The 72,089-nt window shown below is 35.3% G+C and overlaps 1 protein-coding gene across 1 annotated transcript; it reads right to left on the bottom strand.

The window, feature by feature from the left end:
* Positions 1–29,842: 29,842 nt before the first annotated feature.
* Positions 29,843–59,503, bottom strand: LOC131065189 (cysteine-rich receptor-like protein kinase 2). Its single transcript, XM_057999645.2, has 8 exons — positions 58,717–59,503; positions 58,415–58,537; positions 58,176–58,303; positions 57,824–58,037; positions 57,498–57,729; positions 57,258–57,408; positions 56,863–57,163; positions 29,843–30,063 (listed from the first exon to the last, which is right to left on the bottom strand). Exons 1-8 carry the CDS (start codon positions 59,501–59,503, stop codon positions 29,843–29,845), a joined length of 2,157 nt encoding a protein of 718 aa, XP_057855628.2.
* Positions 59,504–72,089: the final 12,586 nt, after the last annotated feature.

The following is a 72,089-nucleotide window of genomic DNA, read 5'->3' as shown; positions in this document are numbered from 1 at the left end:
TGTTTTACCTCTTCTTCAACCATAGCTGGGTCCTTATGGGGTTGCTCGCTTTTCCCTTTTTCACACCTTGCATTAAATTTATCAATATTTTGCTTCCATACAAATTGCATGAAAACTTCTAATGTGACAAAATTATTATCAGCCAAGAAATCCTCAATGGCTTTCTTTATCTCAGGATCCCACTCCTGGCCTTTGAACTCATTAGTAGTAATATTCATGTCAGCTGTAAGGGGCTCTTTTGGCATTCCCTCTTCTACCTCATCATATGTGTAGACTATCTCTCCAAGACTACCTAACTCCATCAGTTGTTCAGCTGCTACCTATTCATCTCTTATATGAATACGGGATTGAGATGGGGAATACAAGGGCTCATCAGATTGTATTTCCTTTCCCATTCTTTGTTTCTTTGGGCAGTCCTGGATGTCAATGACATCTTGTACCTACCTCTTTCCTTTTGACGTAGAAGGCTCCCTTGTTGTTCGCATCAACACAATGTATTTGGACTTCTTGTGTAACATGTAATCACTAGGAAGAATTGCTCTGGTAGATGCAGACCTATTAAGAACTAGTCTTACTTTCTTAGGGTTGTTCTTAATTATAACCTCCCTCTTTTCTTTCAGTGTCTCAATCACATCTTCAAAACAAAGAATTAAAAAATTTAGCTTTTCTTCGAAGGGGTGGAAGCTAGACAATGGGTCATAGCTAGTGTCAAATTGGTGTACAAAGTCTGAGGCCTTTTTGTAAGCCACCCACTTTTCCTTCCTCAGCTCTTGCTCATCTAAATCAAATTCATTCCTAATGAGGTCTTCAGGAAACTAGAATTGATGGGGTCTACCTCTGCATATTGCCCTCTTTCTGAACATGTCGTTGAAGAAATCTTCAGGGTCAGCACACCTGGATACTACAGTTGATAAATGATAAGGTCTAAGAAAATATTCAAAGCATTTCCAACCTCCTTTAGTTATTACAAATTGGTGGGCTATAGTAACTATAGGGAAAATGGTCCCTTTACCTCTACCTGTCATCTCTGCCTCTTGCAAACTACCCATCTTTCTAAGGACTTCTGTAATTCCCACTTTGAGAGGGACTTGATAGGGCAACGAAAATGGAGTACCTCTGAAACCATACACTCTGAAAACTATAGAGACAAGGTATAAGTACATATCACCCCAATTGTGGGCAATTTTGATGTCTTTAGCAAACTCCTTTGGCCTAATGAATTCCAAAAGTACCTTAGGGACTCTTGGATTCTCTGAACATAAAAGACTCCTAATTTTGGATGCAAAGCACTTATAAAATCTCAAGTAGCTAGCATCTTCTCTGTCCCATGACATCACTGTACTCCATAACTGAATTGGCATCTTTTCTCCATCCTTTTCTTTCACAAGATCCACTCCATCTGCAAAATAATCACCACCCTTGAATAGGAATAGGTGCATGAGGAGGGAGTACCATCCAAAGGGTCTATCCACTTTTCCATTCTTTATACCATCAAGTCCTCATGGATAGCATCAATAATATAAGGGGCATAATCAAAGGTCACTACTAGAGATGGATTCAAAATTTGAGCAATCATTAACATGTAATGAGTTGGCATACTTGCTTCAGCATCCTCTCCAAAAATTTGGCAGAGTGACCAGTATAATCCCTTGGCACTAAGGGTAGATAGATTCAAGCAGAAAGGCTCCATAGTATTGGGTTCTACAATAGTTAATCCACCTATCTTAACAAAATATTCTTTAAGAGGCCCATTCCTAAGGTGACTCCTCTGTGTGTTGTAAATCTGAGCCAGTGATTGGAAGTTGATAGGCTCCAACAAATTTTGAAACCTCACTGAGTTCAAAAGCCTTTCTAAACTCATCATCATATATCTCAATGAGGGATTTTCCATTTACATCCCTGATACTCCTAGTAACAGGGTCATAAATGTGTGCAATTTGAGTTAGGAGATCCACATCCATGAAGACTCGAGGGACCACCAATTTACCTACATCCAACTCCCAAATACTGTTCATTAGGGCTGGGGAATGTCTCATGCCAAATCCAACTTTGAACAAACCCAAACTAGATAACCCTATATGTGGGTCTCTGAGCCAATTGCCCTTAGCATACAATCCCTCTCCTAATCTTAAATGAGGAGCTTTTGGCACTAGGTCTTTTGCCTTAGTTGCTACGTTAGTAGACATAGACCCTCTCATGGTAATTAACCTTTCCTGAGAATTCTCTTTTAAGTACCATAATAGAAATACTATGCAAACAACTAAATTACTAACCACAGCAGTTCTATAACAAATAAAAAAACCCCAATTTAAGCAAACTATCAAGTAATTGCTAAGAAAGAGTACAAGAGAACCTATTTTTTGCTTGAAGAAATCCACTCTACAACTCAAGAAATTTTCTCTGTTTTTGCTTCTCTGCAACAACTCTTCAAAATGATGCCTTCATTAAATTGATAAGAGACCATATATGGTAGTCAGGCTCTTAACTGCGACATTGATACCGCATGCTTTGGTTGTCCCTTTAGAATTGAATTCATAAAAGAATTCAAAAATTTCGCTCCAATGGGTCATAACACACTTGTGTATTTTCCTTTTCGTTCTTTTGCCATTTCGTAGAGCATAACATCCTTGCAATTTTGCCTAATGAAATCATGCTAGTCATCCGATCAGATCAAACTCGCACGGCCTTTACTACCTTTCCTCATCCGGTAATGGGCTAGAAATCATTTCGCCATTTCGCAGACAATAACTAACATGCACTTTAACCTAACGAAATTGTGCTAGCCATCCGATTGGATGAGACTTGATTGGTCTTTACATCATCTTAACGCCTTCGCCTTTGCATCGGGCCCTACCTCCTTTTTGCCATTTCGCAAGTGTTAACTCCCAAGCACTTTTCTTTCATGAAGCTACACCAAGCATTAGATGGGACTCTGACTACCTAGCCTTTAACTCCAACTGGGACCGTCAACCCTTTTACTAACCGTGCCTCATTTTGACGGCTAATGATTTTTCGCTATTTCGCAAGCTTTAACCCACTTCCAATTTCGGGCCACGAAACAACGACAAGTGTTGGATCAATCTTGAGATGAACAACCTTTATCTAAGACCTTTATGCTTACATTGCTTACCCCACTCATTCACTGGTTAACAAATGCCACATGGCATTCGGCCATTAGCCCTGGAACACTCTTCAGGTTTAGTTCAGAGTTAGCCACATGTCTTATTTCCTATATAACCATTGGTTACACCTTGGCGGGCCCTTAATCACCTTTTGAAACTACGTGTCGATCGACACATCACCATCGAGCTTTACAAGAAGTAACAACTGTCATTCCACATCATGCTAGACAGAGCCTCTCTTTCTCTTTCGCCATTTCACAGGCCTTAAATCCTTAGCTAATTCGCAACCACAAAACAATGAGAACCCTTGTATCAAATCAAAGTTGATCACCTTTTAACTTTATGCCTTATCTATTTCTTTGGGCCCACTAGGTCTTTTGCCATTTCGTAGACCTTAAAACACTAGCATCTTACCTTCACAAACACATGCGGACCATTAGATTATATCAGACTTGCTCGATCCTTAACAACCCACTTGAATCTGACACACGTGGGTCTTTTGACTCAACTTTCTCTACTTGGTGTTTGGTCATTCCTAAAATGACGTGTCGACCTTTTAGTCGTTGAGAGAAAACATCGGGATCCACCTCATCCTTGCCACCTGTATCTTACAAGTCACTTCTTATTCCGTAGCATGACTCATCATCTTGGACCCACCTTTTAGTCCTTAGATCCGATTCGCTGACCACTTTGATGTTTAGCCATGTGTCATTATCTTACTTGCCATCTCAACCAGTTGGACAACTTGCTTGGAATGCCATGTCATTTCACTGTTTCGCGAAGTGTAACATGTGAGCATCTATCAGCAGTGAAACAACGCAAGCCGTCGATTCATTTTGAACTTGATCGCCTTTTAGCTGTGGGAAAGTTTTCACCGCTGGGTCCTACCAAACCTTTTCGCCATTTCGTGAAAGGTAATTTACTCACTTGTTTTGGCTGTGAATCAACGCCAGCCGTTAGATCTAAAGTGAGATGGAGTCTCGTTAAACTAGATCCAATGCACATAGTTGAACATGCCTTTTCCTTTCGCTATTTTGCATAGCTTAATACACCCGCAACTTCGCCTAACCAAATAACGAAAGTTGTAGATCCATCTGGGAGTTGCATGACACTTACTGGGCGCGACAACATTAGAAGGAAAAAGACATAAGGCATAGGTTTTTTTTTATAATTATTTAATGACCGCTTAGGTAAATAACAAGGGGGAAACTTCACACGACCCCAAGACCCATCACTTAAGTGAATAAAGTAACACAAGAATAGAAACTAGAGGGTTTTAATCAGATAATTGAATGATTAAAACTAAAAACCCTTAACCCTTGAAGACCTAATACAAACTTGGAGTGATTAATAGCATACCTGACCCAAAATTTTAAAAATCTAGCCAGTCATGGGAAAAGAAAACCCATTTCTTAAATAGTATAACAAAAGCTCTGACTGGGGATGGTTGATCGTAAGATCAACACAAGAAACTCAGGAAACTCTGGAGAAGCAGACCAAAACACAGACCCAAACAAAAACAACAGGAAGGAAACAAAAAAACAAAATATACACAAACAAAGGACCTACTGTGCATGGGCTTCAAGAGAAATAATGTTTCAAGAATTGTCCATGCACTGGAAATTCCTATACTTCATCATTCAGATTTTTCACAAAATAAGAATCTTTCCCATTTAGATCACAGACCATAAGAGGGCCAATCCATAATGATTCAAAGTTTTTATGTTTTCTTTTGTCCTGTCCTCTTGCATTCCACTGAAGAACAACATAACCAATTTGGAACTTCCTTAATAATGTCCTTTTATCAAAAAGGTACTTGGACTGCAATTGGATCTTCAGATTCCTCTTATGGGCTAATGACCTAATTTCTTCTATTTCGACCATCTAGATGATTCGGTCCTCCATAAGTTCTGATTTTTCCATGTCTTCAGCTTGCAAGAACCTATATACTGGTAGCAGATTGTTTACAAGCACTCTGGCCTGTGTACCATAAACTAGTTCAAAAGGTGACATTCCAATGGCCTTCTTGACTGCTATCCTGTCAGCCCACAAGGCTAATATCAACTTTTGATCCCAAGACCTTTTGTTCTCTTTCAGGATTTTCTTGATGATGTTGAAAAGGCTTTTATTACTAGATTCAGCTTGTCCATTTCCCTGAGGGTGATAGGGTGAAGAATAAGACATGATTATTCCATGACTGGTACAAAATCCAACAAACTCTTCTGACCTAAAACTCATAGCATTATCCATTACTAATTTTGCAAGTATTCCAAATCTAGTTATAACATTATCCATGAGGAAGTCAATGACAACCTTACTCGTAGTTCTTCTTGTGGGAATAGCTTCGATCCATTTAGTAAAATAATCAGTGGCTACTATGATCCATCTATGACCTCTTCCTAATTTTTCCACAATTTCTCCTGTAAAATCTATCCCTCATTGGACAAAAGGTGCTTCAACTATATCTAGATTCAAGGGCAGAGCTCCTTCATAGTTTAACTTGGATGAAAACCTTTGGCATGGGTCACATCTCCTGACATATTCATGAGTATCTTTGAATAGAGTGGGCCAATAATACCCACCCTGGACTATTTTTCTAGAAGTTGTCTTAGCAGAATAATGCCCTCCACATATTCCATCATGCATTTCAATCAACATTTTCTTTGCCTGGAATTCATCTAAACACATCGGCAACCTTCCATCTTTATTTCTACAGAACAAGTCACCTTGAATGAGAACATACTTCCGAGACTTCAATTTTAGGGTTCTTCTTTGATTGTGTGTCATACCTTCTACAAACGTTGCATCTCTTAAGAAATGCACTATCTCTGAGTACCAAGGTTGCTTTTCAATACTAGTGACTGACATACTTTTGATTTCAACATTATTTATCTCAACATTCAGGAGATTGGATTCATTCATGAGCTTGGCCAAACCTAAGCCTCTCACTAATTTGGTGATCTTTATTTCCAAGTCAAATTCTTGGATTCTATTGATCCATCTACACCTTTTTCCTGTAACCTCAGATTGGAATAAAATATCCTTGACTACAGCATGTGGGACATAAGTAGCAATTTTTGCATTCACAAGGTAGGGCCTGAAAGCCTTGACAGCTTTAACTAAAGCATAAGCCTATTTTTCCATGGTTTCATACTTCAATTTTGCTGCTTGCAAAGACTTACTATAGAAAGCTATGGGATGTTCATATCCCTCATTATCCTTTTGTAACAAAACTGCAGCGACTGTATGATATGAAGCAAAAGAGAAAAGAGAAAAGGGCTTATTGTAATCAGGAGATTTCAACACTGGTGCTTCCTGAATAGCTTTTTTAATCTCATCAAATGCCCTTGATGCTTCTTTATCCCAACAAAATTTTGTATCCTTCTTGACCAACTTGACAATGGGCTTAACTATCTCTGCAAAGTTTGCAATGAATCTTCTAACAAAATTAACCTTGCCTAAAAAAGACTGAATACCTTTAACACTTTTTAGTTCAGGCACATTGTTTATTGCTTCAATTCTTTCAGGGTCTATCCTCACCCCTTCCTTGGTGACAATATGTCCCAATAATTTTCCTTCAGTGACCCCAAAATGACACTTCTTGGGATTTAATGACACACCAAATTCCAATGCCTTATTGAATACCTTTTCCAAATGTCCACAATGATCATCGACCCTTTTAGAGAAGCAAGTTAAATCATCTTGATAAACCACCATGATGATATTGATGAATTCTTTGAAGGCTACATCCATAGCTCTCTGAAATGTAGCTCTAACATTTTTTAATCCAAATGGCATCCTTACATAGACATATGTTCCCCATGGAGTAGTGAAAGTAGTCTTGAACTATTTAGATTCCCTCACTAACACTTGATTGTATCCTAAAAAACCATCCATCATGGACAAAAGATCACAACCCGTTACTCTTTGCAGCATGGCTTCCATATTGGGGGAAGAATAGTTGTCTTTTAAAGAGGCAACATTCAAATTTCTAAAATCCACACACAATCTAATGTCCCCATTTTTCTTTCTTACTAGGACCAAATTGGAGACCCATGAAGAATGTCTTATAGGTTTGATAATCCCCCCTTCTCTCAACTTAGTCAATTCTTGTTGCATCTTAGTTTCTAATAGGGGATTAATAAGTCTCTGCTTCTGTCTAAAAGGCTTAGCATCTAGAAGTAAAGGTACTTCATGCTGAAACAAGTCTTGTCTATATGCCTTTAGGTCTTCATAAGACCAAGCAAAAACATGTTTATATCTCTTTAATAAATTGATAAGATTACTTCTGACATGAGGAGGTAATGTCTTCCCAATGTATACTAACTTGGGGGATGATTTAGTCCCCAGGTTTACCTCCTCCAATTCTTCTAACTTGGTGGTAGACTGCTGATGTAGGTGACTATCATTGTAGCTGAACATACTTTCTACCTCTACTAACCCTTTAGGTATCCGGTTTGTTTCCAACTGAACCAAGTCATTTCTAAATATTGTTTCCTTGTTGTTAACCACTTCCACCAATGCATTGCAATCAATCTTCTGTCCATCATAATCATCAATGCATTGTATGAACCTAAGGATATCTTCATCATCAGCAAACACTTGCCAACTATACACATTATCAGGGATGGTAGGCCTGGCTTTTATCTCAATTGTGGATACACCAGTCAGAGTCGCATCATCATTTTTTAATGCAACATTAGCTAAGAAGTCTATCATGATGTTCTTAGATCTTTCTATCCAATTTATAGAGAATGCATTAAAATACTCAATGACATCCCATACTGCATGCTTGTATCTTTTCAATCTATCATTCTTGGATGCATATTTAGCTCTAACTTGAGAAACTTAAGAGCCCCAATAATAGAGCTTCATATTCTACAGTATTATTTGTGCACTGAAAGGCTAATAAAAAGGAATATTTAAAAGTTATACCTGATGGAGATACAAAAATGACTCCTGCTCCTAATCCTTCTTTAGAGCAAGCTCCATCAAAATACATCTGCCATAAACCATGCTGTTGTGATTCTCATTCAGTCACAATGGAGTCAGTATTCTTCAACTGGGGTAAAATTGGTTGCACTCTAAAATTATCAAGATCAACATCTATCATACAATTAAGCATGTCAGGATCCACCTTTTCAATTACTCTAGGATCACGTGGTTCTTTGTACAACTTGACCTGATTCCCATTGATTAGGATAGTGGTATAGGATAAATCTAATTGGACATTTCCTCCTACTGATGCTACCCATTGCCTTGATAACAACATGCCATAATGGGGCTTAGTATCAGTAACAATAACATCCATTTTATAAGTTGCCTTAGGAAATGCTGCTATGTTTACTTCAACATCTTTCATTGTACCTATCATAGGCACTTCTCTGTTATCCATGGAATAACATTTCCCATATAATTTAGTTACTGAAAGTCCTAGTTCTTTCATAACACCATAAGGCATTACATTAGCCGCTGCTCTTGAGTCTATCATATAGTTTTTCATCAGCCGGTTATTTACTAACAAAGTAACATAAAAAGGATCTGCCCGTGAAGGCTCTTAAGTAATAGTGGTTCCAACATAAACCTCTAGGGTTTGGAACTCCTGATCCTTTCCATTTTTAATTGAACTGGTGGGTAGGACTATGTCACTGTCAGATATATTAGTAAACAAAGACAAAGATGCATTCCTATGTTCTCTTATTTTCAGTAATTCTATTAATGGGACAATAACTTTCATTTGTGTAAGAGCTCGAGCCATGTCAAATGTGGAACTACTGCTTAATTCAGTATTAACTCTAATTCTTTCTATCTTAAGCTGACTTGCCCTTTTTGTTGTGGCATCTCCTTGTATATCATTAGTACTTTTATCATCTGTACACTTGGGTACATCCTTAATCTATTCCTTCTTTTCTTGACCAATTTTAGGGAAAGTAGTAGCACTACTTGTTGCCTCTTTTTTAGTAACCTCTTTTATGAACATGGAACCAGCTTCACACTGATCAGTGTCCTTCTTGGTTCTCCTTAAGTCGTAATTGTGTTTTGCTTTAGCAATAGCATCTTTAGTGAGATTTTTTACTTCTTCCTCACTAGGCCTTCTGAGATGAACTTCTTGATCTTCAATTGTTACCACATTCAAGGTAGGATGCCAGTCCAGTGTTAGTTGTCCTTGAACAAACTTTTCATTATCCAACACATCCCTATATTCACTTTGTACAGATTCTTCATCACTCTCTATAATAGTCTCAAACATGTTATATCAGGCTCAGCTTCTTGTCTCATGGACTCTTCAAGAGCTTGAGCTACTGCACATTGATGAGGAGAATGTGGCCCATCACAAGAAATACACCAAGGAGTATTTTCTACATTATGGACATTCTTCCCTTTCAAGGGGTCTAGAGTATCTTGATTCTGAGCAATTTTAGGCTTCTCATTTTGGGGTTTTCCATCTTTCTAGTTGGTATTATAAGGCATGTCATGTATTCTAGGGGGTCTATCTTGCCAGTTATAATGAGGCTTATCATTTCTGTTTACCTTAGCAGTCAAATCTTTCATTGCAATGACCAAATTTTCTATCTTGTCGTCCTCCTTAGCAACTTTGTTAGGTTGTTGTTTTGTCTCTTGCCATAACCTACCATCTGTTCTCCTTCCCAACTTCCCAAATGGTTTTCTATTGCTTTCCACATTAATGGCAATTTTAAATGCATCCCTCAGGTTTGGTGGATTTTTATCCCTTAAGATATAGGCCATTTTAGAATCAAATGCATTATAATAGGTATTGAGACACTTGTTATCATCTAACCTCATCACCTGATACAATCTATGCATGTCCTTTTGAAATCTAGCATTAAAATCGGTGATCATTTCATTATCAGACTTTCTAATGTTATTAAATTCATTGAGCATGAAGCTCACATTTGTTTTGTCACCATATTGTTCTTGAAAACAATTCTTAAAGTCCTCCCATGACCCAATGCTATTAACTGGAAGACCTCTGTACCAATCTCTTGCATCATCTACCAAGGATTGAACAAATAATTTCATTATAACATCTTCATCCACTATCTCATAATCATTTATTAAGTCACCAAAAGATTTTAAATGTTCCTCAGCACTAATTGCATTATTTCCAGCAAACTAATGGAGTTTGTCCCTTAACTCAGTAGGAACATGGTTGGGATATCCTGGAATCCCATCAAAGAACAATTGTCTATACTACTCCAAATTGATAGGTCTCCTTTGAAAAGGGTTAGCAACATTATTGTTTCCCATGTTTATTCTGACTTTTGGAATTGGGGATTGAGATATTTGGTTGTGCTGATTGTTTACAAGGGTTTGACTAATTGTTGTTGTATTAGCAGGCACAGTAGGCTGAATTTTAACCAAAGGGAGGGAAGTTTGCTAAGGATTAGGCTTACTAAGATCCTCTGGTGGAAAAATGATAGGGGGAGCTTTTAGATATTTAATTTTCCTTTTAACATCCTGATTAGCTACTTCCAACTCAACCTTCTCTAATTCCATTTGTAGATTCTCCTTTTCCTTTCTCATTCTTTCCATCTCTCTCTCATGTGCCGGTAATCTATGAGAGATTTCCTCTGCATTTCTAGATCCATTTCCATCATCCACCCACACTTTCTTTCCTTTATCAACATTATTCTTAGGAGGCTATGAATCACCAAGCACTTCCCTGTTTGGTTGGATTATGGACTTATATGTTGGCTTGGCCTTAGGGATTAGAATTTCTCTAATCGTAGGACCTTCCCCGTCACTCTTTTTCTTTTCCTTAGCTAACACTTCAAGGTCAGCTATCTGTCTAAGAAGCCTATCTCTCTCCATTAGTTTTGCTTTGACTTCTTTTTCCCTATTTGTTTCCTTTTGGGCTCTTAAGGACATTAAGTGATGAACCCTTCTATTTAAATCTTCTATCTCTTGTGTAGCATCGTAAAATTGTGACACTTGCAATTTCAACTGCATTTGGGTCTTCACGATGGCGGCGCAATGTTGAACCCAAATGGAGACCCTGAAACCTATTTGCGACATCAAAAACTGCACCTTGGCTTGATCCTCCTTGCACCCCGTTGTCCCGGGAGGTGGGACCATGGCGCCCAGCACCCTAGTCCTTCAAGACCATGGCGCCTAGTGCCCTGGTCCCTCAGGACCATGGCGCCTAGCGTCCTGGTCCCTCAGGACCATGGCGCCTAGCGCCCTGGTCCCTGGCCCTATTTTGGGCCTGATCTCTTGCTGGGCATCGAGTCTTCAAGTTTGCAATTTGGAAAATAATGCTTCTAGGTCGGCCTAAGGTCGGAAAAATTAGTCTCCTAACCCTAATTGACAAGTATATAAACTACATTTCCCCTCACGAAAAAAGGAGGAAAAACATATGTGTGCAAGAGGCGGAAGTGATAGGCAAACATTCAAACATTCAAACATTCAAACATTCAAGCATTCCTTCAAGCAATTGAGCATTCTAAGTCTCCATTCAAGGCTAGGTGTTGCATTCAAGACAAGGATTCAACCATTGAAGAGGAGATCACCTACAACACACAACATACAACATACAACATCATTGCACCTTCGCATGTAAGAATACAAACATTCTTACAACAAGGTATCAGTACTTGATTACATTACAAACATTTACATTTACAGCATTCTCATTTCTTGGTTAATTCCAAAACTGGGGTTTGACCTGAAGGCAAACCTGTAGTCCCTAACCCCCCAATCGTCCTCTCTTTTCTGTGTGTAGGTTACAGGTACGCGACTGTAATTGAAGATCTGGAATCCTTGTGCAGAGACAAACAGATCCCCCTTCGTTTCGCAAATTTTTCGGAGGACCGTGTGCACGCCGGGCACCATCATCCCATCAACTTTCACTCAAAATTGCAAGACAGCATCATCTCGACATTTTATTGCTAATTTCAGGTCCGTAGCTTCATCCTGTGTCTCTATCTCCATCTACAAGTGAATCTTTCTTACTTTCACATACACTCCTAGTTCAATTCTTCTATCTACATTCTTTACAAAAGAGGGTATCCTTGCTATCTCAACCCTTGAAACTCATTTAGAATTCAATCTTGCATTGTGTGGGATTGGATCTTGTGAGTTTCAACCCCTCTTTTGAATGTAAAGTCTCTCCTAAGTGAGAACCATCAATCCTAGTGACCTCCTTTCTCTCTCCTTGGAGTGGGGGGAACACCTAGGGTTCGATTTTCCACTCTACATTTTGGTGAACCCGACATGAACATCCTAATTCTGATTATTCATGGTTAGATCTGAAAAAAACTTGCTTCCTTAATTACATTTCCATGTTTGATCTTTTGCAAATTTTAGAGGTTAATTGCATAAAAACCCTAAATTTTCTTTTTAGTAATTGAGCTTGTGAAATGTTTAATTGTTAATGCTTGTTTCAGATCTACCCTTCTATTGCAAATTGTCAGTTCATATTTGTGCTTTAATTCTGAAAATTAAGTGGTTAAGTGTCAAAACCCTAATTTTTAAAACCCTCTTGATTCAACCTTTGACCGATGATTTCACTGACCAGAATACCTCCAAATCAGCTGTAACTTTGGATTCCGTAACAAAATCATAATATCTTTCATCTCTGAAAGTTTTGAAAAAAGTTGTGAGGACCGTGTGCACCCCGAGCACCATTGTCCCTGACATTTTTTCTGAAATTTCGGGAGCTAGATCTTATTGTATTTTTCTGCTAGAATCCAGAATCTTGGCTGATTTCATCAATTCTAACACTTTCAAAATTAAAGTCAAAGTTGGTCTAATGATTGCTTGGATTAAGGCTTCTAATCATTCAAAAATTGTTGAAATTGAAATTTTGTGTTAAAATTGTGTTTCTTACTATCCTAAATCTGAAAAGTGTGTTGGCATTCTTTCAATGTTTCAGTGCTTTATTCAAATTTTTGCAATTTGTGACTTTTGAAATTAAATGTTTAATTGCAACAACTTTGATTTCCGCTTTCAAAATTGAATTTTGCATGAAATTGAGTCAACTTTTAAATTTCAAAGCTTGCATTGCTTTTAGTATTCCCTCTAAAATCATAAAATTCAAAATTTCAGTTTCCCTCTCTTTTTCAAAATTCAAATTTTGCATTTTTCAACAATCTTGGTAGGATTCAATTTTGAGATTGCAACTCTAATTTGGCCTATCTACAGATCATAAAATCACTCAATTTTTTCAGATTAGCTTTAAAATCATCATAACTTTCATCCCTGAAAATTTCAAAAAAAGTTGCGAGGACTATGTGCACTCTGTTCGCCATGGTCCCTGACATTTTTTCCGAAATTTCGAGAAATTATCATGATTGCATTTAACAGCTTGAATCTAGGAGATTGGCTAATTTTATTGAAATTTGTTACCTCTAAATTTGAAAATAAATTCAAAATTCAAGATTTCAATTTTCAAGATAACAATTAAAATTAAGTGCTACCCCCTTGGCCCTAATTTTTCAATTGTGCCTACCTTTCTTGGAAGTTGTGTTTCCCTCTTCTTTCACAAAGTTCAAACTCGATAATCATCATCTCATTGTTCAATTTTGCCAACTTTATTTTCAAAATTCAAAATCTTCTCTCTCTCTAGTGCATGAGTTTTACAACAAAAAGCCCTACTTACACTATTCCCATTAGACAAAGCCTTAGAATTAAGTCTTTCCAAGGTTTAATTACCGACGAGATGGAACCTAATTTGAATGGCCTTTTTAACGAGGACATGGGTAATTCCTCTGATCCTCTTAATGATGAAGAAGCTCTCCATGAGGTTTCTGTAGAACAACTTTCAAAATTGGATAACCAATTTGATGATTTTCAGCAATGGATGTCTCAAGAATACCCTGATAGTCAAGCTATTTCATTAATTGAGGGTCTAAAATGTATGGTTCAAAGTGATAGGAATGGAATTGATATTTTGCGTAGTATTGCACACATCGTAGATTCGAATGTGATGCCTATGAAGAGTTGTGCCGAAACTTTAGGTTATACACAACCTCCTACTCAAGTCAATCATTCTATCCCTTTGACAACTTCTATTGCTAGTATACCTACTTTTACATCAAACATAATGACTACTTCAATACAAAACATTCCACCTATGATCACCAGTCATGGGGGCAATCCTTCCTCTTCAATCAACCCTCTTCCTTCATTCAATCTGACTTCTTCATTCATTCCTTCAATGAGTGTCCCTATTACATCTCCACAAATGAACATGACACAAGGGGGAAATTCATTCAACCATTCCATTCCTCCTTGTACTGTTCCTTCTTTCCAATCATCTCCTATGACTAACTATCATAGTGTCCCACCACCTTACTCTCAATCAATACCTTCTTTCAATAACATAATACCTCCATCACAATCTAACAAGTCTAATATGAACTCTTCGACTGAAGCGACCATTAACAATCTTGCACAAACTGTCTCTTCTTTATAGCAGCAAATTGCCTTTATGAATCAGTCTAAGTTTAGTGTGCCCACATTTGATGTTGCGAGCCCACTTTCTCTTGACATTGTTCGAGCTATCCCCCCTAGGCATGTTGAAATCCCACAGTTGGAGCTTTATAATGGTAAAGATGATCCTCTAACACATGTTAAGACCTTTCAAACAATATGTACCGATTTTGCTCATGACCAAAGGTTGCTTGTAAAACTGTTTACTAGAACATTAAGAGATAAGGCTCTACAATGGTATTGCTCGTTGCCTTCCTATTCTATTAGTTCTTTTCAACAACTTGCAAATGCTTTTATTCAACAATTTCAAAACAATATAAGTCCTAAAGTTACTTTGATTGATTTAATGCATTGTAAACAAAGTGTTAAAGAAAAAGTGACTGATTTCATTGGTAGATATAAGCATTTGTGTGCTCAAATTTCTTTTCTAGTACCTGACAATGATATTCAAAGAATCTTTATTTCTAGTTTACAAAAGGATATTAGAGAAAAACTTTTGTTTTCTGAGTTTACTTCTTTCCAACAGTTGTGTACAACTCTTCACAATTATCAACTAACTGTGAGTCAAATGGAACAAGAAAATCCTATGGCTCCAAGTGATAAGGGTGATAGTAGTCAACAACCATTTGGGAAGTTTAAACCGAATAGAGGGTTCGTTAAGTTCAATGAAAACATCACCAACAACAATGTGAATGCAGCATCAGGTGTGAATGATAAAGGCAACACATCTGTAGCTCTTCCTAACCAAAATCTTAAGATTTTTACTGATCCATTACCTTCTCATACCTCTAATGTGATTGAGACTAATGATTCCTCTTTCTCACCTAATGGTCTTGTGTCTATGACTCCAAATGTGATTAACTTTGTAGAGCAGCAGAAAATCCCTAAAGAACCTTCCATCACATTTGATTCCAGTGAAACTATCAGGGCACCTGATGGTTTTTTATATATAGTTGCAAAAGTCAAGAATACACCTTGCCGTGGAGTGCTTATTGATCCTTCTTGCATGGTTAATGTCATTACTGAAGAATTTCTTTTTACTTTGCAATTGAATCAAGTGATCTATGAAAAAAAAAATGTGGTTGTGAAATTATTTGATGCATTTTCTTCTCCAGCAATTGGTTCTATTACATTACCTATTGAGGTCCATAACAAATCCCTTGATGTGAGCTTTGCTATTATTCCATCATCTGAACAATTTCATGTGAAGCTAGGCTATCCTTGGCTATCTTCCATGAAAGCTATTGCTTCTCCTATTCACAAGTGTTTGAAATTTCCCCAGAATGGTGAAGTTGTTACTGTCAATCATAGTCTCTTTAAACCAGCTGAAAGAACTTCTAGCGTTCCTATTGATTATTTTTGGCCTAAACAATTCCAATCTCTTCCACCGCGAAGTGATCATCTTTTCAAATCTTATCAAAAGTGGAAAAAAGATATGATCCTCTCTCTAAGTGAACCTCAAACACCCAAACTTGATATTCCTATCATTCTTGAGAAGGGAGTTCTTCCTTTGAAAGATAAAACTAATGTCTTTCCTCAAGAAGATTCCCAACCCATTCCTATGGATGTGACTATGTCTATGTCTAATAAACTTTCTAAAAGTAGACCTATACCTCCTCGTCATGATGGACTTGGTCTCCTTCCTAAACCAAATATTCCTCCTTTATATGGAGCAGTTCCTCCTCCTTCCTCTTATAAAGAGAAGAGACCTTCCTCTTCTCCTATTATCCAACCTACCAAACCACAACCTAAACACCCAAGTGATAAGGATGAGAACATTCCTCCTCCTCAATATTCTCCACTTCCTACTAAGACTAGATGAAATCATTCTGTGCATGAGCACCGACGAAAGCGTCATCTTAGAGCTCGTGCAGCTGCTTCTCAAACTTTGCAATCCCCAAAAACACCTTCAGCTAGTATTATTCCATTTTCTCCTCAGCCGAAAATTGAGCCAAAATCTAATAAGCATAAGATGCATGATGGTTTTGATCCTGTACGAGTTAAAGATCCTATTTTTATAAATCTTGATGATGATATAGATGAAAATGTTATTCATGATGAAAATGTTACTTCTCTTGCTTCTAATAGTGAATATGAATATGTTGATATTGATAACCATTTATCTAACGAATTTTCTAAAGCACTTATCCTAGCTCCTAGACAAGAACAACGTGGCTTGGAACATGAACATAGCCCTTGTTTGGATCTTGCAGTAGCTCCATTTGCTGTGTTGGATGTTCCTCCTCTAGCATGTTTCCTGACTTCCCAAAATATTGATCAGCAAGATCGGGGGGTGGATGATGTGCTAGACTAGTTCATTAGCATAGCAGACTCTCTCCTACTCTCTTGATCTCCTTTGTTACTTCTTCTATGTGTTATTCTCATTCTTCTATTTGTTGTCCTTAGCGTTGTCTACTTGAGGATGATGCAAAGCCTTGAGATCTCTTTTGGTCTCTCTCATGTTGACTCAAAAGACACATGTGTTCCCTTCTTCTAGGTGACCTTCCTTGATTGGGGAATGAAGAACAATTATGCATACATACATATGATATACATGAATTATCATACAGCATACTGACCCGAAGGAAAGCGAAGTCACCTTGTGATTTGTGTTTTGTGTCTATTATCCTTGGGTTTATCTCACACTTGGGGGCTAAATCTTTTTGATAACATGATCCTTTCCCTTCTCATTTCTTATGTGTATCACTACCTTAAAGAAATCACCACCGATGAGGTGTGTGCGATCACTTTAACATAGGGGGCATACACTCCATCCATATCTCTTCAAGATTCTTAAAAATTTCTTGGCAAACTTAGCTTTTCCTTGAAAATTTTTTGGTATTTTTCTTGCATGACTCATAGTGAGGGAACTGTACTACTATCAGTCATGGTTCTCCCTCGTGATCTTCCCTTTTACTTTGTCAATAGAAGTCGTAAGATCCTTAGTCCACTGGGGGCTTGGTGTATCTTGCCTCCTTGACATGGTGAAAGTCTTTCAATGTTGTTTCCTTGTACTTTACCGGAAGTATGGGCATACACTTATACTCCCGCTAAAGTAGGGGCTAAATGTAGCGTCGTAAAATTGTGACACTTGCAATTTCGACTGCATTTGGGTCTTCACGATGGTGGTGCAACATTGAACCTGAATGGAGACCCCGAAACCTGTTTGCGACATCCAAAACTGCATCTTTTTGCACCTTGGCCTAATCCTCCTTGCACCTTATTGTCCCGAGAGGTGGGACCATGGCACCCAGCGCCCTAGTCCTTCAGGACCATGGCACCTAGTGCCCTGGTCCCTCAGGACCATGGCGCCTAGTGTCTTGGTCCCTCAGGACCATGGCGCCCAGTGCCCTGGTCCCTAGCCCTATTTTGGGCCCGGTCTCTTGTTGGGCATCGGGTCTTCAAGTTTGCAATTTGGAAAATAATGCTTCTAGGTTGGCCTAAGGTCAGAAAAATTAGTCTCCTAACCCTAATTGACAAGTATATAAACTACATTTCCCCTCATGAAAAAGGAGGAAAAACATATGTTTGCAAGAGGCGGAAGCGATAGGCAAACATTCAAACATTCAAACATTCAAGCATTCCTTCAAGCAATTGAGCATTCTAGGTCTCCATTCAAGGCTAGGTGTTGCATTCAAGACAAGGATTCAACCATTGAAGAGGAGATCACCTACAACACACAACATACAACATACAACATCATTACACCTTCGCATGTAAGAATACAAACATTCTTACAACAAGGTATCAGTACTTGATTACATTACAAACATTTACATTTACAGCATTCTCATTTCTTAGTTAATTCCAAAACCAGGGTTTGACCTGAAGGCAAACCCCTAATCCCTAACCCCCCAATTGTCCTCTCTTTCCTATGTGTAGGTTACAGGTACGTGGCTATAATTGAAGATCTGGAATCCTTGTGCAGAGACGAACAGATCCCCCTTCGTTTCGCGGATTTTTCGGAGGACCATGTGCACTCCGGGCGCCATTGTCCCATCAACTTTCACTCAAACTTGCAGGACAACATCATCTCGACATTTTACTACTAATTTCAGGTCCGTAGCTTCATCCCGTGTCTCTATCTCTATCTACAAGTGAATCTTTCTTACTTTCACATACACTCCTAGTTCAATCCTTCTATCTACATTCTTTACAAAAGAGGGTATCCTTGCTTTCTCAACCCTTGAAACTCATTTAGAATTCAATCTTGCATTGTGTGGGATTGGATCTTGTGAGTTTCAACCCCTCTTTTGAATGTAAAGTCTCTCCTAAGTGAGAACCATCAATCCTAGTGACCTCCTTTCTCTCTCCTTGGAGTGGGGGGAACACCTAGGGTTCGATTTTCCACTTTACATCTTGTGATACCTTTTCTTCATTAGGGAAATTCTCCTCAGAGTCAAATACATTAACTTGATCTATATCAATCAAGCTGATGTTTCCATCAATTGTTCTAGGCACAGAATGTCTGACTGCATTTGAACTAGTCCTATCTCTTGTAGAAATGCTAACATGAGATATATCTTGATTTAAATCATGAACATTATCTATATCTCCAAATAATCCAAAATGGAAACCTAATATATCATGTTCAAATTCTCTAGAAGAAGAATTAGATTTTGCATAAACAAGTCAATTTCAAGTATCTTACCGGTACTATTATTCTATTGCACCCAAGCAGCATTTGATGGTTCATGAAGCACTTATCTCTTCTGACCTCTTCGTGACGGTTCAGGCAAACCTTCTTGCAAGGTTTCACAAGGATTCTTTTTCATGAATGATTTGGTGTTTTTTCTCCTTGCATTGTGCTTGTCTTCCCTTTAGAATTATATGTATTTCACAAGGATTGGTTACAAGATAACAGAGTCACCACCCACAAGACTATGGGAAAGAATGGAAAACAAGCTTGCAGCACCAATCTATTCCACAAACACACAATGATTTTGCTTATAAATTTAAACCACAAATCTGCGTCTGGATTTTCGTTGTGACTCTCCCCAGCAGAGTCGCCACTTTTGTTGTTCTCAAAACCTGATTCCCTTCAAGATCCTCATGGTTATGTGATTAACTCTGTATGGAGAAGATAGATCAAATAGAAAGAGACTTTCAGGACAACATATGACAATGTTTTATTAACCTTCTACACTTCGAACTTGTCCAAAGTTCAGGTGGGTATACCATTGTGAACTAAATTCACACTTTTAAAAGACAAATCCACAACAAACCATTCCGAAAACTAGTGTATTTTATCACTTTAAAACCAATTGAAACAAAGAAATAAAACTTGTACTCATGTTTAGTATTGACCTACAAGATATGTAATGAAGACAACCTTAATAGATACCAGTGCCCAATCCAAGGCCACAGAGTCATCTAAGTTCAAGCAATACTTCCAAAATTATAATACCTCCATACATTCTATTAGTTTGGCTTCTGTAAATCCCTATACATGCCTAACATACATAAGAATTTAGTCATATCAAACTAAAATGTGTTCATCAAAATTCAAAATACCCCAGAAAGAATTTACTGGTAGAAATGATTCGAATGTATTTAATTCCCCTCTTGAAGAGAAAAGCTAAGAAAGACATCTACCTAAAATTACCTTGCAACCCATATTCCAAAGGAGTAACCCTAGACTACCTCATAATGAAACAGTAAACATTTGCAAACATACTTGAAGACAACACAAAGTTTGAACTCAAAACTAATGGTTTGTATATTGATATTTCTTCTGAAAGTATTACAAAAAAACATTTGAATGTTCTCCATTAACACTTAGAAAAAGCTCAGATAAATTTCTGTAGCCTTTTCTTACAATTTCTTGTGATCCCCTTTTACATTGGTCCTGGTATCCATTTATAATAACATGGATGCATACAAGCTTCAGACCTTCCAACAGTAAATTCTTACAAAAAGTCTTTTCAAAAAGCGGTTATAAGTCCTTTTCAACATCTGTGGCCTCCTCTGCTTGTGGTTCTATTGCAACCTCTTCTAATTGCTCTACATCAAGTATTGAATATTTTCTTGTCCACTCATTGTATACATCATTAGTCAGCCACGCGAAGTTAATCACTTTTGCTTTTGTCTTGGCTACCCTTTTCCAACAATTCCTCATTTTATTCATGTCTGAATTTAGAAAAACATAATGAGATTTGATTTTCTCTATCTCCTCAATTGCTTTGACAAATAAGGAAGCATCCTCTAAGTTAATAATTCCTTTTATTCTTAATGACAATTTGGCTTCTAATTCCTTAAGCCATACTTGTTTGTCCTTTAATTGAATTGGGCTAGCAAAACCCCCTAGGAGTAATTCAAATACTTGATAAGTGTACTCTTTTTTGTACAAATTGATCTTCCTATTTGCATTATCTACTATTGCTAATTTTACTAGGTCCTTTGTTGTGTCACAAGTGGATTTGATAATGGGATCAACCCCTGCTTCATCATAGGATACACAAATAAGCTCCAAATCCTACTCTCTTGGCTTCCATTTGTGAAAAATAAGCATTAAGACAGCCTTATCTTCATTAAGCTCATTCCACATATCTAGAATCTTTCTCATGTTGTTGTACAGTAAAAAGGACCCGATAGTGTCAGCAAAACTCAAGATTGTAGCCCTTACTCTTTCCTCATATTTCTTTGCATACAAGGCCTTAGCCTGCTTTAGATTCTCCAATTCATGGGAAATGATTTCAATCAACTAAGAACTAGAAGGTGCTAGAAATGGTGGGAATTCAATAATGGGGGTGGTTGGTGAAGGCCTTGTAGGAGAAGAGGAGATCATTAATGTTGAGGACTCACCTTGATGGTATTGTCTTGCCAATTGGCTTTGTAACTTGGCAATTATGTTGTCTTTACCCATCACCTCCTCCATGGCACTGTTATAAGCTTTTAAAACTATCTCCAACTTAGCTTGGAGATCTGCCTTTCTTTTGCCTCTGTTTCTGTTACTGCAACATTAAACTTCACAATCTCTAACATAGTGCTAGCAGCTTCGACTACCCCAGTGTTCTGCACTATTTTCACTATCATTCCTCCAAGGTAACTTGACCCTGAGGTGTCCTTATTCCTTCTATTCTCATCTCTTTTTAGAGACCATAGGACCAGTGCAACATTATCCTTGCTGAAAGTGACTCCCTCCATAGGTTTGGTTTCCTTTCTCGCTGCCTCTAAAATCAAGGCATCTGCTATGTCCCATTCAGGGAGGATGAGTACCCCAGCCTGTGCTACCATATCTCTTTCTTTCTCGGGAGTGATGGTTTTAAACTCATCAACCATTTCTTGTTTTACCTCTTCTTCAAGAACAGCTAGGTCCTTGTGGGATTGCTCACTTTTCCCTTTTTCACACCTTGCATTAAATTTATCAATATTTTGCTTCCATACAAATTGCATGAAAGCTTCTGATGTGACAATATTATTATCAACCAAGAAATCCTCATTGGCTTGTTTGATCTCGGGATCCCACTCCTAGCCTTTGAACTCATTAGTAGTAATATTCATCTTAGCTGTAAGGGACTCTTTTGGCATTCCCTCTTCTACCTTATCATATGTGTAGGCTATCTCTCCAAGACTACCTAACTACATCAATTGTTCAGCGGCTTCGTATTCATCTCCTATATGAATAGGGGATTGAGATGGGAAATACAAGGGTTCATTAAATTGTATTTCCTTTCCCATTATTTGTTTCTTTGGGCTGTCATGTATGTGAATGACATCTTGTACCTTCTTCTTTCCTTTTGAGGTAAAAGGCTCCCCTGTTGTTGGCATCAACACACTGTAGTTGGACTTCTTGTGTAACATGTAATCACCAAGAGGAATTGCTTTGGTAGATGCAGACCTATTTAGGACCAGTCTTGCTTTCTCAGGGTTGTTCTTAATTACAACCTCCCACTTTTCTTTCAGTGTCTGCATCACATCTTCAAAACAAAGAATTAAAAATTTTACCTTTTCTTCAAAGGGGTGGAAGCTAGACAATGGGTCATAGCTAGTGTCAAATTTGTGTACAAAGTCTAAGGCCTTTTTGTAAGCCACCCACTTTTCTTTCCTCGGCTCTTGCTCATCTAAATCAAATTCATTCCTAATGAGGTCTTCAGGAAACTGGAATTGGTGGGGTCTACCTCTGCATATTGTCGTCTTTCTGAACATGTCATTGAATAAATCTTCAGGGTCAGCACACTTGGATACTGTAGTTGATAAATGATAAGGTCTAAGAAAATCTTCAAAGCATTTCCAACCTCCTTTAGTTATTACAAATTGGTGGGCTATGGTAACTGTAGGGAAAAGGGTCCCTTTACCTCTACCTGTCAGCTCTGCCTCTTGCACACTACCAATCCGTCTGAGGACTTCTATAATTCCCACTTTGAGAGGGACCTGATAGGGAAATGAAAATGAAGTACCTTTGGAACAATACACTTTGAAAACTGTAGAGACAGGGTATAAGTACATATCACCCCAATTATGGGCAATTTTGATGTCTTCAGTAAACTCCTTTGGCCTAATGAATTCCAAAAGTACCTTAGGGAGTCTTGGATTCTCTGAACATAAAAGAGTTTTGATTTTGGTTGCAAAGCACTTATCAAATCTCAAGTAGCTAGCATCTTCTCTATCCCATGATAGCATTATACTCGATAACTGAATTGGCATCTTCTCTCCATCCTTTTCTTTCTAAAGATCGATTCCATCTACAAAATAATCACCACCCTTGAAAAGGAATAGGTGCATGAGGAGGGAGTACCATCCAAAGGGTCTATCCACTTTTCCATTCTTTATAGTTATCAAGCCCTCATTGATAACATCAGTATATAAGGGGCATAATCAAAGGTCACTGCTAGAGATGGATTCAAAATTTGAGCAATCATTAACATATAATGAGCTGGTATACTTGCTTTAGCATCCTCTCCAAAAATTTGGCAGAGTGACCAGTATAATCCCTTGGCTCTAATGGTAAACAGATCCAAGGAGAAAGGCTCCATAGTATTGGGTCCTACAACAGTTAATCCACCTATCTTAACAAAAAATTCTTTAAGAGGCCCATTCCTAAGGTGACTCCTCTGTGTGTTGTAAATCTGAGCCAATGATTGGAAGTTGATAGGGTCCAATAAATTTGAAACCTCACCAAGTTCAAAAGCCTTTCTGAACTCATCATCATATATCTCAATGAGTGTTTTTCCATTTACATCCCTGATACTCCTAGTAATAGGGTCATAATTGCGTGCAATTTGAGTCAGGAGATCCACATCCATGAAGACCCCAGGGACCACCAGTTTACCTACATCCAACTCCCAAATACTGTTCATTGGGCCTGGGGAATGTCTCATGCCAAATCCAACTTTGAACAAACCCAAACTAGATAACCCTATCTGTGGGTCTCTGAGCCAATTGCCGTTATCATACAATCCCTCTCCTAATCTTAAATGAGTAGCTTTTGGCACTAGCTCTTTTGCCTTACCTGCTACGTTAGTAGAAATTGACAATTGTTCTAGGAAATCATCACAAATGGCCCTCTCATGGTAATTAAAATTCCTGAGAATTCTCTTTTAGGTGCCATCATAGAATTACTATGCAAACAACTAAATTACTAACCACAGTGGTTCTGTAACAAATCAAAAAACCCCAATTTAAACAAACTATCAAGTAATTGCTAAGAAAGAGTACAAGAGAACCTATATTTTGCTTGAAGAAATCCGCTCTACAACTCAAGAAATTTGCTCTGTTTTTGCTTCTCTGCGACAACTCTTCAAAATGATTCCTTCATTCAATTGATGCAAGACCATATATGATAGTCAGGCTCTTAATTGCGACATTGATACCGCATGCTTCGGCTGTCCCTTCAGAATTAAATTCATAAAAGAATTCAAAAATTTTGCTCCAACGGTTCATAACACACTTATGTATTTTCTTTTTTGCTCTTTCGCCATTTCATAGACAATAACTAACATGCACTTTAACCTAACAAAATTGTGCCAACCGTCCGATTGGATGAGACTTGATCAGTCTTTACATCGTCTTAACGCCTTCGCGTTTGCATCAAGCCCTACCTCCTTTTCCCCATTTCGCAAGTGTTAACCCCCGAGCACTTTCCTTTCATGAAGCTACGCCAGGCGTTAGATGGGACTTTGACTACTCGGCCTTTAACTCCAACTCGGACCATCAACCCTTTTACTAACCATGCCTCTTTTTGATAGCTAACGGTTTTGCGCTATTTTGCAAGCTTTAATCCACTTCCAATTTCAGGCCACGAAACAATGAGAAGCGTTGGATAAATTTTGAGATGAACAACCTTTAAGTGAGACCTTTATGCTTACATTGCTTACCCCACTCATTCACCAGTTAACAAATGCCATGTGGCATTTGGCCGTTAGCCCTGGAACACTCTTCGGGTTTAGTTCAGAGTTGGCCACATGTCTTATTTCCTATATAACTGCCAGTTACACCTTGGCGGGCCCTTAATCACCTTTTGAAACTATGTGTCGATTGACACATCACCATCAAGCTTTACAAGAAGCAACAACTGTCATTCCATGTCATGATGGACAGAGCCTGTCTTTCTCTTTCGCCATTTTGCAAGCCTTAAATCCTTGGGTAATTCATAGCCATGAAACAACGAGAACCATTGGATCAAATTAGAGTTGATCACCCTTTACCTTTATGCCTTATTTGTGTTGGCATTTTTTATGTTTATGTTGTGATTGTCATTGATGGACACACACTTGTATTGAGATCCCCTTTATATGTATGAGCTCATGCTCAACCGGTATTTGTTGCAACCGGTATGTTGTATTCTAGTCTTTAGACTAGTAGTGATTTTGCAGAATGTGTTTCCCGGTCTAAAGCAGCATATCGACCCCAAGCAGTTCACAGATCACAAGCGGTACGAGGAAGCAAAGCGGCACAACACATTCTTACCAGTCTTTATTTTTGTCAAACCGACAACCGACATTTTGTATGAATCGGCAACACTCTATGATGAGTTACCAACCGACATTTTGTGATGAGTTACCAATCCACCGATTGTTTGATGGTGCTGACACATTCACGGTGATTCTTGTGTCGTGTTACTGAGTATGTCTAGATTCACTGAACCTAGAAAATTGTAATGTAATCCTATTGGACCAACATGAAATCAGATTCCTTTAAAAGGACATCATGTCTAGGGTTTTTGTGTTGTTGAAGAAGTTGTGAATAGGGTTTATGTTGAGCTAGGGTTTAAGTGGAAGTGAAGAGCAATCTTATCTAAGAAGATCGAGTTGTAACTAAGAGAGATAGAGAAGACTAAAGTAATGCTAGAATGGATTAGCTGTGAGCAATACTGGATCTAACCAAGCAATTTGTGCTAGTAGATAGATCAAACACTTGTTGATTACTCGCATCTTTGACAAGTCTGTAGCCCTTAACCAAGTAGGCCTCAAAGCCTTTGTAAAATCCTCTAACAATGAATCTAAAATCCTCTAACAAGGTAGTCTTTAATCAGACTTATCTCCTAATAGAGATTGAGATTCCTAACAGGATTTGTTCTGGTGAAGAACATTGTAAGACCTTAACCAGTCTGACCTTAACCGGTCTGGTTTCTATTCCGTAGATAGTGACTTGTGAGTTCCATCTCACTATGGTTTTTCCCAGTTGGGTTTCTATGTCAAATATCTTGTGTTATGGTTGTATTGCTTTTGTGGGTGAATGCTTTATTTGCATTTTAGTTTGTATGTGTGATAACCAGTTTGATTGTCAGATTGCTTTACCGGTTTATCTTTAGATTGTGTAAGTGTTTTAGTGCAAATATTTTTGGCATACTAATTCACCCCCCCTCTTAGTATTCATCAATTTGTTTCTTCGGGCCCACTAGGTCTTTCACCATTTCACAGACTTTAAAACACTAGCATCTTACCTTTGTGAACACACGTGGACCGTTAGATTATATCAGACTTGCTCGATGCTTAACAACCCACTTGAATCCAGTAGACGTGGGTCTTCTGACTCAGCATTCTCTACCTGGTGTTTGGTCATTCCTGAAATGATGTGTCGACCTTTTAGTCGCTGAGAGAAAACATCGGGATCCACGTCATCCTTGTCACCTGTATCTGCCAAGTCACTTCTTATTCCGCAACATGACTCATCATCTTGGACCCACCTTTTAGTCCTTAGATCTAATTCATTGACCACTTTGATGTTCAGCCACATGTCATTATCTTACTTGCCATCTCAACTAGTCGGATAGCTTGCTTGGAACGCCATGTCATTTTGCTGTTTCATGAAGTGTAACATGTGAGCATCTATCAGCAGCGAAACAACGCGAGCCATCAATTCCTTTTGAACTTGATCGCCTTTTAGCTATGGGAAAGTCTTCACCACTGGGTCCTGCCAAACCTTTTCACCATTTCGCGAAAGGTAATTTACTTGCTCATTTCGGCTGCAAATCAATGCCAACCGTTAGATCTAAAGTGAGATGGAGTCTCGTTAAACTAGATCCAATGCACATAGTCAAACATGCCTTTTCCTTTCGCTATTTCGCATAGCTTAATACACCTGTAGCTTCGCCTATCAAAATAGCGAAAGTCGTAGATCCATCTGGGAGTTGCACGACATTTACTAGGCCCGACAACATTAGAAGGAAAAAGACATAAGGCATAGGTTTTTTCTTATAATTATTTAACGATCGCTTAGGTAAATAACAAGGGGGACACTTCACACGACCCCAAGACCCATCACTTAAGTAAATAAAGTAACACAAGAATAGAAACCAGAGGGTTTTAATCAGATAATTGAACGATTAAAACTAAAAACCCTTAACCCTTAAAGACCTAATACACAACTGAAGCGACTAATAGCATACTTGACTCAAAATTTCAAAAACCTAGCCAATCATGGGAAAAGAAAACCCATTTCTTAAATAGTGATAACACAACCCACCTCAACCACTAAACATGCACTTGATTTTATAGAATTAAACTAACATAAATACAATAAAGTGGTAAGGTCAAACCATGATATACTTCACAAACATACCCTTTAGAAGAAGAATCAATACAATTACAACCAGGCTCAATACCACCACCAACCAACCTTAATCACTAAACATGTGCTTGATTTTATTAAATCAAACCAAAATAAATAGACCCAAGTAGTAAGGTCAAACCATGTGCATCAAAGCCATGTGAACACAAAACTGTTGATGTCACATTTAATTTTTAGTACTAACTTTTTCAATTGTTACATATTGTTTTGCATGTGCAATCAACACTAAGTATTCAATTGATCAATATTACATACAACTCTACAGGTGGTCCCAAATAAATATTTAATGTGGCTACAAACATTTCCTAATGATGTACTACAAATAATTTTTTATTTTATATTAATTAAAATATTCATGTTAAACAAGTTGTACAAACCCTATTTATAAGAAAAAGTGACATAATTTCTTTATCTCTCATATGTAAACCAAACAATAAGATTCTAGTAGAACAATTGTATAAGTACTTATATATAAATAATAGAGACATCGAATATTTGATCTATCATGTAGGTAAAGACCTTTTTATAGTCATTTTTCATTCCCTACAACTTGATTCTTTTTAGGAGTTGAGATAACTAATATTTTATTTGAGTCATGATTGTGTTAAAGCTGCTAACAACACACTTGAAGGAATGTGGATTAGGATGAATTTTTGTCTCAAACAAAATTGAGAACTTAAATTTTATTGAAATTGGATTATTGATAAACACATCAAATAAAGAATGCACTTTTTTTTTCATCCAAAAGAAATTGAATAACTCACCTTCATCTTGAGATCCATTTTTTCAGCAAAATGCACCTTTCCTCATAGTGGCACGTGACAATTGATTATTTTTTTTGAATCTTCAATTGATCTACTTTCCCTTGCTCATATACCAGCATTCTTATTCTTCCTTTCCATGTTCTATTAAGTATTAAACTTCAAAAATGTTTATTCCATATGCTTACCCCATGTGCATAGTTATGATTATCCTTACTTTCCTCTTACACTTCACTTGCCTTTTCTTTTGTCATTTTCACTAGCTTTTTATTTCATACCCTGGTATTTACATTAGATAAAGAAATACTCCTTTTCTTTTCTAACTTTAAATAATGCACTTAGGGTTATCCCTCATTTATATTCTAGGGTTTGGCATCTAAATAGCCTACCATTGATGTGTACAAATTTATTCTATGAAACAAATTACATCAAAGTTGTCGAAAAGTCTTGTGTTAGACCATAATATTGATGTCCATGAAAGCATGGTTAGTGGGAGATTTAATTTCGAAATTTGATGTGGATGTAGACAGGTATGGATGAATTTAGTAACTAGTCAACAAGGGAGGCAAATTCACGAATCATGATCAGTATGAGGTCAAGCTTTTCTCTTTACCTCACAATGGTCAAACAGAGGGCTCCATTACCTCACATATTTCCATGTTTGAAGTATTAAGTTAAGCCGGCCGTGTAGGAATGAACAAAGTTACTCAAAAACGAAAGCACACGCCATTTTGACGACTTATAAAATTCGACACATCATTTGTCTTCATTCACATATGGTCGTAAGTCGTGAGTCGTCGTGGGGCTCTTCATATTTTAACTTCTACTTTGAACACGTAAAACACACGCCAATTATTTTGATAATACTCCATTAGCTCTTTGACATCTAATTTCCAAATAAACTTGCCAATCCCACTGAAACTGGCCGTGAGAATAACGAAGACGTAAAGTTGTTTCGAATAAGTCTTTTAGCAAATTGCGTGAAAGTCGCTCAAGAGTTTTATATTAGACCATAATATTCATGTTCATGAAATTTGATGTGGATGTATGATCTGAATTATTTTGTCAATTCAGAGGACAATATCTAAAGTAGAATTTGTGGTATTGTAAACATATAACAAATCATATAAAATTTTATTTCATTGAAAATTTGTAAGAACCATACAATTTTTGGCAAACTTTGTGAAAGAGAGTTGTGTGCCATTGAATTTATCCCATTTGGGCAAACTCTGTAAAAGGAAGTTGTATGTCTAAGCCTATACAATTTAGGCAATCTTGTGAAGGAGCGTATGCCTATGACTCTGCAACTCCATAACTCTCCAACTCCTTGCAATTGGATTCGAATTGGGCTTATTTATAAGCTTTCAAAGAAGTTGAACATCCACCACATTTGTGTACTCATCGGAAGTTGAAAAGACAATCCAGTATTGAAAGGTTATTACATTTATACGAGGACAAAAATTAAGTAAAGATTAAAATATTTAATACTCTCACTTATTTCTGATCATTACTCCCGTCTTGAAAAGCAATGGACCCCATTGCTCGATCATCTTCCAAATAAAATTCTGCCATGTAACTTGAAAGTGCTAGTGAGACTCTCGAGAGAATAATTGCTTCTTCCTGATCTACTGTAGCAGCAGGAGCTTGGTCAACTTGAGGCATAGCAGCTATTAGTTCCTTGGTAGATGCTGCAGTAGCTTCCTTGTTTCCTTCTGCTGAAGACGAAGACAAGGAAGAGTTTGGCGTAGTATGGGCAGTGGCTCATTGGTTGTAGATGCACTTGCAACGATCGAAAATGGCTCTAATACTACTGATTTGAATTATTTTGTCAATTCAAAGGACAATACCCAAAGCAGAATTTGTGGTATTGTAAACACAACAAATCATATAAAATTTCATTTCATTGAAAATTTGTAAGAACCATACAGTTTTTGGCAAATTCTGTGAAAGAGAGTTGTGTGCCCTTGAATTTATACCATTTGGGAAAACTCTGTAAAAGAGAGTTGTATGCCTGAGCCTATACAATTTAGGCAATCTTGTGAAGGAGCGTATGCCTATAACTCTGTAACTCCATAACTCTTCAACTCCTTGCAATTAGATTTGAATTGGGCTTATTTATAAGCTTTCAAAGAAGCTGAACAACCACCACATTTATGTCCTCATCAGAAGTCGAAAAGACAATACAGCATTGAAAGGTTATTACATTTATATAAGGACAAAAATTAATTAAAGATTAAAATATTTAATGCTCTCACTTATTTCTGATCAATGTACACAATACAGATGAATTTAGTAATCAACAAGGGAGGTAAATTCATCACTGATGGTCGGTATAGGAAAGAAAAGGAAAAGTTATTTTATAGTTGTCGATAATTTCTAAGATGGTCCTATATTTTGATTTCATGTGATAATTAATCTATTTTTCTTTGTATTTTTTTTTATATATTATTTTATTTCAAGATAATAATTTTTATCTAAGTTTAATTTCATGTTCTAATTAATAAAAAGTGGATAGGATTGTACCATTACAAAGTTTTACATAACCACATAGAAGTGTCACCTAGGGCACATGAGAGGGACACACCTAGCAAAATATAGACCCAAGAAACCAAGACCAACAAAAAACTACTAACTAACTAAACTAGAGATAGAGCTAGTAACACAGACCATAACTAAACCAAAAAAAAGCAACCAACTACCAAAGGTAGAAAGAGATGGCCTACTGAGTAGAGGCATTGCCTTCCTGACAATCCTTACAAAAAGTAAATACTTTGTTAGAGAAGCAAATTTTCTTCTTTGCATCTTTAACAGAGCTAGGGGTACTAGAATTGAGGGTGTCCTTGATTATGGAAGTAGGGGGCTCCACCTATGCAAAAGGAGACAACATGTGTTGCTCGTGTTTGGCTCTCCTTTGATTTATCTCATCCTATATGGCTTTGAGGAAGGCAACATTTTTTGCCACCATTTCCTGATTCTGTTTGTCCATTTCATTGACCTTGCCCAATAGGAGCTCCTATTTCTCTTTCAACTCTTGAACTATCTTGTTCTCTTTTTCTTGTGTCACCTTTTCAGATAGCTCATTCAATCTCCCTTCCATTTTCTCCCAAATCTCTAGCTTCCTGACCATATCACTTGTCACTTCCCAGATTTGTTCATCTTTGAAGTCCATGACCCACTTATCCACCATCACCCCCACCTCAGCTAGTGCTTCCAATCTATTTATTTTCCTAATTGCCACATCAAACTAAGAGATGATCCATCTAATAACCATTTTTTGTCTCTCCACATTCCCCTCCAGTTTAATAATTGCATCCTCAACCTCAATTGGAGGCTTCTTAGGGTCAAAAGTCTCTTGATTTTGGGGAATTGGGGCCACTTCCTCAGAAGTGGTGGGAGACCACTCAGATTCAAAATAAGAAGATGAATCATATTCCTCAACCTCCTCCTCTTCACTAGACTCCACTACCTCCACTTTATTGGGGGTAGGGTAGAAGAGGGCTTTTGCTTCTCCTATCTACTAGGGTTAAAATGGGTGGGGATGAGTTTGGGCTTACAAGAAGAGCTAATAGCCAAGGAGTTTTTAGCCATAAGAGCCTTAGAAATTTCAATTACCAAAATTGGGTTTGGTAGGGGAACAAAGGGATTAGAAGGGGACAAACATGAAGGGATTAAAGCATGATGAAAATTATAAAGCCTAAAGATTAGACCTTGATGAAGGAATAGGAAGTTCCTAGACTTAGCTCTAGCTATAGATTGGGATAAAGATGATTAGACCCAATAAGAAAAGTTCATGTGGATACCATATCTCAGGTGATTTAGCATGCGGAAGATTTGTATGTGAAAAATTTTCTGGCAGCTATCAAGGGTGACAAATTTCATTAAAATAAGGGTTGTGTCCTTCCATTTATCAGGGAGCTCTTCTCTATTGTGACTACTCTACAATCTGGATACACCTTCACCCTCCTTGAAGAATCACTTGAATTCTTCCTTGTATAAGCCCTTCAACTTCTTGGGAAAAGTAATATCATCCTGTGGAAGCCCAACAATGGTCGTAATAAATTTTGGTGAGACTTTAAAGGCAACCTTTCCAATCTTCACCTCACCCTTCTACTAGGCCTCCACAAAGCATTTTGAAATCATCAGGTCGAAACCCTACATGCCCTCACATAACTATCTAAATTCCCCTTGATCACTTTTTTCCAAACCTTTTACTTGCACTTGAATTGGACCTCACAGGCGTCAGGTTCAACTTGGATTAAGTCCCGTACACATATCCATGACTGTGAGCTTCATAACAAAAAGTAGGTGGGTGAAATCAAAGCTAGCAGTTTGGGTCTCACATCACTTATGAGGAGAAGTGACATTGGTTTTTGAAAAGGATGTCTGTCAATCTAGCAGAAAGTGACTTGCCAAAAGGGTAGCCAAAATAAAAAAGTTTTTTAAATTATATCCCATCATTAAACTTTATGTCCTCATAGATTGCCACTTGAATCAAATTTGGGAGATCATGGGAATTCGTCTAAATTTTTTAATTCTTGGAAAATAGGCCTAAGGATGCCAACCTATCTATGACCTTATTACCTTCTCTCCTTGTGTGGTTTAAGCCAAAGTGGCTAAAACCATGAATTAGGGATTTACATTTGTCCACCAAACCTTCACATTGCCAAATTGGGATAGCTTCATTTTTAAGGAAAAGGATAGTATTTCTAGAGTCACCCTCAATAATAATTATATCATACTTCCTCTCATTAATGATAGTTTTTCCATAATAAATGGTTACCACCTTAGCAAAGCTCGAGGTTTGCATTCCCAAGTTGGTCATGTAATCTAGTACGACATTGCCTCTATGGCCATAGACAACACCACCCCCACTCGCTCGGCCTGGGTTCCCTTTGGATGAGCTGTTGAAGTTTAGCTTTAGCCAATCAGAGTTGGGTGGGGTGTGGGGCAAGTGTAACTTCATGTTATTCAAGACTTTCTTGAAAATAATTAAAGATTAAACTCAAAATTTAAATATTCAATTTCAAATTTTAAGACTAGGATCTTTTCTTACTAGCTATTATGAGCTGACTTGAAAAATATTTGTGCAAATTGGTGCAATTAATCGATATAAGAGATCATCTAAAAATGAAAATAAATCAATAATTGCAAGAGGAAACATTTAAAATACACTTTGATAATTCTAAAAGAATAAACTCATTGCATAAATATTTGAATTTCTACTTCACTAAGCTCAATTTGTGTGTGTTTTTTTTTAATTTTTTATATGAATAAGTGCTACCTTTATCATTTATATAAATTGATATTTCTTGTATGTGTAAAATAAAAGTAAAATTAATTAAATGAACATATTTAATTAACTATAGATGGTAAAGGCCAATGAAATACTTAAATAATTAAAAAAAATTGAATTAATATAGACAAATGAAAGTGGTAACATGACAAGATGGAAATATTTTAGCCATGTTTACATGTCTACATTTTTCCCCTCTTTGAGGCAATGCCATTTTATGACTTTGTTTCAAATAAAAAATGGCGATAATCGTTTGTCTGAGTAATAAGATAGAAGTAGGATAGAAGGATAGCATTTCAAGCATTCATACTATCATGATGATATAATTTAATTATCCTACAAAATTTGAGAGAAAACCTACATGAATCATTCAAGCAAATCTCAAGTAATAATGGAGCTTCCTAAGGTTTTTGTGTTGGTATTATTGCTTGTCATTTGATTTATGCATAGATCTTACACTTCATTTCATGATTGTGTGGATAGTGGGTTTGGATCCTACATTGCATTATTTCCATCTTGTTTAAATTCAATTTTTCATACATTCACATATTTAATTGTTGTGGTTTATGTTGATTAAACTATTTTCGGAGACACTATCGATAAAATATTAAAAAAATTATAGACAACGTGTAGGAGTTTGAGATTTCCATGCTTCATGTGGTTTCCTTCTTTCTTTCTCTACAAATTTATTAATACAAAAATGTTATATTTATTTCTTAAACAAAGTTTATCAAGAAGATGTTGAAGAAATTCAGAATGGAGGATTGCAAATTAATGCATAGACCTATGGTTATAGATTGTAAGATGACCAGCGATAGTGAATGTGCTAACATCATATGGATTAATGATTGGCAACCTACTGTACGTAACAACATCAAAGTTAGACCATATCTAAGTAGTAGGAATGGTAGCATGGCTTCAATTGACACCAAAAGAAACTCTTGGACAAGTAGTCAAGAGAATTTTTATATATCTAAAAGATACTATAGGTTTTAGTCTATACTATCCTAGAGGTGAATGTTTCACTCTAACATATATGGAAAAAAATTGGGTAACTAGTATTGATTATAGGAAAATTTTAAGTGGAGGATTATTTTTCCTTGTAAATCATCTAGAGTTTTGGTTAAGAAAGATGTTGGATTATGTGTTTTATCTATTTTAAAGGTAGAGTATATAATAATGGTGTCATGTTGCACATAAGTTCTCTGAGGAAGCATATATTAAAGGACATCAAATTAGAATATGATCAACCTATTTCAATACTATGTGATAACACAAGCTTAATAAACATATAAAATAGTGTTGTTATTCACTCAAGGATAAAGCACATTCCTATCAAGTATCATTTCTTGAGAGAGAAGGTTACATAATATTAGGTGAAGTTGGAGTATGTTGCTACAAAAGAAAAAAATACATATATTTCTTCAAAACTCATCCAAAAGAAAATTTGGATTATCTTAGGTAGGATTTAGGAGTGGTATCTTCACCTTATCTCTAAGTAATTAATGAGAAGCACAATTTCAATGTGAGATAATCAATGCAATATTACTTTTCATCCCTAAAGAGTGGGGGAGAGTACAAAGAGAAGAATAAAAATGTTCTTACTATAAAAATTAAAAGTTGTAGTTAGAGGATGATGAATAAAAAAGGAGTTTAACACAATATTCAAGATTGTGTTGTTATTAATATCAAAGGGAAAAGATACAGTCAAGGGGAGAGATATTCTAAGCAGGAGAGATCCACTCAGGGAGAATATTGCAAGTAGTGGTTTAGTGGTTTTTCTTATATGGTAAGTTGCATCGACTATTCTTATTTAGAACATTTAGTTGGAAAGGAATAGAAGGATATTGAGAGAGGAGAGTAATACGATAAGCCATGTGATCAACAACATTGAGAATTCAATCTTAGAAGTAGTCAAAGCATACAATTTAAAATATAAGAGATTAAAATCCTTCTTTACCTTGTGGGGTGATACAATCCTCAAAGATAACTAAGGGCCTAATCTTCCTTTTAAGGTCAAACTCCTCAATAATTGAAATTGGGAAAACAAAAAGGAAATATTTCAAATGGGAACCTCCTGATGGCTTCCATTGGAAGCTAAATTTTGATGAAGCAATCAAAGTTAACCCTCTCATTTTAGGGTTTGGTTTTGTCATCCATAAGAACAAGGAATAAATTTTGAAGGTATGAGTAGCAAGAGTTCCTAATGTCACCAATAATGTAGCAGAATCCATTGTACTTGTATATGGTTTACGTTTGGCATACAAGTTAGGAATAAAAAAGTTGATTAGAGAAGGGGACTCAATGAACACCATATCAACCTTGAAAAGGTTTCAAGCCCCAAGCCAGAAGATTAGCTATGCTCTTCAAGAGGCCTAGCTACTCCTCTAGATACTAAAAGATTTCAGCATAAGACATTGCTCTAGAGAAGCAAATGAGCTCGTTGATGCATTAGCTAACAAAGGCTATGGGATTGTGAACCAGGAAATCAAGCTTAATAAGACAAAGATCGAAAATGATGTAGCCTTGGCACCAATTGTTTCAATTGAGTCCCTTTGATCATTATTTCTAACACGTGTTGGCTTTTGCGGATATCACCTTTAGGATTAATGTTTAATAATAATGATGAAAAGTTAAAATTCATGAATCCTACATTAGAAGGGGCATGTTTAAGGACTTCAATATCTTTTTATATGCTCATTAATAATTTTAATCTAGCATTGGTGGTGGTCAAATTGTAAATTTATCACATCAAAGCCATATACTCTATTATGTAGCTTTTGGCTAGCTCATGTCATCCCCTCAATTTGTGTGAAGGTCTTCAAAAGGACATCATCTAGGGGGAAGTACTAAATTGGGTCCATGGTGAGGGTATCAAAGAATTTGATCAATCTCTCCCAAACACTTCATATGCCTCTCCCATGTGAAATTAATTATCACCAATGTCAGCACATGCCAAGGTTTGTGTGAAAGAAGTGAGGTGGTGGTTTTAAGGAAACTAGGTAGCCATATTTTGCACCATCTCTTTATTTGCAAATGTTGTTTTCTTCTTCCAATGTAGGGTAATCTTTGTAAGGTGGGGTTATGAAAAACTGAAGGTTGCTAGTCTTTGCCACTAATTATTGCCTGTATTTAGTGTCTCCTATTACCGTGAATCATGGAGTATAAGCCTCTTAACTAGAAAATATCTATTTCCTTTACTAGATTTAGCCCAACTCTATATGTTTAAAATTGCCTCTATATGTTTAATATTGGGTTTAGCCCAACTCTATATCTATTACCTCTATATGTTTAAAATTGGGTTTTTGGGTAGGGTTTCATACTTCCATGATTAATTGGTTATAATATAGGATAGTTGTCATAGATTTAGCCCAACTCTTTGCCATTTTTAATTTTTTTGATAAATCACTTAAATTTTGGGTTAGGTTTTGTAGATGGAGCTCTACTCTCTATCATCTCCATTTTGTGTATCATTTTGTAAGCTTTCTAGCTAGTTAGGTAGGGTTCGCAGATTGAGCATAGCTCTTTGTGTTTTCTCTTTTTATATGTTTGATATCATCTGAACTTCTATACTATAATGTTTATATTTTAAATAATATAATAGTATACACTTGTGCTTTGCCCTAAAAAAATTTAAAAAATAAATAAAAAGGGGGAGATTGTTAGGAATATTGTCATTGAAGGCAAAGTTTGATGTTTAATTTTTAAAAATATTGTCATTAATATCAAAGGTTGATTGTTTTCAAAGGAATTTTATGTCAAAGTGAGGTTATTTATTTTGTCAAAGGTTTATAAATCGTTTGTTTTGTTGACTTCATATTCCAAGGTTATCAAGCTTTGAGCATCAAGATATTACTCCATTTTCTTATTATACCAACACAAACATTTCTAAATCTATTGGGATTTTTTCTTTAGAGTTTTGTTTAACATTTAAATTATTTGAAGTAGGAGTTAAGAGGGAAATCAAACCTTGGAATTTTGATGAAGATGTTTTTAGTTTTCACTTCTTACAAAGTTAAGTGAGGTTCAATGATCAATTTGTTTGTTTAATATTTGTAAAGATTATTTTTGGTATGTGGTATAGAAAATAGTTGATACTTGACCACTAATATGTTATCGATAATCACTATTCAAGCTTGTGATTTAAATTTTTTGAATTTTTATGAAGAAAAGAGGTAATGTCAACCACATCCATTAATGAAGGAAATTACATTGCCACTTTTTATCTAAGTAATTTAGCCTTAACTGTTTGATCTTACTATCTAATATATTTGAGTCACTTTGGAATGAGGTAAAGAAGAACCTTGATTCACTGATAAGAAAAATTTCTCTTAGTGTTTAAAATCATCAATCTTTGATGCTCAAAATTTTATTCTAAGTATTTAACCTATGTTTTTTGAATATGAAAAGAAAGAACCTCAATCCTCAACTCCTCACAATGTGTGACAATGAATTTGATTAAATTTGTTTGGAATAACTTCTAATGGCTAATTTTTTTATTAATTATTTAGTGTCTGACTTGAAGTATGATGGTTTATTTTAAATTATCTTGGGTCAACCCATAATTTATTTTTGATGTCAAAGAATGATATTCCCAAGTCTAGAGACCCTAGAGACCCTATTCCTAGGCCTTCTTCTGAAACCCTCTTTTGATATAACCATTAATGCTACTTTGTAGCTAACTTCAAAGAATCAATATATAGAATGTTTCTTCTTAGATATTTTTATAAATGTAAAGGAGATTCAAATCGACTAGAATACTCATTTAAGAATAGCCTAGGGTGTTACAATACAAGATGTGAGAAGTGAAAAATATATTACAATTTTGTTAAAATATACAATAGACACATAGGATAGAAATAATGTGTATTTATCATCATTAGTATAGAGACTTCACTAATCTATATTTATGTTACACTATCCAATTTTTCTCATGAATAGCTTACTATCAAAAAATTGTACCTTGCAACACAACCATTTATTCCTATGACAAAAGTATCTTTCTATATAATCAAATGGAATTGAAACATAGAGATATTGATGAGTATGGAAGCTAAGAAACAAGGACATCTACTTATGGACTGGTAATGATATATTATTTTCTTCTATCATGTAGTTCTCTTATAGTTTGATTCATTGATACTTATCAAGGATTAGTTGCTTCAAAAAATCCAACATATGAAAACATGTTATATATATGTGAATTCACAATGAGAATAGTTTTCCCTACTAGGAATCTATCAAGTATTATGAGAGCTAACTTTAATGTAGTAAATTGTGTCCCTTTACAATTTCATACTCTATTTTGGTCCCTACTTTAATGTTTGTTCTCTTGGGTCATTTCAAGATAATTTGGGCCTTTTACTATCCTATTGATGTCATATGATAATCTTGAGACTATATTCTATGTGCTGGCTCCTGATACTCTGCTACACCCTAGTCTCTTCAAAAGAGATCCAAATCCAAACTTGGGTGTGAGTATCAACCTTCATAATTTATAATATGATCTCCTTATATTTTTATTTCGATGTTAGATGTTGGTCTAAATTCATATATTCCTTATGAACCCTATATAAAGAAATATTTTATCATGCTTAAAGTTAATAAGCAAGAATAAGTATTCCCCAATTAAATTAATTCAAGAGAAAATATGAGTACAAGGAACAAAAAGCTATAACAACCTATCTTTTAGTATGATTTCATGATGGATTGTGTTTTATCATGTTATTTCATCAATAGTTGGAGGACACATCTAAAAAGAATTGAATCAACACCATTATCAATCCTAAGTTATTTTCTTGTTAACTTAGCATTTTAGATATGGTTTAGCCGCTATCACCCTAAGGATAAGTTATGTTTTTTTTGTTAGTCATAGATGTTGTGGAGATGGGAACACTGGCATGTAGTTTGACTTAGGAAAGCCCCTATATAACTAAAATGGTGGTGGAAATGGATCCTTCACCTAGAAATTTACCATTTCCAATATAGGACATCATTTCATTAGGGAAACAACCAATTGGGTATATCTTCAATATTGCAGAAGGATTTGGTGGACGTTGGATATTGATTCTCCCATATCAAGTTGTCAGATCACGCTAGATTTATTGACCCTTTATTTAAATCATCATCCACATGGGTGTCTACATGGGTAATACAATTGAGTATATTATCATAATTAAACATGACATTTTTATAGTTGATATTAATAGTATAAATGTTTTGGTTGTGATTTAAACTAGGATTAGACCCAAGATTGACATTGGTAGAGTTAGCTCCTTGGTTTTATTTCGGAAATACATTTTGATACATTAGTAATTGAGCATTAGGGGAGGTGCTTTGATTTACATCTATCACAATATTACCCTTATCAATGAGATCTTGGATGTAGTTCTCCAGCTCCATACACTTAATTTTAGCATGTCCCTTGATCCTATAATAGTCACAATATTCATTGTCTTTAAACCATGAATTTTTGGGCTTGGAATAATTGAGTGGTTGGGTTTGTGTAAAGGTGACCATGTTATCTTGAACCGATTTGTGAAAGGTAATGTATAAAGGTGCTGCCAAAGGAGTGAAGTTGTATTTTGTATTATTTTGTTGTTTGATTAGGGTGTACCTTGTGGAACCAAGATGACACACATTTGTTTTAGTAGTTCCTTGCACATGTTTGGATTCCATAACACCATCACTAATGACACTTTTTTTTCCCAAATCTATATTGTCATTCATTGTTTTGTCATTGTTTTTCTTGTAAATCTTGACTAAACCCTTTGCAATTATAGCCCTTTCAATACTAACACCCTTCTAAATAATCTCATCAAAGGTGGATGCACAATGGATTTAGAGATGAAAGTCCATCTCTTGGTTTATATTTTGAACAAAGATGTTCACTAATTTTTTTTTGGGTAGTGGCTATGAGAGACAACTAGCAAGATGTCTCATTAGTGCAAATATGTGGCAAAGCTTTCTCAACCTTTTTTTAATTATTATTGTAAAGGTCAAGCATGGTGACCTCATGTTCTATATTATAAAACAAGTGAGCCAAAAAATTCTCTAATAGTTCCACAAATATTGTAGGAACCATTCCAAGGCCTTACCGCCTAGACTACATGTGGGAACAATTAAAGAAATTATTTGCAAGCGATGACAAATTCTTTGACATTATCACATGCATCACCTTTTTGTTTGTATTTGTCAAATGAGAATTTCAACATGTCATAGAAAAGGGATTTTTGAAATGGATATATTAAATTGTAAGGGGAAAATCTCTTTAAAATTAAATGATTTCGTTGAATTTCTTGCTTGTAGGTCTCTAAGTATTTTTTTTCATATCTTCCAATCCTTGATTGATGGGAGACAAAAATGGTTGTGGGACCATTGCATTGGAGCTTGGATGGAGCATGTAGGCATTATATGGATGTGGGGGTGGATATGATTGATTTTATGGTTGAAATTATAGTTGTGATTATGGTTGATAATATGCAAATTGATTTTTGGGATACCTAAAAAAGATTTATTATGTGGTGGATTGCAATTTTGTATAGTTTGCGAGATGCTAAGATACATTTGATTGTGAGGTGGATTAGGATTGGATGTATGTTATAGGATACCAAAGTAAGATGGTTTATATGGAGGATTAGGATTGGAAATTATTTGTCGCACATATATGGATTAGGAAATGTAAGTTAAATCTTGTTGTTTCTCAAGACAATTCACATATTGTGGAGCAAATACAACATGTAGACTTTGTTGTAGGGGGATATAAGTGTTTTGTACCAAGTAGGAGGATATTGGAATGGATGTAGATTATAGAATGGTGGTAGAGTGAGGAATATATGTGGATTATGGTGTGTATGTGGATTGAGGGATATGAATGGATTGTGTGATGAATATGGATGGTTATCTAGAGATCAGAATGGCATGAAACATGGGTTAAATTGACTGTTGTGGAATTGATACAAAGGGAATACTTTGAGGCATAGTGTGTACCACATTTTACATGATGGAAGCTTGAATATTTTATAACATAGAGGTAGTAAGTTGAGTGCAGGATACAAAAGATTTCCAAAAATTGGGGATTGTATGAATGCGAAAAGGGTATGATGGTACTTGGATGACCATACAACAACAAAGATCTAAAGATAGACATTATAAAATCTTTGAGTTATCCTAGGGAGTAGTTGACCTAGCCTAGAGGTATGTTGGTCACCACATATGATAAGTCCAACTAGGACTAGTACATCTCAATTATTATTTATGAGATGATCAACAATGTAGACATTCTAAGGGTTTTTAAGAAGGCTTACATTTAAGGATATACATCAAGTTGAGAGATCATGTCATCCTCAATAGTCACTCGGTGAAATGGGTCAAGCTAGGTAGATAGTCAAGCCTAAATGTTTGATGGTATGTGTGGATTTTTTTGCTCCATGTATCTAGGAAATTTAGCATTAAAATATGGTTTAGGTTGGTGTTGTTCCATTAAATGATTCTTTTACAAACTTGTGATAGTAAGGATGAAAGTGAGATGAATGTTTAAGATAGTGGATGAGTGCTCTTTGTTGACTTCTCTTTTGTGTTATTTGTCCTTGATGTCAAAAGTATTGGCTGGTCAGCACATTGATCTTGGCATATGGAATATTCAATTTTGGCACACTTGGTCTTGTAATTCTTGTCTGAGTCTTTGGCATTCAGTATCTTGTGCAATGACAACATTATAACTTAGGTGGATGTGAGTAGACATGGACAACATTATAACTCACGTAGATGTGAGTAGACATTGATTTGGCGCTCAAGGATAATATCATTTTTTCCATTCTAAACAGATTTCAAAATGATTGTATTGTGATTTATAAGATTCATTATGTCTTTGGGCTCAAATAAAAGAGTTTAGGGTAAAGAAAGGTTCATTTCATTTAGCAAGAATAACATCGAACCCTAGCACCACCATGATGAGATTATAGTTACATTTTGAGATTGTTCTAGCTAGTTTTCTATCTTGGTTTTTAGATATGCCAAATTATGAAGGGTGGTGAGTTGGTTGGTGGAATCTCCATGAGCTAGAGGCCAAGGTAATAGAGGATTTTATGGGATTTTGTTTGTAGTTTGAACCGCCCTAACAGAGGTAATATCTATAGATTGCTTTGGCCTTTTAAGGGTAAATTTGGTAAATGGAAAAGTAAAATAAAAATTATTACATTGGTTCAATTTCGAACATATGCCTTTTACTTTATTTTGTATTGAATGAAGTTACAGAGTAAAAATGAAAGAAGAATTACTTCATTTCTGGTTATTGTTTTCATTTTTGTAAAGAATTACTTTTCCAGATTCTTGTTTTCAAAAAATGAAAGAGTTAGAAATTGAAGTCAAAAAAGAAATGTGGTTTTAGTTGCAACTGTAATTTGGTATTTTTTTGTGGAAACCCTAACTTGAGTGTTGGCTCTGAACTCGAGTTTTATAGTTTGGTTCGAGGGTTTCACTTTTACTTGCTCTATAAATTCATGACTTTAAGTCATTGTTCAGCCGGAATGAAAAAGAGAGAACAAAGTGGTATTGAGGCTTTATTGTTCCACTTAAAAATTTGTAAAAGTTTGAAAAAGACTTTGTTGTCTTTGGTTTTTACAAGAGAGAATTCTATTTCAGTTTTAGAAATATTTTGTGGTACTGTTATATACAGTACATGTTATAAATAGAAACATTCAAAATCATATGTTTTTTGTACTGATTAATGATTTTACGACTGCAAGTTTGATGCAGATGTAAGGTCATTACTGACTAAAAACCTAGACAATGACTTTGTAATTCAAGGGATTAGTGTTCCTATGAAGTTGGTATTTCAAAAAAGGTGTTGAGTTGTTGCTCCACCATTGTTATAGAGTTGTTTTTCTTTGATCAATGAAAAGAAAATTTTATCTAGTTATTTTTTATACCCCATGACAGTTTTTACACTCAAGAAATCTTTGTGTTATGTGATGTTATTTGTCTCTCATTTTGTTACATGTTAATGTGTTCATTTAGTCAATACTCTGATACTTTTAAGTTTGTTCAAAAAGGGTTCATATTTCAAAGTGTTCAAGTCTGTCATGCAAAGTTGAATTGTTCAAATCTAAAAAGGTGAATTGTTTAAATTTGATTATAAAAATCTTCCATAAAGTATTTCAAAACTTGGATTGTGCAAAGTTGAAGTTTTGTTTCAAAAGCATAAACAATATTGTTCATACATTAATGGAACAATGTTACATGATGCTTTTAATATGAGTTGTTAATGTTATTCACTTGCATAAACAAATCTCTCACATTGGTTAAAGGTCAAAATGTTAATTGTGCATTCAAGTCAAAATTTTAAAAAATACACCACTCTAATTCACCCCCCCTCTCAGAGTAAATCCACTTCCAACAAGTGGTATCAGAGCGTAGGGTCTTGCATTAGGTCTCTTTAATAGGATTGGTCCTGGTCTTCGAAGCCTGCTATCATGTCACATGTGCAAGAGGGGTCATCTATCACTAGAGCTCCTTTATTTGATGGCTTTGATTACATGTTTTGGAGAATCACAATGAAAACATATCTTATTTCAATAGACCTTGATGTCTGGAATATTGTCTGTAGTAAGCACATTGTACTTTCTACCATACGTATAGATCCTGATGAAAAAAGGTAATATGAAATGAATGCTCGAGCCAAACATGCTATCCTATGTGGCTTGACAAAAGATGTCTTTGTCAAAATCATGTATTGTAAATCTACACATGAAATTTGGGACAAACTTGAAAATATCTATTAGGGAAATGAAAAGGTTAAACAATCAAAGATTCTTACCCTCAAAACTCACTTTGAGGAAATTAAAATGAAAGATGATGAAAAAGTTGCTGAATATTTCTTGAGAATAGATGAGGTAGTAAATAGTATGAGAGGATTAGGTGAAGAATTAGATGAGTTAATAGTTGTTAAAAAGGTCATTAGAACCTTACTTCCTAAGTAGGAAACCAAAGTCTCAGCCCTTGAAGAAAAGAAAAACTTTAATAAGCTTACTTTAAATGATCTTCAAGGAACATTAACTGTATTTGAAATGAGAACTAGCAAAATTGACAACACTGGTTCAACATCAAAAGAGACTACATTTTAGATTGAAAAGAAAGAAGATTTAGACAGTGATTCAAACTTGTTTGAATCATTAGAAGCACTTCTTGTGAGAAAATTGAAGAAGAAATACAGAGGAAAACTACCACTCATTTTGCAGCCCATTGACCTTTTGTTGATCAAAACAATGATGATGATAAGTTTAAAAAACATTATAAGAAAAAGGATTTCAATCCTAAAAAGAAGTTTAACTTCAATAACTTCAAAAAAAAAGTCTATTTAGCAAAGAAGACTCAAATGTTGAATCTGATGATTCCTTAGGTGATGAAGATGAAACTTTATTTATGGATGAAGTTAATGTGTAGAATACTTTAAACAATCAAACAAATAGTCCATCAAGCAATCAATCTAATCTAGACAATTGTGAAATAAACCTTGACGGTTCAAACTTCTTTGTGCCCTTCAAGAAATAAAGAAACATAAGAAACACATTTCTTCTCAAGAGAAAAGTCCAAATAGGTTGATTACATCTTTGCAAGTTCAACTAGATGACTCTAAAAGAGTTGTGGATAATCTCAGATCAAATCTTGTCGATAAAGAAAAAGAGATTCAAGCTCTTAAACAACAAGTTATTTCTCTCACAAAGCAAGTTGAAGAGCATGAAAGAACTATTCACTTGAATAATATTGTTGGTAAACAAAAACAACATAGTGACACTGGTGAATGTTCACAAACTATAAATCTAAACTTTAAGACAGATAGTAAGAAGCAGAAATTAGAGTGTAAACAAAACAATTTCAGGTTTAACTCCATTTTCAGTGGCTATTGCTTCTTTTGCAATAAATTTGGCCACAAGTGAGTACTTGTAAATTCATGATGCCTAGAACACCAATATTTGGTCACAAACAGTACTTTGTCTTTTCAAATATAATCAGGTGTTTTAATTATAATACTATTTGTCACACATCCAAATAGTGCAAACAAAATAAGAAAGTTACAAAAAAGGTTTAGAGACCCAAACTTGTTCCAAGCATAGAACAATATATGCTTGTACAAATTGGCTTTCTCTCCAACAAGAAGGCATTGTGGATAGTGGATAGTGGTTGTTCCAACCATAGGACAGGAGATAAGGACACGTTCTTAAAACTTGAAGATTATGCTCGTGGATTTGTGAAGTTTGGTGATAATTTAGTGATATAGATAAAAGGTAGAGGTTCCTTGCTTCTTAATGATGATATGCCTATTCATGATGTGTATTATGTAGAATATCTTAAACACAATCTCTTAAGAATCACTCAAATTTATGATAGTGGCTACAATGTTTCTTGCAGTTTAGAAGGTTGTGCAATCAAGAATAAATCAGGTAAAATAATTGCAATTAGATTGAGAACATATGGCAATATTTATAATCTTTTTGACTCGTCTAATCTTGAAAGTAATGAAGGCATGTGCCTTAAGGGTCAAGTTAAATAAAATTGGTTATGGCACAAACAGTTAGGGCATATAAACTTTGATAATCGGGTTAGAGTCAGTAAGAATCAAAATGTAAGAGGTTTACCTGTGCGAAGCAAACTAGAAAATGTTGTTCGCAAAGGTTGTCTAAAAGGAAAGAAAACAAGGGTGAGTTCCAAATCTAAGGAACATTCCTCAACAAGACCTTTGCAACTTGTATAGACTGATTTATGTGGTCCTACTAGGACAAGATCAATAAATGGCGAAAAATACTTCATGTTGTTTGTCGATGACTACATTAGAATGGTTTGGGTAAATTTTCTCAAACATAAGTCAGAAGCCTTTGAAAGATTTAAAATCTTTCGTAAAATGGCTGAGAAAAAATAATATTTCAAACTTAAATATTCGAGACAAGATAAAGGAGGTTCAAGTTTACCTCTCAAGAACTCATTGATTATTGTGAACAACATGGCATCAAAAGGCAGTATGTTGCTACTAGGACACCTCAACAGAATGGGGTTGTTGAAAGGAAAAATAGAACTGTGAAAGAAATGGCAAGAACAATGCTAGATGAAGCTAAATTACTTGATACATTCTAGAAAGAAGTTGTTCATACAACTGTATATATTCTAAACAGGGTGCAGATAAAGGTGAAATCCAATTTCACTCTATATGAGCTATGGTATGGTCATTCAACCATAATTAAATACTTCAAAAAATTTGGTTGTAAAAGCTTTATTAAAAAGGATGATGAAAATATAGGCAGCTTTCAATCTAAGTTAGATGAAGGTATCTTTTTATGATACTCTACACATAGTAAAGCCTATAAATATTTCAATAAGAGGCTAAATAAATTTTTTGAATCTATTAATATCACATTTGATGAAAAGTTTATTCTAGATGATGACCATGTGTAGGATGTTGAGGAGGAACCTATAGTAGGACTTGACAGGTCTCCTACATCTGCTAAAGTAGATGATACTCAATAGGATGATGCATCAAGTTATAAGGTAGTAACACCTCTAAAAACACCCTCTAGGATTGTTATCAAGAATCATCCTCAAAATCAAATTATTGGGGATAGAAATACAAGAATCTTAACTCAAGGTAAAGTAAAAATTGAGGAACAAGCTCAAATTGTTGAACACTTTTGTCTGGTAACTGAATTTGAGCCTAAAACTGTTAATCATACCTTAAATGATGATTGTTGGTTGAAAGATATGTAGGAAGAAATCAGCTAGATTGAGAAGAATAAAACTTGGGAATTAGTCCCAAGACCTGATGATAAAAATGTTATTGGTGGAAAATGCATATTTAGAAACAAATTGGATGAATGTGGCAAGGTGGTTCGAAATAAGGAACATTTTGTGTGCAAAGGGTATTCACAACAGGAAGGTATTGACTTTGATGGAACTTATAAACCTATTTCTCGAATTGAATCTATTAGAATATTCTTAGCATACTCATGTTTCAAGAATTTTAAGGTTTTTCAAAAGCATGTTAAAACTGCATTAGTGTATAGGGAACAACTTGAAGCGTTTATTGCAAAAGACAAATTTGATCATGTTTACAGGTTGAAAAAGGCTTTGTATGGTCTTAAACAAACTCCTAGAGCTTGGTATTCAAGGTTGGATGCACACTTATAGAAAATGGTTTCAAAAGAGGTGGTGTGGACATCAACCTCTATGTAAAATTTGAAGGTAATGATGCTCTAGTTGTTGAAGTATATGTTGATGACATAATATTTGGATGCAACAATGATGCTTTCTCTAAAATGTTTTCAAAGATTATGGAAGTAGAATTTGAAATATCAATGTTAGGTTAGCTAACCTTCTTTCTTAGCCTTCAATTTTCTCAACTTGAACATGGTATATTTTGATCACAAATAAAATATGCAAAGGAAGTGTTAAAAAAGTTTCTGATGGATAATTGTCATCCAGTGAGCACTCCTATGGTAACTAGCTATAAGATTTCTTAAATTGATGATTCTTCTGATGTTGGTCAATCTGAATATAGGTCTATGATAGGCAACTTGTTATAGTTAACTACATCAAGACCTAATTTAATCTAGGTAGTTTGTATCATTTCTCTATTCCAATCTGCTCCTAAACAATCACATCTTACAGTTGTTCAAAAAATATTTAAGTATATTCAGGGTACTCTTGATTTTGGTCTTTGGTATCCTAGGAGAATTGATTTTTATTTAATGCCATTTACTATTGTTGAATGGGCTGGTTATCTAGATGACAGAAAAAGCACAAGTGGTGCATCTTTTTTCCTTGGTGATTGTTTTATGGCTTGGCATAACAAAAATCAAGATTTTGTTTCATTGTCTACAATAGAAGCAAAATATATTGCAGCTACATCTTGTTGTAATCAGCTTCTTTGGATGGCTTAGACACTTTCTGGTATGGGTATTGATGTTGCAAAACTTGTTCCTATATTTTGTGACAATACTAGTGCTATAAATTTGTCTAAGAATCTAGTTATGCACTCACCAACCAAACATATAGCCATTAAATTTAGTTTTTTGTGAGAAAAAGTGTTGGATAATGAGGTAATTATGCAATATGTTTCCACACAAGCATATGTGGCATATATCTTCACTAAGCCTTTGGCTGATGAGGTATTTCAAAGACTTCGGTCTCAATTGGGAGTTGTCTCTCAATCTTTGCTCTTTTAAATGTCCTTCATTGATTCAAGGGGAGATTCTAAGCTCTCTAAGTAGCTTGTTGCTAATTCCTATGGTTCTTATTTGTTGCTCCATGCTATATCTGCAACTGGTTTTGTTTAGTTTTCTTGGCATTACTCAATTTTCCATTTCTCCTTGTGACAAAAAGGGGGAGAAATCTGAGATTATTAGTGATTTTGTTGATTTTTCTTCGGCATATTTATTGGTGATTTTTTTAATTTTACTTCAATTGGCATACTTTGTTTTAGATGGCTTAGTTTTGGCCATCAAGGACAAAGGGGGAGTTTGTTGACTTCTCTTTTGTGCTATTTGTCCTTGATGTCAAAATTGTTGGCTGGTTGGCACATTGATCTTGGCATATGGCATATTCAGTTTTGGCACACTTGGTCTTGGCATTCTTGTCTCAGTCTTTGGCATTCAGTATCTTGTTCAGTGACAACATTATAACTCACGTGGATGTGAGTAGACATGGACAACATTATAATTCACATGGATGTGAGTAGACATTGATTTGGCACTCAAGGATAATATCATTTTGTCCATTCTAAATGGATTTCAAAATGATTGTATTTTGATTTATGGCATTCATTATGTCTTTGGGCTCGAATGAAATAATGTAGGGTAAACAAAGGTTCATTTCATTTTGAAAGAATAGCACCGAACCCTAGCGCCACCATGACGAGATTATAGCTACAGTTTGAGAGTGTTCTAGCTAGATTTCTATCTTGGTTTTTAGATATGCCAGATTATGAAGGGTGGCGAGTTGGTTGGTGGACTCTCCACGAGATGGAAGCAGAGGTAATAGAGGATTTTATGGGACTTTGTTTGCAGTTTGAACCACCTTAATAGAGGTAATATCTATACATTGCTTCGATCTTTTGAAGGTAAATTTGGTAAATGAAAAAGTAAAATGGAAAAGATTACATTGGTTCATTTTTTAACATATTTTTTTTCTTTTCTTTGTATTGAATGAAGTTACTAAGTAAAAATGAAAGAAGAATTACTTCATTTCTGGTTATTGTATTCAATTTTGAAAAGAATCGCTTTTCTAGATTTTTGTTTTCGAAAAAGGAAAGAGTTACAAATTACAATTAAAAAATAAATGTGGTTTTAGTTGCAACTGTAATTTGGTATTTCTCTATGCAAACCCTAACTCGAGTGTTGGCTCTGAACTTGAGTTTTATAGTTTGATTCAAGTCTCACTTTTACTTGCTCTATAAATTATGAATATAAGTCATTGTTCAGTTGGAATGAAAAAGAGAGAACAAAGTACTATTGAGGCTTTATTGCTCTACTTGAAAATTTGTAAAAGTTTGAAAAAAACTTTGTTCTCTTTAGTTTTTAGAACATAAAATTCTATTTCAGGTTGAGAAAGATTTTGTGGTACGCTTATATACAATACATATTGTAATTGGCAACATTGAAAATCATATATGTTTTTTGTACTCATTAATGACTTTAGGACTACAAGTTTGATGCAAATGTAAGGTAATTATTGACTACAAACATAGACACTTCCTTTTTCATTTAAGGGGTTGGTGCTCCTATGAAGTTGCTATTTCAAAAAAGGTGTGTAGTTGTTGTTCCAACATTGTTACAAAGTTGGTGCTCTTTTATCAATGAAAAGGAAATTTTAGCAAGTGGTTTTTAATACCCCATGAGGGTTTTTCCACTCAGGAAATATTTGTGTTATGTAATGTTATTGATAGTTTTGATACTAATATGATCAGTATAGATGCCAAGCTAACAATATGAGAGGGGGGGGTGAATCATTCAAACTTAATCTTCAATAAAAACAAAAGACTCAACCTTGGTAACCTTATTAGAAAAACAGTAATGCATGCAGACTCATAAACAGATAAGATCACAAAACATATAACACCAGATTTAACATGGAAACCCAAATAGGGAAAAACCACTATGGGATTTCGGACCCACTAAGAAATATACTCTTCTAGAGTATGCTTGATTAAAATCAAATCCTGTTAAAGATTACAAACACATTGCTAGATGTGACCCAGTTAAGGGATTTCCCTCAGATCTGTTAGGATCTTCACTTTGTTAGAAGTAACCTTGTTAAAGGATTTCAAACACTCAATTAGAATGTCACCTTGCTAGAGGGTTTTACAAATAAGACTATTAAGTCCACTCGGTTAAGAGATTTTCTGTTACTTTACAAAATAACAGTAATAAAAATATATTTGCAACTTCACATCTAAAATGTTAAAGTAGATTCTTATTTGCTCAATATAATCAATTCATAGGACTTATCTTGTCCCTCTACTGGGCTCTATACTTTATTATCAAAATAGGTCTTCAAGCTTCTATGCTTGGTAAACACTATGTAGCATCCCTGTGCATACACTTGCCCGCATACAGTGTTTATCAATAGTTCCCTATTTATAAACAATCTTTCAACCGCTTAATATCCTTGATCACATTTCCCATGATCAATCATAGCCATCAGATCTTCAATTAGATTCTATGTATCCTTCGATCTGAAAACATTTTACCTTGCCCTGGAACTTGTGTTCCTTCCTAGGAACTTGTGTTCGATCTGAGCTGTAGATCTTCCTGCCAATCTTTCATTGCCATAGATTCTTAACAAACTTCATGTATGGCTTACCAATCATTTAATCAACTCCAGCTCATCAGCTTCCTTCATTAAATAATACTTTTATTCATCCAATGCATTCTGTTACAGCTCAGTTGCAACTCGGTAAATACTAAACTTTACTCGGTAGATATTCCACCTTCATTAACCGATAGCGATAACCTTAGGGTTTACTGACTAGGTTCTTTGCTTGGTAACATAGTATAGTATTAACCTTACAAATAATAGCATATGTAGGATATCAAAATGATCTTAACATCATGATCTCATCATTGTCTAACTCGGTAATAGTTGCCCATTGAATAACTTATTTCTCCTCTTATTCTTCACATTCTTTCTGTGTCTTTTACCGACATCTTTATACTCATCAAATCATACTTCTTAAGATATGGCAACATCATATTGAATTAGAAAATCAATTTCTTGACATCAATGACAAAATAATATTATTAAGACAGTGAACATCCTTAATCTGTTATATCCATAGTCATCAACAACCTTCTCAATATCCTTATTGAAATGTCAACAATCTCTCATTGTAATTGGAATGCCAACAATCTCCCTTGTCTGTTATAATGCCAACAATCTCCCCCTTTGACATTGATGGCAAAACCAATTGATTTGACCTTATTGATTCTGATTCAGATTGCTGAAATGTTGAAATGCTCTCCCTCTGTCATAAGTCTTCTTCTCAGTTTTGAAATGTAGTCTTCTCCTTCAGTCAGTAGACTTCTGCCCCATTCATTAGTCTTCTCCCCCTTTGACAATAATGCCAAAAATGAAAAAAACTAAAACATAATTTCTTCCACTCAGAAGTGAATTCATTGTTGTTATGTATCAACTTAGTCTCGATCAGAGCATTTTGTCTTCAATTCTTGTTCCCTAATATTATTTCCTACACACCTTTAGAAAAATTCCTAAAGTGTGTAAATCAGCATCAACTCTTAAAAGATATTCTGTAGAGTCATTGAATTGATGCCTTCATCGAACTCAGTCAGTGAATGAAAGATAGGGGTAGGACCCCTAACTGACTTCTGAGATACTCAAACGTGTCCCTTGGCAGTGGCTTGGTGAAGATATCTGCAATTTGTTCCTTTTTGCTAACATACTCCAAAACCACTTTCTTCTCTTGAACTTCTTCTCTAAGATAATGATACTTGATAGAGGTGTGGTTTGTCTTAGAGAGCATAACAAGATTCTTTGAAATGTTTATAGCACTAGTATTATCACAGAATATAGTTATTGGCTCGGTAACTTAATCATTTATGCCCTCCAACAGTTGTTTGATCCATGCTATATTGGTACAATTCAATGTTGCAGCAACATATTCAACTTCTGCTGTTGACTGTGAAACACATCCTTGTTTCTTGCTAAGCCAACTCACTAGTCATTCTCCTAAAAAGAAAGCTCCTCCACTTGTGCTTTTCTTGTCATCAATGTTGCCTACCCAGTCAACATCAGTATAAACTTTTAAATCAGAAACATTTCCTTTCCGATATACTAAGCCATAATCTTCAGTGCCTTTCAAGTATCTGAAAATTCTTTTGATTGCTATCATGTGTGTTTCCTTGGGATCTACAGACAATCTTGCAACTATATCGATTGCATGTGTTATATCTGGTCTACTGTGAACAACATATTGCAACTTTCCAATCATAGATCACTAAAGTGTCTCATCAATAGATGCAGATTCATCATTGTTTGATAGTTTATAGTTGGTAGTCATAGGAGTGCTTACTAGTTTTGAACCCTCCATTCCAAATTTCTTCAAGATTTCCTTTATGTACTTGGATTGGGTAATGAAAATCTCATCTTTCATTTGTAGTATTTGTAGACCTATAAAATACTTTATCTCACCGATTAATGACATCTAAAATTCTTTGCTCATTTTATTTCCAAAGTTCTTGCATAGAGAGTCATTTCCACAAAAGATAATATCATCAAAAAATATGGCTGAGATCAGTATTCCATTTTCATCATTCTTCATGTACATATTGTTGTTTTCACTTGTTCTTATAAAACCAATTTTTATCAAATATGAGTGCAATCTCTCATACCATGCTCTAGGTGCTTGTTTCAAACCATATAAAGCTTTGTTCAATTTACATACCTAATCAATATTTTCTCCTTCAACAAATCCTTCAGGTTGTTCAATGAAAACTTCTTCTTCTAATATACCATTTAGAAATGCAGATTTGACATCCATTTGATATACCTTGAAATTTTTGTAAGCAGCATATGCCAATAATATTCTTACTCCTTCAAGTCTTGCCATAGGTGCAAAAGTCTCACCATAATCAATTCCCTCTTCTTGAGCATAACCTTTGCAAACTAGTCTTGCTTTATTCCGAATTACCTCTCTTTTTTCATTTAGCTTGTTTCTGAAAATCCACTTTGTACCGATTACATTTTTGTCCTTCGGTCTTGGGACCAATGTCCATGTGTCATTCTTCTTGATTTGATCAATCTCTTCTGTCATAGCATTTATCAAATCTTCACTATTAAATGCCTCTTTCACTATTCTCGGTTCAAATTCAGATATCAGACATGTGTTTTGTCTCAATTTGTTCCTTGTCATCACTGGTTCATTCTTATCTCCTATAATCTGACTTGATGCATGATTCCTTTTGACATACTTAGCTAATACAGGCTCAGTAGGCTCTGTATGATCTTCTTCATCACTCGGTAACTAGATATTCTCTTCATTTCCTTTAGCAGTCTTCTCGGTAGAACTTCTCGGTTGAACATAGACAAATCCTTCATAATCTTCTAGTTCTTTGGAATTTCCTTCATCATTTCTTTCTGCAAATTCATCAATTTTCACATTTGCACTTTCTACTATTTTGTTAGATGATTTGATCAGACATTTAAATGCTTTGCTTCTAGAAGAATAACCAAGAAATGTTCCTTCTTCACTTTTCTGATCAAACTTACCATTTCTGTCATCTTTGTGAACATGGCATCTACTTCCAAAGATTTTAAAATAACTTACATTAGGTTTCTTGTCATACCAGATTTCATAAGGTGTCTTCAAAGTTCCTTTCTTCAGTTGTACTCAGTTCAGGGTGTAAACTACTATGCTTATTGCTTCTCTCCAAAATGTTTGTGGAACTTTCTTTTCAATCATAAGGGTTCTTGCACAATCACTCTGATTCAGCCCCCCCTCCCTTCTCAGAGTGAATCCACTTCCAATACTCTTATGTTTAAGGATTGACTAAACTTGTGATGGTTGGTTGATGGAGGCAAACCTGACCAACAATTAAACTTGAGCTAAGATCCTATTTGATGTTTGATTGTATTGATTTTCCTTGATATAAGCCAAGTTCTCAAGAAATAGTAATTCTGAAGCAAGTTGAACCTCTAGCTCAAGGAAATATGACCCTAATGATTAATTGACTAACTTAGAATTTACAAAGTTCATAAGAATGTGCTTGGATTGGGTGTTTGATTAGGATTTTTAAGTCCCAACTAAGTGATTTGAGGGTAGATATTGGTGGAGAGTGATTTGGTGGTATTCTTGATGCATTTAGGGTGATGCTTGACCTAAGAGGGTGAGTTTTTGATAATGTTTTTAAGGATAATATGACAAAAGTGTTAATAGATCTACCAAAAGATAGAGAAAATTTTCCCAAGTGATAATGATTATACCCTCTGACAAAGTGAAAACACCTAAGGAGGGTTTTTCATATAGCACAATTATTTTCTTCACAAATTTGTTTGTGCACATATAATTTATCACTTATATTCTCCATACACTGTTCTACCAAAATATTCTTGAAAGATATCACATTTATTCATTTCATATCTTCTCCACATACTTCTTATTGCATTTATATCTAAAATCCCTATATCTCTTATCAAATTTGCATATATTCTTTATCAAATCTGCATATATTTTTTATCCAAACTACCTATACTCTTAAATATACATATATTTCATTGCTACAATACTCTTCCTCAAATATATTGATATATCTATTCATAAAGTCTTCATAAATATTTTCACCAAGAGAGGCACCTCTTCATAATTTGCAATATTCTTCATTTTTATTTCTACTCTACTATAATAAATCAGAACATGATATATTTTTTTATGCTACACATCTCATCCTCTAATAGTTTATAATATTAAGGTTGAACATTTTCTTAGAAAGTGTAATGCATTTATGTTTATGTTGATTTTCAGATCAAAAATTCTTAAACAATATGCATTTAATTTTATTTTGATAATATTAAGGTTGCGAATTTTCTTAAAAGTGTTATGAGGTTAGTATAAATTATTTTTACAAGTTTAGAAAGTGATATGATGACCGTTGAGAATTTGTTAAAAAAAATATGTACAAGCTAAGAATCAAACCTAGGATCACCTATTTGTTGCTAGAATGTTCGGGGTTCCTATCCTAACCTAGCTTAATTCTGCTAACTTCAATATTAGTAAAGAAATAATATAATGAATAAAAATTAAAGACTAGAATCAATATTTTAACCTTGAAAAATTTTAAAGATAAAAATCCTAGCACAACAAAATAGTTTCTTTATTTCATAAAATTTAATCATTCTCTAATACAAGAAATAAATTTCATACTTTACCCTTAATCATGCAAGAATATTTCTAAATATATGAAATGTAGTTTTAAACATAATATGAATCATGAAGTGATAAACATAAGGAGCATTAGATAATATTCTAGAGTAGCACAGAGAAAAACTCAAAAAGTATACAACAAGCAAAGTATTTTAAATATAATGAAGTTTCCTAAGGACTATAAAACATGCAAATTATACAAAAGGTACTAGCATTCTTCCCCTTGTTGAATACTTTGTGTAGGGACCTTTAATCCTAAACTATCAATTGTTTAGACAACCATCCCCATTTATATTCAATAGACCGTGAAAATTTCTGAAAATACTCATAGCTTTATCAATGAATCAACAACATTCTTTTGTGTATCAACCTTTTCTAATAGTACCTCTTTTCATTCAAGTATTTATTTTGAAAAGATATGTTGTATTATAATATCCTTAAATAATGAAACACGATAAATATAATTCTTGAAAACATGATAAATATAGTTCTTGACAATTATACTCTAATTGTCATTGTCAATTCATACAATTTTCTTTTTTCAAGCCAAATAATAAAGCACAACCTTTGTAACCAAACTACTTCCTTACATACATGAATAACTACAATTTACTCATCAAACTTACCACTCCTTGAAAACTATTGAATACATAAAGATATTTGTCTTCAACCTTATTAGAATCCATCTGTCCAACAAGAAGACAAATAACCCCTAATATTGAATACATATAGATATTTTATCTTCTAATAACCTGATTAGAATCCATGTGTCCATCATCAAGAGAAGTAAACTCTGCTAACGAGCACTAAGGGATTCTGTAACCGTAGCATTTGATTGAGATGATGGAGGGGAACTTTCTCCACGTACTTTGTACCCCACGTCTACGAATGCTGGCTGCAGAGGTTTCTGAAAATCAATCTCAGCTTTACTTAAAAGTATTGTCACAACCTCAGACATTGATGGCCTATGAGTGGTAGAACCTTGTATGCATTGAAGTGCAAGGTTTATCACCCTCAACACCTCTTCTTCACTGTACCCTTCAATCTTCTCTTTGCTTTCCGCCATCTCTAAAACCTTATTTTCTTCGTGTAGGCTCCAAACCTGCGATAATTTTTTTTCGAAAATGATCAAGCTAATTAAGAGAGAATGATGAGATAAAATGATAGAAAAGAATACTATTAGAACAGTAAAATACCCATTCAAGCAGATATTGCTTATCAGGTGGTTGATTCAAGTCAATGCTTTTTCTGCCACTGACAATTTCAAGAACTACCACACCAAAGCTGTAGGTGTCAGCTTTCTCTGTTAATTGCCCATGGCCAGCATATTCAGGAGCGGTGTATCCTCTGCAAAGGAAAATTAAATAAAAATGATGTTACTATATTTGTTAAAATTTTTGATAAGAAAGCAATGGAGTAAGGAGGGGTTTTCTCACAAGGTTCCTGCAAATTTTGTGCTAATATGGCTTTTATCATGTGGGAGAAGTCTTGCCAACCCAAAATCTGCTATTTTTGCCTCCAAGTTATGATCAACTAATATATTGCTTGATTTAATATCACGATGGATGATACAGATATGGAATTCCTCATGGAGATAGGCCAGACCACGAGCAGTGCCCAGGATAATGTTGAACCTTTCCTTCCAACCCAGATGTTTTTTATGTTCTCCTGCATGTAGAATAATTCACTAGAGTTTCAAATCCTATCATGTTTGCCGTAATAGACGAAAGAAGATAAAGAGGAAAGTTAAGGAGCAGCAAACCAAATAATATTCTGTCGAGGCTGCCGTTGGGCATGTACTCATAAACCAAGAGCCTTTCGTGGCCTTGTCTGCAACATCCAAGTAAACGCACAAGATTTTTGTGATGAACATTAGAAATGAGTTTCACTTCGCTTTCGAATTCAGCAGTTGCACGGACAGAGCGACCTAATGTCAGCTTCTTTATTGCCACAACGTTGCCATTTTTCAAAGTACCCTTCAAACATCATTTGAATGGATTAGTACAGAAGCCTAACGAGTGAAGGAACCCAACAGTTTAATAGATTGAAGGAACCCATCATTTGAATAGATTGACACACAAGCCTATTGAGGGAAGAAATAAGTGATAATTTACCTTGAATACTTCACCAAACCCTCCTTGTCCAAGCTTATTTGCTTGATCAAAATTGTTGGTTGCCTTTTTCAGTATCTTGAAGTCAAAAGCTACCGGCCCACGAAGTTCTGTTGCTCCTTCAGTATCCGCTATAACATATGTTTCAGTTTGTTATATTAGTACTAATCAAGATCCAACCGACTTGCAAGACTTTTGCTTCCTTATCTATAATATATTAAATTTAGCCTTTAAGAGTTTACCTTCTTTCTGGCTTGGGCGTATTATCTGCTTCCGGAAGAGAAGGAGACAAGTTATAAGGCCACCTAGAAATACCCCTCCCACAACACCAATTATTATCCAGACTGTAGAACTCGCCTTCTTCCCTGGAGGACAAAATGGAGAATACCTCAATTGTGAAAAAATCATTGTAAGAGTCGATGTCTGACAGAAATTTTATGAAATTGCATATCTGAAATTGTAAATTCAAATTTGTTTTAGGAAAAGTGTCAATAAACGTTAACAAAATTGCAAGCTCTTCAATTGAATATAATTAAATTGTAACCTCTGGGTAAGAAATCTGCCAAGTCGATAGTCGCGTTGCTTGGAAAAAAGGGTTTGGAATCGTATCGCAAGTAGCAGCCGGCGTCTACAGCCCGTCCCTCGGAGCGAGAAAAACACTTGTTTATGTTGTCCTGGGCAATAGCGAGGCACTTTTCGCAGGAATCCCTTTGAAGGGAACGTATACACGAGGCAAGTCCATAGACTGTGGTATTAGACGGCCCTTGTCTAGTCTGTGCAGCAAAATAACCATTTATTCTTGGAGTTGCAGTGCAAAGATCGCTTATCAAACTTTGAGCAGTCGCCGAAAAAGAATTGGAGTTGGACGCGTTGGCAGTACCGCACACCTCCATATTTCCGGGATCGGTGTAGCCGTTGTTGTAAAAATTATAGTTCTCATAACGCAGAAAACATCCGTCGTAGCTTGCCTTGCCGCCGGTAACTTTTGTACAGTTGCCAATTTTTTTTCTTGCTACCTTGATGCAGTTAGCGCAATCAGTAGAGGACTTATCTTTTCTACACTGCGCCAGTGCATATACTGAATCTACCAGATCTGATGCTCCCGCCTCATTTTTTGTAGCAAATCCAAATGGAACAACATTTTCCACCACGGCTGCCAGAGCCGCCTTCAAGTTTTTCGCAAAGAGTGCAACGTTGGTGTTGGCGACATTGCTGCATCCGAAGGCTAAAAGTCTGGTCTCTGGGTCTGCTCTAATTGGGGCAATTAGTAACATGACAGATAAAATAATCAGCCTTAAACTATTCTCCACTGGCCACCTTGTTCCAGCCATGGCTTTGGATTTTCCCATTGATATTGGAGAGACGCTTAAAACTGCTAGAATTCTTAGAGTTTGTTTTGTTAGAAGAACGACAGGAGATTATTATATACACTTTCAAGTTGCAGGTGAGTAAACCCTAAGAACAGAAGTCAATCTTAAAGAAAGACAACAAAGACAATAAATTGAGTAACAACTATTCAAAGTCAAAGAAAGATAATTAAGAAAATAAACCCAATATATAATTACAGTCAAATATTTTTAAGAGTCTCTAAGTTAACTGAGAATAAAATAAATCACTCTTCCATGGCATACGTCAATGGTGCTGAAACTCGATTGGAATCAACAGGATGGGCTATATTATATTCGAAAATTAAACTTCAATCAACCCAAAAATTGGACGAGTCTTGAGCTACAGAACCTATCCAACAAAGTGAGAATTTTAAAATAAAACAACATTATATAAAACAAGAAAATTGAAAAATTCATATTTCAAAATTTCAATCAGGTTTAATAAATGATGCAAAAGATAATGACTATTAATCAAAATTGACATAAGAATAAAGAAGTTTACATTTGAGAAAGCTAACTTTAACATAAGAAATTAAGTTTCTTGCATCTATTTTCAGAAATGATGAGACCATATAATATCACATTTAGTCATATCATCTTAAAATTTAAGAAGACAATTTTGTATTTATCTTTTCCCTAATCTTTATCTACTAAAACCAGTGTGAATATGGTATTTAGTTGTTTTGAAGGCTAGCAAATGGTATAAACTTATAGACTGTGTAGAGGATAAACATTACTTTCTTCCTTTTTATTTTTTTTTTACTTGATTGTATTTATTTATTAGTTCCTACCATAGAACTATAGGTGAGGAGTTGTTGTAATTATTATTAAAAATAAGATTTTTAATCAATTAGAGTGCAACTTTCTTTCATATTAAAGTTCTCTTAAAATTTTATTTGTCTTTGGGGGGTGACCCCACAATAGAGTGGTTGAGTTGCGCGTCTGCCTAAGGGGAGGTCATGTGTTCGATTTGCAACATGCATGCATGTTGTCTCGAATATTGTTTGCTTGGTCCTATTTGCAAATAGTGAACAAAAAATGTGTGGGTAACACTCCCTGCACAGATGTCACCATGCTTGCCCAACCTAGCGGAGTGCCATGGTGGATTGTAGGAGATAATGCCACCTATCGTTGTTAATGTGGACACTATTGACTGTAGGTTAGGTGGATGTGTGGAGATGCAAGGATGTAGGTGCATGAAGGAATAGCGGTAGTTGCACGAAGTTATAAGGTGTTGGAGAGATAAAGAGGTAAGATCTAGTGGAGAGATAAGGGGCGCACATCAATGGAGTGATAAGGATTGGAGTGATAAGGTGTGCATGGAGTGATAAGGTGTTCAAACTAATAAGGAGTGACAATGTGTGTGTATGAAAAAATAGATAGGATGACACAAAGGACATATAAGGGTGTAAAAATGCTAGACAAATCTGAGGATGAGGCCCCTAGAAAATGTGGTCTCGCTGGTTCATACCTCTAGTCAAAAGCAATTCAACTTTGACCTCTTATCGAGCAAAAAATAAATAAATTATTTGTCTTCACTAAGGTATACATGCAATATTTTTAACAAAATATTAACGTAGAATTATTTTCCTTCTATCTAATTAGCTCAAAACTTCTACTACATGGATAAAAAATTATCAAACTATGAAATTTTAAATCGTTTCATTTTTACATTGTTTTTAACCGTATTCTAATATATATAATTTTATAAATAATGATAACTATTCACATTTATTTTAATTGTATATGATTATATTATTATTTTTATTTTATATTATGGTTTCATATATCATTTAATATATATTTTAAAGACATGTTTTTAAATATATGTTCTCTATTTAATAAAAATATATTGTATTATATTATATATTTATTATTATAATATTTAATTTTTAAATATTTTATTAATAATTTATTTATAAATAATAGATAACCCTATTCTATTTTTTATCCCTAAAAATGATGCACACCACATTAGTTTGTAATTAGAGAATCATTTTCACACTTTACATTTTTTATATAATAAAATCTAATAATTTAATACAATAAAGTTTAAATTATTAGAAAGTAATATATTATAAAACAAGAATATACTTATTATTTAAAAAGGGAAAAATTGTGATTCTGTCATTGTGTGCCTTTTTTGAACCTAGGGTTTTTCTATGGTAACTCAGAGGCGAAGATGCTCCTCTACTGGGGAATCATTTTTTAGGTCATTTTGTGCCTACCAATAATAGAAGCTGGGGTGGTTTGTTTGCTACATTGGGTAACAAAGGAAGGATCAATGGTGGAAGAAGGTTTCAGAGCAAAAATATTGGAGGCAACAATACAAATCTCAATGGTGGTTTGAAATATGCCTATGTTGGTAGTTAAGGGGTATGAAATGGAGCTTAGAAGCATAGAAAGGTGCCTTTGGGTTGGAGAATGGAAGTAGAGGAAAGGATTGGGGAGTGTTTGTTATGCAAGGGGGTGAATCAAGCCAAGTCACTAGATATATAATGGTGGTTTTAGGAGAGGGGGTGGACAATGAAGACGTAGAAAATGAGAGGCGTTTTGCAGATCAAGGCCTAAAAGGGAGGTTTAAGGGTTTTTGGCCAAGCCTCGACGATTTGAACAAATGGGTTAAGGACATTTGAAGCCCTATTTTGAATGGAGATGTTAAAAAATTTCCTAGTATGGCAGGGGATCTTTGTGGTATTGTTTGATAATATGTAGGATAGGAATATGGTCCTCTATGAATATTGATGGAGTTGGGAAGATAAGCACATTATTATGCTTAAGCCCTGGTACTCGACATTCAATCTAACCATTGAATCTTTTGAAAGGATACCAATCTAGTTAAGACTCCCTTATCTCCCTTTGCAATATTGGTTTGAACCCTATTATGAGGTTGTAGGTAATACATTGGGTAGATTTTTAGCCACTAATGAGGGATCCTTAGATTTTTTACACACCACATATGCTCGTATTTTGGTAGAATTGGACATGACTAAATATCTTCTGGAGGAGGTTTCATTGAAATCCTCTCAAGGTTGTTGGTTGCAACCTCTAGATTATGAATGTATCCCTTTTTTATGTTGGAGGTGTTTATAGACTAGGTACCTTGTTGTTGATTGTGTTAAGAAAAAATCAAAGAAGCAGACATCTTGGTGGAAATAGGTACCACTTGGTGGAGAATGAAGTGGTATGCCAAGATAGTGACCCTATGACATTGACGGAAAAGGGAGATGACAATGGTATTGCACAACATACTCCCAAGGGATTAAAAGGGTTTTGAATTCAAGGAAGGACAATCGTACTACTAAGTTTAGGAAGGAGGTAGAGAATAATGAAAGATCAAGTCAATAAAATAGTATGGGTAAGGGAGAAATTAATTCCTCTCAATATAATTTCATAGAGATTCAAAATAAACAAGAGTAGGAGGAGGGTTGGTAGGTAGTAACTCAAAAGAAAGATAAGAAACTGAAAAATAAAGGAAACTTCAATATGTTGTTATGTTCTCATTCCAAAAGAGCTACATATTTGTAGTGTTGTTCTAAAGTAACCCATTAATGGGTCTTTTTTCATTGAAATTTTAGTTTCTTTGGGGAGACAACTCCTTGTTTGTAGCCCCACCTAGTTCAAGCCAAGGAAAAAATCCAATCTTAATGAAATTAAGTCACTATTATTGATAAAAAAATGAATATATTAATTTTTTCTTCATATTCAAACAATGGTAGAATCAATACATATATGAATCAATACTTCTATGTTTTCTTCTAGTGGTACAAATACTTATATTGATTCATAGAAGAATCTAGCACAAATAGACCCCTTAATCTATTACCATAATCTAAGAGGAATTAGTTTCAATAAGCAAAACATGTACTTACGCACAACAAAGTAAACATTTCAAACAAAACCTCAACGCAATATATATCCTAAATTGGAAACACCTTGTGTGAACTTCTAGTACTAACCACCTACCTCTTTACCATCTTTGACATGTGATCTAATTTTCTCCTCAGAAGCCTCTCATAATTTTTTTATATAATATTGCATGGCGGTTTAAAAATTGTCATACCCTCTTATAAATTATTAATTTAATTAATTCTTTAATTATATATCTCTTAGGATTATTTATTTGTCATTAATTATCTATTTTATTTTATTTTGATATCATTTTTTAGAAGGGTCAAATAATACTTTCTTTTAATTTCAAATGGTCATTTATAAGGGAAAATATTATTTCTCGCTTTAGAAAATCTCATTAAATCAAGCCTTCAAGCATGGATGCATAGGAGGGTGTCATTATGCTTGTTGGAAATTTAAATTTAATCTACCATACAATTATAATAAAATATACAAATATAAAATTGAGAAATAAATTACATAATAAATATATTTATTGTGAGAAAATCATATGATTAAAAACTTCACCAAAAACATCATTCAATCTTATGAGAAAACTTTTATTAATGAATTGGATTTTCATATATGCTCTCATCCTTCTAACTAAAACTACTTTGGAATACCTCTTATAGTTCTTATAAATGTCAAATTATATATCAAATAAAATATTTAAATGAAATTGTTTAACTTCTCAAAAATGATTCCTTAAATATAGGATAAAAGCATATGATACAGTTTTAGATGTTTATAAATATTTAATTAATGTATATGTTGGTTTAATTAATTAAATAATATTTATATTAAACTATTAATCAACAATCAATTCAAATTATCAAATATAAAATAGGGTAAATGGTCTTTAATCAACAAAGTAATTTTAATTCATATTCCTTTTATAAATGATGTAGACCGTGACTTTTATTAATTGTAAGCTAAATAATTATAATTCTAGAACTTGAAAATAGTTTGAGCTTGATAGTATCCTTCACATTGCACTCTATCATCAAATGTTCATTGGAGAACATGTCTGATGAATATCATATCATCTACTGCAATAGAAAATGAATTTTTCATAATTCACCTTTGTGTTTGCTATAAGAAATGGCAATCAACATATTCTGATATCAATAATACAATTACATTGTTCTTTTGGTTAAAGATGAGATACATATATTTGAAATGCAAGTACTTTATTCTTCTTGTTAATGACCATAAACATATTTGATATGCAAGTAATTTATAGAATCAAGTGTTCACCAACCCTAGTAATGGATCAAGATGCAAAGAAATTTTCAACAACAAAGTAAGATTAATGTAATATGGGGAAATAGGGTTCACTTGGCCCAAGATTTTTTGAGGAATAAGGTGGATTTAGTGGTCCATCATGGGGGGGTACTTGAAAGATGACTCTACCATTTCGGAAGAAGGGTGTGAGAGAAGGTAATAAGATGAGCTTTTTGTGTGCACAAAAATATAATGAATTGGCAGACTGATTCAGAAGAAGATCAAATAGAGAAGAATGTATCTAACCTATAGAATAAATCTTAGGAAAAAATGGAGGGAGCAAGGAACCCATCTTGACCTTCTCCCAGGACTGAGGCATGTTTCTCAACCTAATCTTGATGGTTTTAGCACCAACAAATTATAGAACATGTAGATCTCCACCTACTTGCTCTGTACTATTTTTTGAGTGTCCATCACTTGTTCCTTGATAATGCAAATGCTTCTTTGAAGATTATCACAAATGTTTATGCAATAACATGACTCCACAAAAGACCTAAAAGGAAATCATTAAACACATACTTTCCCGAAGGTTGTTGAAGGTTTCCATAGTGAAGAATATGTTGGAATGAAATGCCTTGAATGCTTGAATGGAATTAATTCTTTGTTCTATTCTCCTATTCATTTGCATTACTTGTTCTCATTTCTTTCTCCTACCCCAAATGAGGGAGGATGCCTTGCTTATATACCTCTCCCAAGCATTTTGGGGTACGAAACTCGAAGCAAACTAACATAAGGGAATATTTCCTACTTAACCAAGCTAACCCTTAAGTGGTTTGAATCTGGGCTGAAACACTGGGGATCCCTGATTGGTTTGCTCCCGGGAGTGGATTTCTCACTTTGTTCCTGTAATTAGTGAGATGCATAATGGGTCTACAATTGCAGTGGGAAAGGCAGACCATCAGTCTAGACTGTATTACTTTTCTCACTTTGTTCCTGATTCTCCTTCACTTGCATTAATTACTCACTCGGATGAGGTGAGTCATTTGTGGCATCAGCAGTTTGGCCAATTGAACTAACACTACTTACAATAGCTCAGTCAACATGACATGGTTATAGGGTTGCCTTCTATCCAATTTCTTGATGGAGTTTGTCAAGGATGTATTCTTGGCAAGAACCTTGAAGAAAAATTTGATAAAGGCAAAGCATGGAGAGCCACACAGCTTTTGGATCTAGTTCACAGTGATTTAGCAGGACCATTTCCAAATCCTTCTTTCAACAAGGCCAAATATGTCTTGACATTCATTGATGATCTTTCTTGGTACACCTTTGTATATTTTCTCAAACAAAATTCTTAGGTCTTTGAGTCATTTTAGGAATTCAAAGCCTTTGTAAAGAAGCAATCAGGGAAAACCATCAAGGTTCTGCACACTGATAATGGGGGGGAATATGGCAACCAAAGGTTTGAGTAGTTTTATATCTCAGAAGGCATTGATCTTCAACACACAGTTCCCTACACTCCACAACAAAATGGAGTTGCAGAATGTAATAATTGGTCCTTGACGGAAATCGCTAATTGTATGATCCACTCCAGATCATTGTCACCTCAGTATTGGGTAGAGGCCATCAACTATGCATGTTATATCTAGAATCGGGTTCCTCATCGAGATGTGAAGGAGGTAACTCCTTTCCAAGCTTGGACTGGCTGGAAACCCACAGTCAAACACTTTTGTGTGTTTGGGTCTCTTGCATGGGCCCACATTCCAGTAGAGAAACACAAGGCTATGGATCCACAGAGAAAGCCTTGCATATTTGTTGGGTATCCATATGGTGTCAAAGGCTACAAGCTTCTCCATCCTACCACACATGAGTTTTTCATTCAGATGAGTGTTTGTTTTGAGGAGGATACTTCCAGTTCTTCTCCTACCACTTCTCCATCTTTCAGTTCTATGGAGACATTGCGACTTCATGATGCTATTTCTTCCAAAAAAATTTATCCTCTTTATCCTTATGAGGAATCTTCTTCCTACACTTCAGATGGCAATGATGAGGATTCATTTTCTTCCTCTCTTGGTCATCATTCAGATGGTGACGATTCTCCTCCAGATTCTCCTCATTCTCCAACTACTAATCCTCTTTGGGCTCATCAGACATTGGAGTCAGCAAGTGATTGGGTTGGTGATTCTTCAGATGAGAGAAAAACAAGGTCTCAATTTAAGTATGCTCCACATCTCTTCTTTTCTACAACTGCAAATCCACAATCCTTTCGAGAAGCTTCAGGTGTTCTTGAGTGGGATGTTGCTATGCAAGAGGAGTTCAATTCCTTGGAGAGGAACCATACTTGGGATTTAGTCCCTCTTCCTAAAGGAAGGAAACTTGTTCATTGCAAGTGGATCTACCGAACAAAATTTACTCCAGATGGGTCGGTTGATAAGCATAAGGCTCATCTAGTCGCCAAAGGATTCTCCCAAGTTGTTGGGATTGACTACTCTGAGACTTTTGTGCCAGTTTCCAAGATGAATTCCATTCAAATTGTCCTTTCTATTGCTGCAGCCCATCATTGGGAAGTTCATCAGATGGATGTGAAGAGTGCTTTTCTTCATGGTGACCTTCAGGAGGAGATATATATGGAGAAGACAAAGGGGTTCATCCAGGATCCTTTACTTGTTTGTCACCTTTGAAAGTCTCTCTATGGCCTTAAATAGGCCCCTCATTCTTGGTATGCCAAGATGGACTCCTTCCTTCTATCATTTGGGTTCACTCAGTGCCATTCTGATCCAATCATCTAAATTTTGTAGCAGGATGATACTCTCACCTTCCTTGTTCTCTATGTTGATGATTTGTTGATCACTGGGAGTTACTCATCCCATATCAAGGTAGTCAAAACTACCCTTCATGATCGTTTCTTGATATCTGACTTAGGCCTACTCCATTACTTCTTAGGGATTGAGATCACCTAGTCGCCTTCTGGTATCTTCATTGGATAGCCTAAGTACACTCTTGATATGCTCTCAATATTTCACATGGCTGACTATAAGCCTGCACTGACTCCATTTCTATCAAGAGTTAAACTTGAGGCTTCTTGTTATTCACCCTTGGTGGATGCTACCTTGTATCGTCAATTAGTTGGAAGCCTCATATATTTGACTCACATGAGGCCTGCTATTTCATTACAGTGGGCCTAGTCTCCAAGTTCATGTAGGAGCCACATGAGCTACATTAGAAATCAGCTAAGCAAATTCTTCACTATGTACATGATACTCATAGTTATGGGATTCATTATACAACGGGCAAGAAACAATCTGCTATTGCTCTTTCATCTACTAAGGCCGAGATTCGAGGAGCAATTAATGCTTCTACTAAGGCTATTTAGCTTTAGAAAATTCTCACTGAGTTTGGCATTTCCTTTCGAAAGCCTACAATCATCTTTTGTGACAACCAAAGTGCTATTCAGATTTCTCGCAATCCAGTCCATCATCAACAGAAAAAGCACATTGAGATTCACATGCTCTACATTTGGGAGTTGATTCATGAGCACGTTCTTGATCTTTAGTACTATCTGACATCATATCAAACTACAAACATCTTCACCAAACCCTTCATTGAGAGAAAGTTCATTCATTTGAGAGATTTTCTTGGGGTGCGGTAGGTGTTCTCTTTTGTTGGGGGGGCTTCTTAGTTCCTTTTCTCTCTCTCTCTCTCTCACTCACTCTCTCTCTCTCTCTCTCTCTCTCTCTCTCTCTCTCTCTCTGTCTGTCTATTATGGGGGGGGGTTGTACTCTCCTTTGTTGGGGGAAGATTCTTCTTTGTTGGGGGGGAGGACTATGTACATGGGTACCTCATCAAGTTTCATTTGTCGAGACCCATATTTTTACCTACCATTGCTATGCTTAAGGGGGGGTGTTAGTGTAGGTTTTTATTTTCCTAGTTGGGTTTATTATTTTCCTTTTTCCTAGGTTTTTCATACACTTTAATTAAGCTCTCTTAGGTTAATAAAGCATGTTTACTTAATATAAGTGGGTATTGAGGTGTCGGCATGCTATGAGGAGGTGAATTTACTATGTTCAGACCATCATGGTGGTCTCTTCTCATTGGTTGGTATTGCCACCTCCACCGCTCACTTGAGTCTATATAAACATGCTACCTTGCTTGTATTTTCTTATTGGATATTGGATATTGGGAGATTTATCTTGATGCTATTCTTTAGTTGAGCATTCACATCAAATTTCTCTAGTATTGTTATTATGTCGATTTTATTTCTAGTTATTTTTTCTGACTCTTTCAATATGATTCTAGTTTAAATCTCTTTTCTCATATTTTAATAATAGGGACTATTGGTTGATTGGTAGTGATTTGGAATAAATGTAGGCTCTTTGGGTTTTGATTGGGAAGACAAATCTTTATTTGTCTATATATCTTAATACTATTCAAGGTTTATGTAATGTGGTTCTCACTAATTTTAATTGTGTGTGATTTCAATGTTGCTCTTGGCCTTGGGGAGATAAAAGGTGGCAATCTTCCTTGCAATTTGGTCTCTATCAATATTAGGGAATTTTGTGAAGCCCTTTCTTTGACTGATGTTTTACCTAATTCTATCTATTTCACCTAGAGCAATAGAAGGGTTAGGGTTAGGTTTGAAAGTAGTCTTTGCTGGTTAGATTGATTCCTTGTAAATTTTGAGAGGATGTTGTCTGTAGTTTGCCGCTCCTCGGAGGTCCTTCGATTTGAAGTCTTAGACCATGGGCCTATATTTCTTAAACACCTACCCTAATCAAAAGGCTTTAGGGATCACCTTTGAAATGAAAGGTTTCTAGTATGAGAATCTTGATTTTAAGAAGGCACTTGAGACCTAGTGGAAAATTGATGTTAAAGGAAATAAGAGATTTGTTGTTCTTAGGAATCAAGATGTGACTAGAAAATTCGCTAGAGCTTGGAATAATATTATAATGGGAGGTATCTTTGCAAACAAAGCTTTGATTGAGGTTGAATTAATGGGTATTAAGAGGTAGAAAGGTGAGATTGGTTTTTCTAGTAATCTAAAGGGGGAGGAAGAAAAGCTTGATGAATGGGGATGTATTCTTAGAGTGGAGAATTGTTTTTGGCTTCAAAGTTTTAGAATTAAATGGTTGAAGGAAAAGGATGAAAAGACATTTTTTTTACTTATCGACCAAGATTAGAGGACAATGTATAATAAGATTCTTAAGATCTGACTCCTTAATGGGAATGAAGTTGAAGACATTCGAGCAATTAGAAAGACAGGATTTAATTTTTTCAAGGATTTTCTTAGTGTTGAATACGAATTGATTTGTAAGCTCAAGATAAGTTGTTGAATTATATTTTGTCTTTAATTGATGACAATATGAATCAAATATTGATGGATCTATTTTTGTTGGAAGAAATTAGAATGGTTGTTTTCTCCCTTGGTGTATTGAAGGCTCTAGGCCCAAATGGTTTCCATATTGGCTTCTTTCAAAAAATTTATATATAATTGGGTGATGATATTTGGCAGTAGATGAGGAATGTTGGCAACATAGGACTATGATGAGATCTTGGAACAAGACATTCCTATTTCTTGTTCCTAAATATAACAACCCAATATTTTTTGATGATTTCTATCTTGTTTCCTTCTGCAACAGTATTTATAAAATTTTCATATGCAAGCTATGCCTTGTAGATTGAAGTTGTGCCTTGAGGCTATTGTTTCTAAAGAGTGTAGTGGTTTTATTAAGGGGAGGAAAATAGTTGATAGTATAGTGGTTTTCAACGAGAACATTCATTCCACCAAATCAAAGGAGGAGATCGTGCTAAAACTTGACATGAACAAGGCTTATGACAACATCCCTTAAGACATTTTAATTAAGGCTATGATAAAATTTGGGTTCTTCTATGAGTGGTGTGATTGGGGTTTCAGTTGTATTTCATTAGTTTCATTTGTGGTTTTAATTAATGGCATGGCTGTATATTTCTTCAGCATTGGCAAGGGTTTAAGGTAGAGAGATCCTTTATCTCTATTCTTGTTTCTTATCATTACTAACATTCTTGAGCACACTATTAAGAAGGAGAGGGAAGTTGGATAGTTAAAAAAGTCTATAGGTTTCTAGTGTGATCCCTAATGTGACCCACCTTAATCTTTGTGATGATACCCCACTCTTTTTAGAAGCCACAACTAGGGAGGCTAGAGGAAGCAAGAAAGTGTAGCATTCTTATGAGATGGTTGCAGGTTTGAAAAATAATTCCAATAAATCTAGGATCATTTTTTTAAAGGATTTTTATACTGAATCTCTTGAAATTCAAATAATTTTTGGGTTTGAGGTATATTTTCTTAAAAGCACCTATATGTAGATGCCCATATTTGATAAAACAACTTTGGAAGTGTAATGTTGAAAGGCTGTTAATAAGGTGCATCGTAAGCTAGCATCCTGGAAGGGTAAATGGTTGATACTGGTAGGAAAAATTACTCTTATTAAGGCTTTCCTTGCTATTGTTCTTCTCTTCACCATGTCTACATTCTAGATTCCCAATAATATGGCTAAGATGCTTGAGGCCTTACAAAGAATTTTTCTTTGGAGAGGCTCGAAGGAGGACTTAGAATATAGTCTTGCTAAGTGGGAGGAGGTGTACAAGCCAAAAATTATGGGTGGGGTTGGTTTTAGAAATTTTTGAATAATGAACATTGCCTTGGGACCAAGCTAGCATGGTGTACTTATAAGGAGAAGGACAAACTTTGGAGTAGATTTGTGTAGGCCAAATATTTATAGAATGTTCCTAAAAATATTTTAGATTATTCTATTGTTTTACCTAAGGGGTCTAGCATTTAGAACTTCCTGAGAAGATGTTGCAACCTTAACCGATCGGATACTATGTAGAAAGTTAGCAAAGGAAACAAATTTTTGTTTGGAGGGATGATTCGATTGAGGAATAACTACTCAAAAAGATTCCCCTTTTTCCCTCCTTGGATAATGTCATGGAAGCCAATGTTGGGAAATTGGTTCATCATTATGTGTTTATGTTATATGGAAAATAAAAATAAATTTCTCTTGAGATTCCGAATAATGAGTTTCATGAGAGGTGGGGTCAGATTTAGGCTAGACTCAAGTTCAGGCCTATTTTGGAAAGGGAATGGGGTTACCTTTATCTTCTCTTTCTCAGTCTATGAGATTCTTTTTATCATGCAAGTAACATTCGACTGATTGTTTTAAATATGATTTGGAATAACATGGGTCTACCAAAAGCTAATTATTTTATTTGGATTACATGGAAGCATCAAACACTTGGGTTAGGTTGAGAATGATGGGATGAGTTGGCCCCTCCATCTATGTTATGTGAAAGGATAACTATAAGAATAGTGATCATGTATTTATACTTTCTCTAATGACTAGTGAGATTTGGAGTAGATTGATTAGCAAATGGGTGATTA

The sequence above is a fragment of the Cryptomeria japonica genome, chromosome 10 (genome assembly GCF_030272615.1).
Source record: "Cryptomeria japonica chromosome 10, Sugi_1.0, whole genome shotgun sequence".
In the NCBI taxonomy this organism is placed as follows: Eukaryota; Viridiplantae; Streptophyta; class Pinopsida; order Cupressales; family Cupressaceae; genus Cryptomeria; species Cryptomeria japonica.
Note: the sequence above shows the minus strand (reverse complement) of the source record. Positions and strands in the feature narration are given on the sequence as shown.

Coding starts and splice junctions, on each gene's coding strand:
- LOC131065189 (XM_057999645.2), bottom strand. CDS start 59,503: ATGGCTGGAACAAGGTGGCCAGTGGAGAATAGTTTAAGGCTGATTATT. Junction 57,409..57,497: donor ACAAAATTTGCAGGAACCTT/GTGAGAAAACCC, acceptor TTTCCTTTGCAG/AGGATACACCGCTCCTGAAT. Junction 57,164..57,257: donor AGCAATATCTGCTTGAATGG/GTATTTTACTGT, acceptor AAATTATCGCAG/GTTTGGAGCCTACACGAAGA.